General features: G+C 29.0%; 6 protein-coding genes across 18 annotated transcripts in view; 3 read left to right on the forward strand and 3 right to left on the reverse strand.

The window, feature by feature from the left end:
* The first annotated feature begins 406 nt into the window (after positions 1-406).
* Positions 407-7,119, forward strand: LOC111295833 (ABSCISIC ACID-INSENSITIVE 5-like protein 2). Of its 3 annotated transcripts, XM_089741195.1 has the most exons (5): positions 407-529; positions 1,359-2,373; positions 2,505-2,576; positions 4,785-4,828; positions 6,707-7,119. In XM_089741195.1, the coding sequence occupies exons 2-4, from the start codon at positions 1,567-1,569 to the stop codon at positions 4,791-4,793; spliced, it is 888 nt and encodes a 295-aa protein (XP_089597321.1). In that variant the 5' UTR covers positions 407-529; positions 1,359-1,566; the 3' UTR covers positions 4,794-4,828; positions 6,707-7,119. The 3 variants fall into 3 exon arrangements, with proteins under 3 accessions (XP_089597321.1, XP_022745322.2, XP_089597320.1); XM_022889587.2 differs by lacking the exon at positions 4,785-4,828; XM_089741194.1 differs by lacking the exon at positions 4,785-4,828 and having other exon boundaries at positions 423-529; positions 1,434-2,373.
* Positions 7,120-7,589: 470 nt separating this feature from the next.
* On the reverse strand, positions 7,590-11,347 carry LOC111295832 (uncharacterized). 5 transcript variants are annotated; one of them, XR_016326103.1, is made up of 6 exons: positions 10,963-11,347; positions 10,078-10,842; positions 9,589-9,814; positions 8,854-8,936; positions 8,526-8,710; positions 7,590-8,311 (listed from the first exon to the last, which is right to left on the reverse strand). XR_016326103.1 is itself a non-coding variant. In XM_022889585.2 (5 exons), the coding sequence occupies exons 2-5, from the start codon at positions 10,807-10,809 to the stop codon at positions 8,645-8,647; spliced, it is 1,107 nt and encodes a 368-aa protein (XP_022745320.2). In that variant the 5' UTR covers positions 10,810-10,842; positions 10,963-11,347; the 3' UTR covers positions 7,590-8,644. The 5 variants fall into 5 exon arrangements, 1 of the variants encoding a protein (XP_022745320.2); XR_016326101.1 differs by having other exon boundaries at positions 7,590-8,302; positions 10,963-11,325; XR_016326104.1 differs by having other exon boundaries at positions 7,590-8,302; positions 8,517-8,710; positions 10,963-11,325.
* Positions 11,348-28,991: 17,644 nt separating this feature from the next.
* On the forward strand, positions 28,992-38,745 carry LOC111296088 (heat shock 70 kDa protein 17-like). Of its 2 annotated transcripts, XM_022890142.2 has the most exons (14): positions 28,992-29,810; positions 30,908-31,140; positions 32,169-32,328; positions 33,168-33,413; positions 33,523-33,659; positions 34,299-34,638; positions 34,779-34,940; positions 35,228-35,302; positions 35,383-35,483; positions 35,608-35,677; positions 37,190-37,246; positions 37,338-37,399; positions 37,872-37,944; positions 38,024-38,745. In XM_022890142.2, exons 1-14 carry the CDS (start codon positions 29,052-29,054, stop codon positions 38,258-38,260), a joined length of 2,712 nt encoding a protein of 903 aa, XP_022745877.2. In that variant the 5' UTR covers positions 28,992-29,051; the 3' UTR covers positions 38,261-38,745. The 2 variants fall into 2 exon arrangements, 1 of the variants encoding a protein (XP_022745877.2); XR_016326105.1 differs by lacking the exon at positions 35,608-35,677.
* Positions 38,746-49,797: 11,052 nt separating this feature from the next.
* On the forward strand, positions 49,798-52,707 carry LOC111296492 (histone-lysine N-methyltransferase, H3 lysine-9 specific SUVH1-like). Of its 5 annotated transcripts, none has more exons than XM_022890839.2 (3): positions 49,798-49,927; positions 50,181-50,256; positions 50,333-52,707. In XM_022890839.2, the coding sequence occupies exon 3, from the start codon at positions 50,410-50,412 to the stop codon at positions 52,402-52,404; it is 1,995 nt and encodes a 664-aa protein (XP_022746574.1). In that variant the 5' UTR covers positions 49,798-49,927; positions 50,181-50,256; positions 50,333-50,409; the 3' UTR covers positions 52,405-52,707. The 5 variants fall into 5 exon arrangements, with proteins under 5 accessions (XP_022746574.1, XP_022746573.1, XP_022746576.1 ...); XM_022890838.2 differs by having other exon boundaries at positions 50,181-50,226; positions 50,309-52,707; XM_022890841.2 differs by having other exon boundaries at positions 50,181-50,226.
* A 4,825-nt stretch (positions 52,708-57,532) lies between these two features.
* The window catches only part of LOC111297296 (UPF0481 protein At3g47200-like), a 17,509-nt gene continuing 2,952 nt past the window's right edge, over positions 57,533-72,089 (reverse strand). The window contains exons 3-4 of one of the 2 annotated variants that reach the window (XM_089741197.1): positions 58,027-59,274; positions 57,533-57,909 (exon numbers count right to left, since the gene is read on the reverse strand). In XM_089741197.1, the coding sequence (XP_089597323.1) occupies positions 57,743-57,909; positions 58,027-59,242 (1,383 nt within the window). In that variant the 5' untranslated portion in view covers positions 59,243-59,274 and the 3' untranslated portion in view covers positions 57,533-57,742. Of the gene's footprint in view, positions 59,275-72,089 lie in introns of both variants that reach the window. The other variant, XM_089741196.1, reaches the window with a different exon arrangement.
* On the reverse strand, positions 65,518-67,166 carry LOC149515881 (UPF0481 protein At3g47200-like). The gene has a single exon (XM_089741811.1). The coding sequence runs from the start codon at positions 67,164-67,166 to the stop codon at positions 65,667-65,669; it is 1,500 nt and encodes a 499-aa protein (XP_089597937.1). The 3' UTR covers positions 65,518-65,666.

Consider the following 72,089-nt stretch of genomic DNA (forward strand, 5'->3'; position numbering starts at 1 on the left):
ATTATGAAAAGTAATTTTAAAATATAAAAATAAAAAAATTAGTTATTCATAAGAAAAAAAGAAAACATAATTTTGAAATATCTAAGAAATAGATGAATAAAATGGAAAAGATAAGTAATTTATTTAAGTTTTTAGATTTTCTTAGAATAAGAATAGGCGAGAATTGGAAGAAAAATAATGATAAAAAAAAAAAAAAAAAGAAAGAAAAAGAAAGAAAGAAAGAAAGAAAGAAAGAAAGAAAGAAAGAGAAGGTTGCATTGCACGTGAAAGTGCCATTTGGCTGTGCGAGGTATCATGGTTTCCAATGGGGACAACCCCACGAGTCATAAGTATCACTTTTACCAAATTTTACAAAGAAAACAAAAAGAATTCGGGCCAATTAAAACACTTTGCTACTTATATTAATATAAAAAAAATTAAAAATGTTTTGGGCATTTAGTTTTTTTGGGACTTGCTCTTTTTCTCTTCTCCAAAGCTTTGTTCATCTGCAAATGCACACGCTCTCATTCTCCATTTTCCCCAAATCCAAGTAAGCTTCCCTTTTTTCTCTTTTAAACTCTTCCTTTCAGTTTTTACCTACTTTGTTTTTTTAAGGTTTTCTTTTTTTCTTGTTGTTGACAGTTGCTTTTCTGCGTTCTTTTTTTTATTCTCAGTCTTTGTCTTGTAATAAAGAAACAACCTCAGCTTAGATCCTTTTTTGGGTTTTTCTTTGTCTTTCCATTCAGATTTGTTTCAATATTTTTCTTTTTAGTTCTCATTTTAACGCCTTTGATTTTTGTTTCATGCAATAAGTTTATCCTTTTCTTTTTAATGGTGTAATAATCTGAGGATTTGGTAATGCTTTGGATTCTTCCCGATTTTTATTTTTATTTCGTCAATGGAATCTAAACTTTTGCCATTTCCATTTGCATGCAGCAGATTATTTTTTATGATTCTTATTTTTTTGCCCCAGTTTTGGTGTATCTGAGGACAGTAAATAACTGGGTCTGATTTGCTTCTTTGCTAGTTTTTTTATCAAGTTTTTTTCCCTTCTGCCTTTTGGGTTTTGTTTTTTTTCTAATGACTTTTGAATGTGGATCCTTTTGTAATTTTAGGGTTTTGTATTGTTTTTTTCATTGTTATGTTGGAAAAATTGTACTTTCTATTGGTTTTTGGAGGTGGGATTTGTTATATTAGGCTTTTGGGTATTTTAGTTTATTCAATACAGGGTTTGGTTTTGAGGAACTTTCAATGAGAGGGGAGTTTGTGGTCTGCCCTATGCATGTATGCATTTATTCTTGAAGTGAAATGTATTTGATCATTTCAGTTACTTTTAAGAGAAGTAGAGAATTATTTATTTTGTCTCCATATCTTGTTAGGTATATGAGAAAGATGTTTTCGGATCATTTAACTGATGAGAGTTGAAATGAATGGCTAAAATTTGGGGCTGACAGGTGATTGGTGAAGCTTTAGGTGTTCAGTTATTGTGGTGGGTTTCAGGTGGAATTTAGGACTGATATAGTCGTTTGTCTAGGAATTTATGTTTGGGAATTTGGAAAACTAGTGGCTTCAAGTAAAAGTACTTACATGGGAATTCAGACAATGGGGTCTCAAGGTGATAGTGGTAGTAATGGCAAACAGTCACAGTTTCAGCATTTAACATGGCAAAATTCGATGTATAATCTTACGCTGGATGAGGTTCAAAATCAGTTGGGTGACTTGGGAAAACCTCTAAGTAGCATGAACCTAGATGAGCTTCTCAAGAATGTATGGACAGTGGAGGCTAACCAGACTTTTGGTATGGAAACTGAAGGCACAGCACTGACCAATCAAACTACTCTGCAGCGTCAGGCGAGTTTTTCATTAACTAGTTCTTTGAGCAAGAAGACAGTTGATGAGGTTTGGAGAGATATTCAACAAAGCAAAAATGATGGGGAAAAGAAATCTAGAGAAAGGCAGCCTACCCTTGGAGAAATGACATTGGAGGATTTTCTTGTGAAAGCAGGAGTTGTTGTTGAAGCGTCTGCAGATAAAAAAGGTGGTGCTTCTGTTGCTGGGGTTGATCTAAGTGTTGCACCGCAGTTTGCACAACAAGGTCAGTGGATGCAGTACCCACAATATCAGCATCCACAACAAGGCATAATGGGGGTTTATATGCCAGCCCAACCTATGCCACAGCCTTTAGCCATAGGGGCTACTGCTGTAATGGATGTCTCTTACCCAGAGAACCAGGTGCCATTGCCATCGCCTTTGATGGGAACATTATCAGATACACAGGCATCTGGAAGGAAAAGAGGTGCCCCTGAGGACATGGTTGAAAAAAATGTTGAAAGGAGACAGAAGAGGATGATAAAGAACAGGGAATCTGCTGCACGTTCACGAGCAAGGAAGCAGGTCAGCTTTCATTTGTTTTTATCTCTCAAATTTGATACTTGACAGTCATGCTGTTCCTTTTGCATTTCTTTAAAATGTTTTATGATTTGTTTTCTGAATTATCTAGTGACCTGAAAGATATTTATAAACAGGCTTATACTAATGAACTGGAGAACAAAGTTTCACGTCTAGAAGAGGAAAATGAGAGGCTGAGGAAACGAAAGGTTAGATCTGTCTTATATAGATACTTTCCTGATTCATTTACTTTCAATTGACCATCTTGAAACCCCTTTTATTTTTAACGTAGAATAATTGCATTTTTTTTCAGTCTGTTCTCTGAAAGAGAGGATAGACTTCATCTTACTCAAAAGTCAAAATTAATATTTTTGTGTTTGTGTTTCCTAATATCTATTTACTTTTGTCTTTAGATTGATAAACTGTATACGTTATGTCTATATGCTTTATTTAAGATTGAGACGTATATTATTGAACCATTTTAATGCATTAAGTACCTTCATGTCCACACCTCTTGCAAATGTGTACTTAACTCTTAGAACTTAAATATTCCCAATGATTGCTTTTCAGTCCATAATTTCCATTTTTCCATAATTGATGGATGATATTAAACACTCCAACAGCTTAGCAATCAAGCTTTTGGTCTCTGTATGTGATCTCAGTTGTATGATATTAATGGGATAACCTAGTGGTCTGCAGCTGTTCCTTGTACAGTTTAAATCATGATATTTATATTGTTCCCTTTTCTCAGAACCTAAATAGAAGAAAATATTTAGAGGAAACAGATATAAAAGTTTATTTAGCCTGAACTGAACTAAGATTCAGGTTCCTATTAAATCACAAAAACCCTGCTTTATGGAAACACTATCCTGCATTCCTTGCCATTACCCTATCATATAGCACCTGGCAACTGCAAAGTCTATGCATTGACCCTGTTGGTTGCTAGGTGCTATCTAAGGTCACTTCTCAACACCATTAAGTGTGCTTGACGTAGCCCTTTTCGTTTCTGATAAACCAGTTTGTGGTAGTAAAGCTAGGTTTTAACTGTTATTTATCTATATATCTTCATCTTCTTTTGTGTGTAATAATTATGTTGAAAACTTCTGATATAAAGCTTGTTTAGCAAATATCTTCCTTTCTGAAATAAAAATTCCATTGCCAGTGAAAAGGAAGTGAAAATTTTAGTCAGTGCACTTGTTATCAAGAAATATAGTCACTTTCCCATGCTTGTTTTAAGATTGTTAAGGCATTCAACCTTAAACCAATATAAGGTTAGAACAATATCTAAAGTTAACTAAAGTGGTGTTCACCAACTAACACTCCCATTTAAGGCCCCAAAACCAATAATTGAGACAAATAGGCCTATCATGTGGATTACTGAAATAAGGTAGCAAATACTAGCAAAAATGGGGCAATGAAGACTCTTGGCACCCTGAATATAAGCACCCAGCTAGCTGTAACTAAACTAATGTTGGATAAACTGCTTTTCTTATTTTGAATAAATATAAACTGCTTTATAGAGACCTTTATCATGATGCTTTAGGATGAACGTTTCTTCATAAAGTAGCTAGAGTGATGCTCATGGGAATTTTACCAAAAGATTGATAAATCTTGCTGCAGAACTTCTTCGGCATATTGTACAATATAAACCTTGCATGTTAAAGTAGTCAACTTAAAATTAAATAGCAATAGGTGGGGGAGCACCCTGAATGTAAGAGCCCAGCTAGCCATAACTAAACTAATGTGGGATAAACTGCTTTATAGAGACCTTTATCATGATGCTTTCGGATGAATCGTTTCTTCACAAATTAGCTAGAGAGATACTTAGTTGAATTTTACTGGAAGATTGATAAATCTTGCTGCAGGACAGCTTTCCATGTTGAAGAATATAAACATTTCTCTAACGAAGACATTTTGGACAATAAAATTGTCTGCAGTGGTTGTTTAGGATTTTGCCAGTTGTTTAGCTTTATTTGTTTTTTTGTTCTGTCTGCGAAGTTGTATTGGGAACTTTGACATCTCTAAAATGAGTTGTTTGTTTGGTTTAGTCCTCTAATTTGCATTGTTGTTGTTGGTGTGATCAATATAGTGCACAATTTTTGTTTTATTAGTGCCTGATCTAGAGCTTCTAATCCTTGTTGAGAATGCTGTATTTCAGTTTCCTAAATTCAGCTTGATGCATTCTTCAATTTAACTAGGGTTGTTGGTTTATGAGAATTCAAAGTTTGTTCTGGTCATTTGATTGGTCTAAAGTAGCGAACTATCATCATTGGGCCTTAATCCTACCTTTTGCTAAATCCTAATAACTGTGTTCTGTTTTCATTTTTCTAAATGTTGGGTACTTGTTAATTTTACAATAGCTGGAATTTGGCGATTTTGAGTCTAATGGATCTATTTTTTTATTCTTTCTTTGATAGGGAGGATGAAAGAAGGAAGGATGAAAAAATTCTTTAATCTAATGGTTGGGATTCAAAACAACATGCTATTTTGTAGCTCATAGTTTTAAACTTTTTCCTTCTTTTTTCCTCTCTATATTACTACCAAATGGAGTGTTAATGTTTCTCGGTTTTTCTCCTTCTTAATTTCCTATTTTGAATCTCGATTTTCAAGTCCATGCGAGATTAGGATACTTAGGAGTTCGGACCAAGGTTAGGGAACAAGTTTATCAGCAGCTGGTGTTATACATTTTTGGTTTCATATAAAGCAACCTAGCTGTGAACCATTTGAGACCGTAGTATGTCTAATGCTTTGTTTGAATTGAGGGGAAAAGAGGGAGACTGATGGCTCTGTCTGGAAACCATTCAATGGAAAGGGAGTGGTAGGGAGGGTATGTGAAGCCCACCAAAACACTTCAAACCTTTGGTTCTACTAACCCATCAATATCCTACACAAATCCCTCAACCTTGAATTCCTCCTACAAACTGTTATCCTACTCAAATCAATTTACCAACAGACTAAACCTGCGATCTTTAATTTACTGTGCAATATACTAGAAACAGCTGCAGACAGCAACCAAATTTGTTAATTTGTTTTCGTGCTTTCAGCCCTCAAATTTCGAACTTCCCCATCCACTGCCAAGCCCATATTTTCGTTTCTCATCCAATTAAGCCTGGAACCATACTGCACTCTGTACAACCAACTTTACTTTGATTTGAGTTACCCCACTCCCTGCCAGCTGTGCCATTGCAATTTCACATGCACCCTGGAAATATAAAAACATTGAAAACTACAATTTCCATCAATTGTGGAAACTGCTTTCGTTTCCTGGCGGATTTTGGCTTAATATATGCCTTTGTTAATGGATAAAAAGATGAATTGTTGGTATGCCTTGTTCATCTCTTTCATTCTTGTTACACAATTTTCCTGCCTAAGCTCTCCCCATTTAACTTGCATTGTAAATTGGCCCAAGCAACTGAATGATTAGAATTTCAAGTTTCAGTGATCTTGTAATATATATATATATATATATATATATATATATTCATATTTTTTTGATGAGTGAACGAACAAAAGCACTAAGGAGGCACCTCCAGGGTGCCAATGTAATACAAGGCTATGGGTGAGTGTCGGATATGGGTTCTGTCTGACACAGATATGTTCAATTTTTTCAAAAGTTTTTCCATATATTTGGAGGGTTGGACCTCCATTCCCATGTGCACCTTATGTGTGCCGAACAGAAGTACTTCAAGGAAAATGAATTGTCAAAGCAAAATAGCTTGCAAATCTTGCTCATTTTAGGATTTATTGATAATTAGCCTCAACAATGCTCTATTGTTCTGCATTATTTGGACATTGTAGTGTGCTCTGGATCTTAGCAGGTTTGAGGGATAGGGTACCCAGATTTTATTATCTGCCTTCATGTATACCATACTGTCTTGCATATCATTTTATAAACTCTGTCCAGCAATTAAATAAATAAAGAAAATAGAAGCTGACCACAAATTGGCATGGAGGTCAAGTTACGTTTTGTGGAATTATATGCTTTCTGATGCTAATGATGCTCGATCAGATACAAGATTTTTCCTCGTTTTATTGGTCACCACAATTTCTTTTTTTGATACTATGTCGTCTTGTTTGGTCATCATTGTAAGACATAGCTTTCCTATCACTTCTTACCTTGGTTGGGGAGTAGGACAAGAAGAAATGATATTGAAGACATTTTTGGTCAATTAAAGACTGAAGGTGTTTGATGCATCTTTGTACATTCCAAAATCTTTCTCCTTCAATTGACGTTTGCTTCTGCATTTAGTTTTCGTTCATGGTCATACACAAATCTTTATATATTCGAAATTCTTTTCTTCTTTTTATTCATTTGTGGTTTCTTATTTTATATTCATAGGAGCTGGAGAAGATGCTGCCTTCTGCACCACCTCCTGAGCCAAAATATCAGCTTCGTAGAACGTCATCAGCCCCATTCTAACAATCGCCTACTGGCTAGTGTGAGAGTTTTGCATATACCGTGAGCTTCTGGCTTCTGTTTCTGGTTTCAATTGAGGCATAAGCTAAGTGACCAAAACAATCTGCATCTTCTAGAGGCAGCTGTTGTTTCATATGCTGCTGACGGTTGCTTCTTCCTTCTGAGAGGTTTTTCATGTATCTACTTTTTACAGTGAAGTCAATTCAAGTAGAAATATTCATGTTACCATTTGTACTTTCTAAACATTGTGTGTTAAGATAGTAAGATTTGTCCCTAAATGTGTAGTTTTGAGCGTTTTTTACCTCTTGATATGAGCATTTCGCCATTTTAGTGAAGTTTATAATACAACATACGGCTGTGAGTATGATCATGATTCCTGAGTCCGTTCATACTAATGATTTAAGTATGGGTTAAACTATTAGAATACAAGTACGGGTTAAACGGTTAGAATATTAGATGAATAGTTCGTGCAAATGTTTTCGGTTTTTGTTACAGATAATTTTATGAATATGTTTGATTTTTATTTGTTTATTAAGTTTAATAAAATAATCACAAATAACATTTAAAATTTATTAATTAAACGAATAATAAATTTTGTTAGGACGTTTGGTTCATTTGGGCAAATTAATAGAGCATTTTACAAATAGTTTATGAATAAATTTGATTTTATGAATAGTTTCGATTTTTGTTCATTAACATTTATTTATTAAACTTAACAAATGATTATAAATCACATTTTATGATTCGGTAATAAAACAAGTAGATCACAAAAATAACAATTTGAATGTAAATTTAAACGAGAAAGGAGACCAACAAATTTTCTTTGTTTCTCCACCACATTCAAATGCATGCTCTACTCAACCCCCGATAAAAACAAAAAACAAAAAGAAAGCCTTATTCACAAAACAAATGGATCGAATTTCACAAGACTAAGATGAATTTAACAAAAACAGGGGTCCTAAAATGCAATTTTCTGAATAAAATACATAAAATAGTATTGAGATTGTTGAGAGCAAAATCCACTCAAACCTTGAGATTTCAAACATGGCCGCAACTTCCTCTTACATGGCTTGCACTAAATTCTCCACGTTGAGGAAAGACAGATTTGAGGAAGAGAAGGGTAGTTTCAGTTTCAGCTCAGCAGCAAGCTAAAGTAGGTGATGCACAAGAAACACAAGATGCAAAAGTGCAAGAAGAGTAAGAAAAGGTGAAGCCACAACCTACACAACCAAGGCCAGTGAAACCACAACCCAATGTGAAGAGCAAAAACATGACACAGAATATGGAGGGCAGTGGCTCAGCAGCGTCACACAGCATGTCAGAATCTATGCTGCCTACATTGATCCGGAGACCTCTGACTTCGATCAAACACAAAAGGATAAACTCACCCTTATACTTGACCCCGCTGATGAGTTCATCTGGACTCCTGAAACTTGCACCAAAGTTTATTCATACTTCCAAGAGCTTGTGGATCACTATGAGGTAACCCACTTTTCTTTTTAATGTTCTGATCGAGTTCTGTAAATGCTAAATAGAAACTATTAAGTATTGGCATTGCATTCAAGTCAGTCAAGATATATGATTCTCACAAAATGGCTAGCAAAAGAGCATAGAAAGATGGCCACATATTTAGTATCAGTTTAAAAAGCATCACAATTCACAATGTTGCATCAAGATTAAAATCTTTGGCCACCAAAACTTAAAATCTTCAGCGGAGAAACTTGATACATACATTCATTACCTGTCAAAATCTTTGCAAGTGAGGTCTTATACGTGTGTGCCCAATGCTACAGCTGCATCTGTCAACATTTGCTTTATAATATTTAGATATATTGATCTCAACTCAGAAAAAATCTCTGGTCATCCCAAAGCATTCAAATATAATGCGTCCAACCAAGGCTGAAATGCACCTTCATGAGCAGTATTCTGACAAAATATTCACAGCTATACATTTAGAAGATTTGCTCAAAAAGAGAAAACACTAGTTTATTCCATTCGCACCAAGCAGCCATTTGAGACATAGGTGTCATAATCTCTGCTAGGATACACCAATGATATAAAACACTCACCTTCAACCAAAAGAAAAATCCACGTAAGAGAAATAAAATTTTACGTCGATCATGCCTGAATTCATCAATTTTCATTCCTAGTTCTGCAAAAGTAACAAAATGAACATTAAAGCTAACATTGTTTGAGAATTTCATTTAAACTGTATGAAGGCTGAATTAAATACTGAAACTACAGAAGGAAACAGTTAACAAGCTCAATAAGTTCTGCTCAACAAAAACTATGGAACCAAAGCAAAATAATCTTACAAAATCTGAAGGGAAAAAGAAAAGGTAGGAAGAACCACTCAAATCACTTGCAAAAACAATCTCTTTGATGAGAACTGCATTTTGAGGAATACCAGATAGCAATCTTATTAAAGTAAACATAAAATTGTATTACAAGCAAGTGGAATAACAAAAAAAAAAAAAAAAAAACAGAGTGAGGAGAATAGAGTTTATGGAACATAACTTGAGAGTCCAGGAATCATCTAGCACAGAGTAACATTACTAAACCAGGACACAACATACCCATTTTAGAAAAGTAATAGGATAAAAATTTGGGCATCAGTCTTTGTTTGTGAGATTTTGTTTCTTGTGTGGAAAAAAGTCATAGGATCATTTTGATAGAACTGCACTACCTATAACAAATTCTTCAGGCAAGTGGCAACAGCCTCAGTTACTAATGTACATAATAAACATAATTTACATTTTTATAATAAAAAAACACATCAACAAATTTGGAGAAAACAAAGTTACCTTTGTACCAATCAAGGTATGATTTTCCGTTAGTTTTGGTTGAATATGATTTCATTCGTCCATAACGTAACACTTTAGCACCCTGAACAGGTTTTCTGCAAGTTACTTCTCGCCAAAGATTTTCAAACTCATTTGGGTCACAAGGAATTTTAAGAAGATCCATAAGCTTCTCCCTAAATTGAGACTGACTAGAAGTTCTGATGCCATCCCAACTCTCTTCACCATCCTTTTTTTATTTTTTTTTGCAATAAGCACATAGAACCAGAAAAGAACAGTAAAAGAATCAGCACATACAAAATTGAAGAAAAAAATTGTAACAGAAAACCCTTCCAAGAACCTCCAGATGGGGTTAGAACCTACAAAAATTGTCTTGGCCTAGATGTTTGTCCTATTAAGTTTGTTGTAGGTTTCCCCCCTTTAGAATAAAAAAAAAGGAAAAAAAAAGAAAAGAACAGATGCAATATAGAGTTGCAAAGAAAATATGTATACCAATGATTGATAGCATTTTGATGGTACAAACGGTGTATAATTTCCTTCATGAAAAGGAATGTTATCCACCGCAAGTATCTCCAAATCAGAACTTTCATCATCATTCCCATGTATATTTGTGTCATCACTTTCATTGAATCCAGAATCCAGAAACACTTGAAAACTTTCATCTATCATATCACAATTCATCTTCTTAGAAGGTGCTCTACTTGATTTACAACGAACAGCTTCCCCATTTACTTTGCTCTTATCAACTGGACTCTTTCTTACTCTATTCTTACTTCTCTCAGTTCCAATCTCCAAAGATTTATTCGCAGATCTAGGCGTCTTAGTCTTTGCTCTCCTCAAAAAACCACCCAAATTCTGACGAACCCCAGCCTTTCCTTTTCTCCAATCATTCTTTAGATTTCTCTTTCTTTCCCCATTCTGAAATGGCCCTTCTTCCTGTTCTTCGTTACTGATTATTTCCCAGGCACCAGAAGTAGATGGAAGTTCAATTGAGAATAATTCCTGTATCCCATCCTCTTCTAAATTCTCCATAAAGATATCATAGTCAGGTTCTAAACTACTGAAAAACCTTTCATAATCCGAATCTATCATATCTTCTTCCATGTCAGTTTCATTCAAATATTTGTTAATACTGCATTTTTTCTTCAAAGCCCTATCAAACCTTAAATCCTGCAACACATCAGCTACTTCCTCATGAAATTTAACATTCTTTACTTTCCCCATTAAAACGAAACAAAATTATCGATCCTACTGTTCCTGCGTATTAAAAACCAAAAAATAAAACCATAACTCAGTCAAATATCAGCCTCAATCCAGATCAAGAAGATATTATTTTGTTTTAAACAATAACAATCTTTTAAAGTTTAAATTTCTTACAATACTTTGGAGAACTTTGAAGAAAGTGATATTGCTTCAAACTACAAATAAAACACCCATCGATGACCACTCCACCCTCTGATATTTAAAATTGAGGAAGCTAAATATCCTCTATAACTTTCCAGATGAGAGGGAGAGGCGTTGCTTTTCTACTGCTGCCGTGGCTACTCTCTTGGATTAGGGAAGAAAACAGGAGATGCGTAGGCTGGGGGAAACTTGGAAGAGGGCAAAATTGGATTGGGTAGGATGAAGAGAATATTCGGGTTCATTTTGATTTTAATAAAAAGAAATGACTGAGGACTTGAAAGGAAAGTGCGGAGTTCTGAGATAAAGAGGGGCGTGGGTTTTGCTCCAGAGAAAAGCTTGGAGCATTATGAGAGATTTGCTGACACTAGAAGAGTGACCGGTTGACCGCGTTATAATTTTTTTATTTTGGTGAAATACAAATTATAAAATAAAATATTTTTATTTTTTTATATTTTTTGAAAACTATAATCTTTTGAAATAAAAAAAAAATAGATCTTTGAATTATGTTATTCGATTGTAATTGAACAGGCATTAAATCATAATTAGAGTGACAACCGAATTACATAATTATTAAAATGTCCATCACTTGACATACAATTAATATTAAGTGGCACTTGTGAAAAAAATTAAATCTAAAAAAAATTTTATTAAATATTTTTAAAAAATTTAAATTTGAGAAAAATAAAAAAAATAAAAAAGGAAAAACACAAAAATTTTTTATATAAGCGGGTCTCACATATAAAAAAATACTAATAATAATAATTTTATAATTTTTAAAAGTATTTATTAAATAATTTTTAAGAAAAATATGAAAAATATGAAAAAAATAAAATTCAAAAAATGACACACGATGCAAAATGAAACAGGATTGTAAATCATACATCATTCAAGTGCTTTCTGAAATAAACAAATCTTAATTACTTTTTTTATTTAAAACAAAGAAAAATCGAAAAGGGTAAAAAAAAAGTAAAAAAAGAAAATTTAATATAAATGAGTTCTAAGCTTAATAAAAGTAAAATCTTTACAAATATATATTTTTAGAATAATTTTTTTAAAATTTATTATTTAAAAAAAAAGTAAAAAAAGAAAAGAAAAAAAAAAGGGTTAATTAAGGCATGACATGTGACATAACAAGATATAAGTTATAAAAAAATTTATTATTTTTTAAAGCAAAAGGTGAAAAAAAAAAACTAAAAAAAGGAAGGAAATTATGCCACGTGGTATGATGTGGTGAGGCAGAGAGGTACATTTACAACTTTAATTATGTAGATAGATGAATAGGGATACTTGGTGGGGTTTGGTTATGGGTTTAATCAAATTGCTTTTTTTTTTTCTTCTTTTTTTTAGCTTCAAAATTAAAATATAAGAAAATTTAAAAATTATTTCAGAGTTAAAATTAAAAAATTTTGAGAAATTTTTTATATGATTTAAACAGAGAAATTTGGGGAAAGATTTGATGGAATTTAGAAAATTATTTTATAATTTAGATGAAGAAGAATTAATTTTAAATGATTAATATATTGAATTTATTATTTATCTTCACATAAATATTATTTATCTCAAAATTTTTTATTTTAATTAAAAAAATATGAAATATCATAAATTAATTTAAAAACCAAAATTTATTATTATAATTATAATAATTATTATATTTCATAACAAGTTGTATAAAATTAAAAAAAAAATTCACAATCATATTAACTGTTATAATTATGATGATCTATATTATATTTTCAATCACGATAAATATGATGTAATAAAAAATATGTCAACGACCATAATTTAAATTTTTGAGAAAAAATTAATTGAGATAATTTTTTATTTAAGAAGAAAAATACAAGAATAGTTATTATAATGTGGCTTAAATTTCTTTTTACTACATTTTCTCGAGAAAACAGAGGAGCTTACCATAAAATCCAAAATTAAGCGAGAGTGGAGAGTCAAAGGTTTTCTTTTTGTCGTTTTCCTTGAGCGTAGCTGCTGAGTTTTTTTTTTTTTTTCCATTTTATAGAGATAACTGAGTTGAGAAAGAATTGGGCCAGGTTTTATGTTAAAAAAAAAAACCATTTGAACGAAAAATTGGGCTTACTCATTGATCTCAAATTTCATCTCACCCATTTTAAACTATATAATAAATAAAGAAAAAGATGCTAAAAATGAAATGAAAAGGTTTTTGAAGGACTGAGAATGTTTTTTGAGGTTGGGAAGCATATGCTGACAAATTTTTTTTCTTTTTAAAACTTATCAAAGCTTGGATTCTTGTTCTTTTTTCAAGTAACAAAAGCTTACATTTTTTTATTGTCCGCCACCTTTTTTTTTTTTTTATTATTATTTACCAACTTTTTATTCCTCCAACAATAGCACAAAACAAAAAGGTTTCTATAGTGAAGAAGGTTGTTGACTACAATACGATCGATCAATTTCAGCCACAAATATGGTGGTTATATGCATAGCCATTGGATTTGGAGTTGAGTTGAGGTAAAAACTATTACTGGTGATCGGGAACAAGATAGGACTGAATAAACAGTCTCTTCGATTAATTTGATTGTAAAAATAAAAAAATTAATTTAATTAATTTGATTTAAAAAAAAATTAAATTAACTTAAATATAACATAAAATCGAAAAAAAAAATGATTTAATCTAATGGATTTCAATTTTTTTTTTTGATATAATTGATTATGATATATTATTTTTTGTGTTAAACATTCAATATAATTCATATAATTCTTATAACAACTTTAAATTAATGAGCAATACTTAAATAAAAGTTTCACAAATAACAATGGTTTTTGGCTTTTCCATCAACTTTAAATGAGACACCTTAAGGCTTTTTTTGCACATAGTTTCAACCATTTTCGACCACTACTTTTGACATCTAGTATATGCCAAGCTTGGTGACTTCTACTACACAGTTTCAACCACTACTTTCGATAATCTCACCAATTATACTACAGTGAAACACATGAACCTGCTCTAGATAAAAAAAAAAAAATGCTGATTGGTAAGAAAGTGGTATGTTCTTTGTTCTGCAAGTGCCCTTCAAAAGCCCAATTGGAGAATTGAACTGAATATTTTATTAGCTATGTATGGTAATCCAACAACAATGTTTGGAGTGCAAGAGAAAAAATCCCACAAATTACAGAAGTAAAAATGCTTCATAGAATTTCTGACTTAATAAAAGTTTCATGCTTTCTATAGAATAGCCCAAACAAAAGGAACTAAAACAGAACAGCCCAAACAAAGACTCAGAGAGCCATACGATCTTTCATAACATGTTGAAAGCATGGGTAAATGGAAAATGCCTATAATAGAAATCCCAAAAAAGAAAGGATTTTACCTTGAGTTAAGTTGAGTTGTAGAAAAGAGAAGAAGATCGAGAAGGAAATTCCATAAAGAAAGCAAATGAAGAATAGTTGTGAAAGGACAGAGGAGATCATGCGGATAAAGGTGAGGTCTAGTATAAATGGTTGTTAGTGATCATTGATTGAGACTTGTGACATTGAGATCAAGCAGGAAATGGTAATGGCGATGTGTGAGGGTAACTGGGTGAGGAAGGGTCGGTCCGAGAGAGCAAGAGTAAAAAGAAGAAATAGGGTTTTTAGATCAATTTTGTATAAAAAGTAAAAGAATATAATTGAAAAAACTATATTAATTAAAATATAAAATTTTAATAATATTTTGTCAAGTATTTTGGTCAGTTTGGTTTTGGAATCTTAACCGAATAAATCAATTAAACTAAGACACAAACTGATTTAATCTATTTAATAGAAAAAATTGAAACTGATTTAACATATAGGTCGATTTTTTCCTATTCATGGTTTTATACACAAATCTTTATATATTCGAAATTGTTCATGGTTTCATACATGAATCGTTATATATTCAAAATTTTAATCTTCTTTTTATTCATTTGTGATTTCTTATTTTATATTCATAGGAGTTGGAAAAAATGCTACTTTCTGCACCACCTCCTAAGCCAAAATATCAGCTTCGTAGATCGCCATCGACCCGATTCTAACAATCGCCTATTGACTAGTGTGAAAGTTTTACATATAGCATGAGCTTTTGGCTTTCGTTTTTGGTTTCAATCAAGACATAAGTTAAGTGAGCACCACAATTTGCATCTTCCAGAGGCAGCTGTTGTTTCATATACTGGTGATGGTTGCTTCTCCCTTCTAAAAGGTTTTTCATATATCTACTTTTTTACATTGAAATCAATTCAACTAGAAATTTTCATGTTACCATTTGTCCTTCTAAACATTGTGTGTTAAGATAGTAAGATTTGTCCCTAAATGTGTAGTTTTGAGCTTTTTTTACCTCTCAATATGAGCATTTTGCCATTTTAGTGAAGTTTATAATACAATAAAACACATGCACATGCATACATACATATGTTTGGTTCATTTTAAACATGAATTTTAACAAATTTTACATTGTTTGATTTGAACATAAATTTGAAAGAATAATTTTGAGTTTGATTTGTCATACAAATTGTAATTGGACGTGGGTATTTGATTTGAACATGAATTAGAAAGAATAATGAAAGGATTTGATGCAAAAAGCATTAGAGGTGAACATAAATATACGGCTTTGAGCATGATCATGATTCATGAGTCTGTTTTATATGTATGATTTAAGTATGAGTTAAACAATTAGAATGTTAGACGAATAGTTCGTGCACATATTCGGTTTTTATTACGAATAGTTTGTGAACATGTTCGGTTTCTATTTATTTATTAAGCTTAATAAAATGATTACAAATAATATTTTAAGATTCATTAATTAAACGAATAATAAAGTTTGTTAATGATTAGTTCATTTATGAAAATTAATAAAGCATTCTACAAATAGTTTGTGAACAAGTTTGATTTTGTGAATTCATTTATTAAACTTAACAAATGATTATAAACCACATTTTATGATTCGTTAATGAAACGAGTAGGTCACAAAAATAACAAATTTCTTTCATATTCAGTTCATTTTTACCTTTACATTTAAGTCACACAATTAGAAATCTATTTTTTTTTTTCAAATTAAAGTTTTCAATCTCATTAATATTTAGCAAAAATAATAAAGATTAAATAAAAATATCATTTAAAAAAAAACTTATTTGGGTAGGCTTGAACTTAATCATTTATAAGTTTGAATATGCTTAAGCAAAAATTAAGACTCGAATTGTTGGTTTGAGCTATGTTTAGATAAATATATAAAGTGTTGATACATATCTAGGTATTATGCAAATCTGATCCAACTCAAATCATGAACATTAAACACTTCAAATGATTAGGCTCAAACAAATTTTAAAAATATCTTGCTCATATTAGAAAAATATCATTTGTACTTGTATATTAAAAGAATCTCATTAAGTTTTAATGGTTGACACATGTTTAATTTTATAAGTTGGATCAATAATTGATTTGTTAATTTTCAACTTGACCTAATCTAAATATCATCCCATCTATTGAATAATCAAGTTCAATGTCAAGCTCAAACCAAATAAAAAACTAATTTTGAAAAATTTTCATTTGACCTATATTTATCATAAAATTTTTTTTATCTTATTTAGTTATTTTCCCTATCATGTTATGATAATTTATTTAATTATTTTATAAAAATTAAAATTGATACAAATAGATTAAAAATCACTACCAAAAATGAGTTTAAAACTGACGAATGTTTACCAAAGGAATTTTTCTTCAGTAATTATCAATGAATTTTTTATGGTTTACCAATGGAAATTAAAAAAAAGTAAAATTTTTTAACCGACAAAAAATAATTCATTAGTATTCCATAGGGAAACTTGCGGCGGGAAAGTGAGAATTTGGTGCCATTTTTACTGACAAAAAAAATTGTCAGTAATCCGTTGCTAAAAGTTTTACCAACAAATTTTTTCAATCAGTAAAAAATTCAGTTTAAAAAATATATGTTTTTGGGAATTAAATTGGGAGAAAAAAATTTTAATTAGCGACGGATTCCATTGATAATCCATCACTAAAAGTTAGAAATACCAATGGATTTTTCTGGCTATCATCAATAATCCATTGTTAAAAATTTTACCAACGAATTTTTTCAGTCTGTAAAAAATTCAGTTTAAAAATATATATGTTTTTTGGAATTAAATTGGGAGGAAAAATTTTTAATTAGCGACAGATTCCATTGATAATTCATCGCTAAAAGTAAAAAATACCAATGGATTTCATCGATAATTTGTCATTAAAAGACAAAAAAATTTTGAATTACCATGAAAAATCCGTCACTACAAGTCAATTATATGTAAAAACCCCTTTCCTCTTTTCTTTTCTTCCTTGACTGAAGTCCTTAATTTGTTTCCCTTTCCTTTCCTCTCCTCTCCTCATCGTTGATTAATGCCATCTTCTTCTGGCTGTAGGTTCGTGATCACCTTTAAGCCTGTGACTTGGCAAAATTTGGTATGGAACTCATCTTCTCTTTTTTGCCAATGTATAGTTTCATTACTTGGTTTTAGATTTCGATATTTTTTGAGAGATACATGAATAGCATGCATTTATCAATTTATCACATATGATTTGCAAAAAATCAATAAAAAATTTATTATTCTTACTCATTTATTGATAGTGTTTTTGCAAGATATTAATTTTGATATAAAATTTCATTTATTTAAATTTGTAAAAAAATATTACAAAACCAACTATTAGATGATTATGTCAAAATTAAAAGATTGTGTAAGAATTCTTTATAATATATTTTATATTATTTTTTAATAACATTTTTTTATATAGTAAAATATTATCCCAAAAAAATAGTGATTACTAACTAGTGAATGATGATAAACAATTATTTTTTTTAGAGTTTTGGTTATCTCAAACTCAAGTGTCAAGTGTAGAGTTAAAAGATTCCAAATGTTAGTAGTGGTAATACTTTTTTTCCCTTAATTGGTTTTTTTTTTTTAATTCTTATTGCTTATAAAAAACTATCAATTCAAACTATGTGACTTTTGAGCCTTTGTTCATGTACACACCTCCAAAACATACGTCAGTGCGTTCATGTGTTAAAATTTAGTAATTACTTTTCAAGACTTTAATTACTTATTTTTCAATTTAATGTACTAAGAGTAATATTTTTTGACCTTTGTGATGATGCAATTAGGGTTAAAAAAATGGACAAAGATTATTCTTAAATGTATTATTGTTTAGATGTAAGTGGATACATTACTCAAAATTTATGCGATGATGTAGAGGAATTTATTAGATATGTTTATTCTAAACCATACTTTGTAAGTAATAGAAAGATGATGTGTTATTGTACCCAATGTGAGAATAGATAGTTTTTAAATACGGATGCTGTGCGTGAGCACCTTTATTATAAGGGATTTACATTTAGTTATACGAGTTGAGTTTCATATGGAGAGTTACAAGTAGGACAATAATTAATAAGTATGGATACCTTCGAAACGATTAGTGAAGTAAGATTAGAAAATTCATATACTAAAATGGTTATAAATGCTGTCTATCTTGATTTCGGGGTTGATGTTTCTTATGCTAGTGATGCAAGAATTGAGGAGAAAGATCCAAGTGCAGACATGGTGAGCTTATATTCTTTCTTGAATAATACAGATGAATCATTGTGGTTAGGTTGCATGAAGCACATAATCCTATTTACGATATCGTAACTTTTAAATTGTAAATTAGAATTTAACATGAATGAGTCATGTTTTAATCATCTGATGAGCATATTGAAGTATATGTTGCCAGTGGATGATAAATTATAAGATATTCCTTATAAAATCTTAAGTTATATGTCACTGATATTGAGACTTCAAAAACTTTATATATCAAGTAAAATTATTAAATATATGACATGACATGCCTATAACCAAAGTCAAGATTGTGTGCTTCGACATACTATTGATGGTGAAGGTTATGAACATTTCAACTATAGCCATGAATTGTTACAACATCTCAGGACCTAGGGATGGGTGATTCGAAAGCCAAACGAATGGGGAAGTTTGGAAAATGGAGGCTAAAAATATTTTCAATAAAAAATCAAAACAATGAGTCATTACCAATCCTTTTTAGGGTGTGATTAATCACCTAAAAATTTTTATTCTTTTAATAAAACATATAAATTGGTTTAATATTTTTATAAAAAAACAAATTTTCAGTTTGCGAAATCAAATTTGGGTATGAAAGTCGGTTATACAAGGAGAAAGATTAGCATCCGTACAACGTCCGTCGAAGATGGTACTAATTGATTGCATGTTATCATTTAATTTTGGTTAAAATGGTCATATTTTCTTAATGTTTAAAATTAATTATTTTTTTCTTTTTTTTTTGAAAAATAAAAACAAATTAAAATTTAAAAACAAAACTTGTTTTTTGTTTTTGTTTTGGATTAAGATGAAAATTGCTTAAATATTGAAACACCTATTTCATTCTCTTATAATTAGATAGAGCTTAAAAAATATTTATAATTTAAGGGTTTTTAAATTGCGACAATAAAACTTTAATAACACATCGTATAAATAATAATCATTGAAGGTTTCTCTATAGTTAGGCCAGATTTTGATGATTGTATTTATTTGAGATATTATTTTATTTTAAAATATTTTTACTTTTGAAAATATATTTTTGAAAATAGATGCATGAATATGATAATACGATGAATGGATGACAATATAACATGAATGGCAAAGTATAAATACATGAAAACATAAAAATGTATGTGATGACAAGGTAAAATGAAAAACAAATGCATGATTGGTTTTAGAGTTTGAAGGTTGCTTTGGGGTTTGTTGGTGGTTTAAGATTTGGGTTGGTTTGGGCTCCAATTTAAGGTTTGGGGTTTATGATTTATGGTTTAAGCTTTATGGGTTTAGGATTTAGGGTTTTATGGAATTTAGGATTTTATGGGATTTGGGTTTCATAAGATTATACATGTGACAAAATCAAATTACAAAAATATCATTAATGAATGCTTGTGACGAAAACATGACATTGAAAAATAATTACAAACCAAAGTATTTACAAAATTAAATCACAAATAAGATATGTGTGAAAATTCAAGAGAAAAATGGATCAAACATGAAATATTTTTGAAATTGATTTGAATGTTCCAGAATTTTGTTCTTTGAAAACTCAACCAAACAAGTTTAAAAACCATTAAAACCAACCTTTAAAACAACAATTTTTTTATTAAAAAATTAATCCAACATTTTGAAAACTAAATAAACATAACTTAGACATAATCAAATACCTAGGATCAAGCAACATTTGGCCATAAATGGATCAAGAAGGTTTGACCAAACGTGGATAGTGAGCTTTGCCGAATGCTTCTCCATGGCTCTTTTACAACTTTCATCATTTTATCAAGCCAAACATGTATCAACCATATAAAAACTTATGATATGAACCAAAATAACATGTAATGAACCATAATAACAAACATGTAATAAACCAAAATAACAAGAAAATTTCATGAATAAGAACATCAACCAACCAACAATCAACCAAAAATTATGCAAAAACATGGTAAACATATCAATTAAACATTATAAACAACAATTAATAGCAAATAAAACAACAAGAAATGCTAAGAGAAAGTTTGAGCATGATGAAAGAGGTTTGGTCGAACCTCCAACTTGTTTTTTCAATGGTGGATTGTTTTGTTTTTTGCATGTTTTCTAGCTTTAATCCAATTATTAATTAATTGGATGAAAGTTTGGATTAAGCTTTGAGTAAAAAAAAATGAACTAAAAAATTTTAAAAAAATAAAAAAATGTAGAGAAAAATATGAGAATGCTTATGAAAATGGAATAAGAATGCCAAAAGTTGAAGATGAAAATTAAAAGGATTATGCTTTCAAATTTCCTTTAGAAAGATTTTTTACTTTTTTACTTTTTTTCTTTTCATTTTCTTTTCACCTTTTTTTCTCAATTTTTTTCTTCCCTTCCCTATTTTCACGAACTACTCTCCTCTCTTAATATGCAAAAAACTGACTTTTCTTCAGTGAAAATGCTGAAGGATTATCTCAACAAAATTAAATATTACCCCTTGGATCATAAAAGCATCCAATGGCTTATAATTCACCCTTGTTTTGGTTTTAAAGAGCCAACTTTAGCTATTAGATCAAGATTCCTAATGTGATCCAATGGTCTAGATTCTTTACTACCAAAGATGTGATTTTTAAAGCCCTCAAATTAAGTGAAAAGACCATTTTACCTTTAATACAAAATGTTCAGGTTTTAGGCCATTTTCTTAGAAATCAATGCTGTCATGTTCATTTTAATGATTTAAAGCATAAAAAATCATAAAAAAAATGAAACAGAGATCTGAAAATTTTTGCAAAAATCCAACATCAAAAAAATGAAATTACGAAATTACGCTTAAGGGTATTTTAATAATTTCACACCTCTTAAGATACTGCAGTTGTTTTGAATGCATCAAAAATCATTAAATATTATAAAAACATGATCTGAAAAGTTTTGCAAAAAATAACCTTAGGAATATCGAATTATGAAATTATCCCTAAAGGCATTTTGATAATTTTACACCTCTCAAGGTCCAATGAAGGTTTTCAAATTTTTAAAAATCATAAATTAATATCAAATCATGATCTAGAGTATTTTACAAAATTCTAACATTGAAAATGTCAAATTACGAAAATACTCTTAAAAGGTATTTTTGTAATTCATATATCCTAAGGTGTGATATGGGTTTTTAATGCATCAAAAACTATGAAAATATATTTAATTATACTTTAAAAATTTTCATAAAAATTCAATTTCAAGAAGGTCAAATTACGAAAATATCTCTAAGGGCATTTCAATAATTTTACATTTCTTAAAACGTAATTAAATTTTTTAGTGTTTTAAAAATATAAATTTTAATTTTAAATCACATTGATTCTAATTGGGTTGTGAATTTTGAAGATTGACTTGAGTTATATCTGTTTTAACAAAGTTTGACCAATTTTGATTATGTTTGACTTTGTTTGACTAATATTAATCAAATTTGACTAAAGTTGACTTTAGGCCATTTGGGTCAAATTGATATCAATTTTGATTTTAAAAACTTGTCAAAATTAAGAAATGTTGGATTTGAGCTAGTCAAAATTTAAAGTGCTTCACAAATGACTGAATTTTGCTCGGACAAAATTAGGTATTTACATGAATCATTTGCAGTTGAAGTTCAAAATTTTAGATTAGGATTATGTACTTATTATTTTTGCTTATTTGATCAAAGTGCGAAACTATACTCTTGTTAGCCAGTAATGATATTGATATACAATTTACCACTATAGTTATGTATGAAATGAGAATATATCTTGTTGGATATAGTCATTTTAGAAAAGAGTAGTCCGGGTCAAAATATTGATTTTTTCTTAAGACTTTTAATAGATGAGTTAAAAATATTATGATCGAATGGTGTTGTGACTTATGATACTTATAGAAAATAAAATTTTCATTTAAGGGCAACTATTTTATGGATAATTAATGATTTTCTTGCATATAGTTTGTTTTATGGATAAAAAACTTATGGAATTTTATCGTGTCCTTATTATATAAGAAAATGAAGCCTTTTCGATTGGCTCATGGTAAGAAGCCTTATTTTTCTATTGTCATTATCAGTTTTTGCCTCTTGATCAGCCTTTAAAAGGTAAAGAGATAAATTTCAAAAAAAGATTGAACATGACTCATTTATTATTCCATTATCAAATGAAAATTATTTTGACTTAGTTAGATAGCTTTTCTAATATCACATTTAGCATGAAATGTAGTGATCATAAATTAGTCAATTGTGGTGAAGTTATAATTGGGTGAAGAAAAGTATATTTTGGGAGTTGTCTTATTCGCATTCCAATCTTATTCGGCATAATCTTAATGTGATGTATATTGGGCATAATGTCTTTGACAATGTGTTTAACACAATGATGGATGTTAAAGGTAAAACCAAAGACAACATAAAGGCTAGCCTAGATTTTAAGGTGTATTGCAAACAACCCGAGTTAGAATTGATTGAAAAGAATGAGAAAGTTTTTATGCCTAAAGTTCCTTACACTTTAACAAAGAGTAGAGAAGAGATGTTTGTCCACGGGTTAAATAATTAAGACTTCTTGATAGCTTTTATCTAACATAGCTCTTTGCGTAAACATAGTTGATTGCAAGTTTTACAAGATGAAAAGTCATGATTGTCATGTTTTCATACATTGATTACTCTTAATTACCTTTCGTAATTTGGTGCCTGACTTCATTTAGGATGCAATTATTGAGTTATCTAATTTTTTCAGAGATCTGTGTTCTACTGAATTACATGTAGATCATATGGAAGTGTTGGATAAACATATTGTAAAAATAATCTGCAAATTAAAAAAGAATTTTCCTCCAAGTTTCTCTGATTCTATGAAACATTTGCTAATTCACTTACCTAATGAAGCAAAAATTGGTAGACTTGTTCATTATTGATAGACATATATATTTGAGAGGTAAATATTTTAGTTGTTAAACATTAACATTTATTAATTTAATTTTCACTTGATAACATTTATGTTATTTAATCCAATGATGATAATTATGTTTTTTCATCATCTTAAGAAAAAATGCACCAATTGAGCATTTGTTAAAGTATTTATATATGAGACATATGTTATCCAAGAGATATCCATTTTTTGCTCATTATATTTTGATCCAAATGTGTTAACAAGATTGAATAAAGTTTCACTTAATGATAATAGAGGAGTCATGGAATTTAGGGGACATTTTTTTATTTTTACTTATCTTGATCGAGCATTAGGTCCATAAGATAAGTTTCGATAGCTATTGACGAATGAATATCCCAAGGCACACTTATATGTTTTATCGAATTATGAAGAGAAAAATCCTTACATTAAGTAAGTACTATGTCAACTTGATTATGTATTGTTTCTAGTTAGTTTTTAAAATTTTCTAATTCATAATTTACAATAATAGGATATTTGATGACTCGATGAGAAGAGAATTTGTGAATGTAAGTGATAAAAAAGTGAAGAAAGCATGTGTGCAAGATTCCATAATAGTTAAGATAATTTGTAAGTTTAGAGCATAATAGTATATATGAATAGAAATAATATTTTCATATAATTAAAACAATAATCAATTTGAATATTTTACGATTAGATAGGTTACAAAACAAAATAGCAAAATTAATTGTTATATAGTTAAGATAGTTTATGGCCCCGAACACATAATTAAGTGTTTCAAAGGTTATTTTGTGAATGGTTTTAAGTTTTATACAGTTAACTATAGCTAAAGTTGAAGGATGAGGAATTATAAAGTATGTGTGAAAGAAAGTTGTTACAATGATTATGAGTGTGACTTTTATGGTATCTTGAAAGATATTATGGGGTTAGAGTATTTTAGAGCAGGGAATAAGGTTATACTTTTTAAATGTCATTGGTTTGATATGGAGAAAAGAGTAAGGGTAGATCCCTATCATGGTTTTATTGAAATTAAACATAATTCAGTCCTTGCTATCAATGAACCATTTGTCTTAGTTTTGTAAGTCCATCAAGCTTCTTATACAAGCTATCTTTCTAGAAAAAGAGATCAAAATAATTGGTGGGCAGTCTTAAAAAAAAGAGGCTAAGAGTATATATTATGTAAGTAATAATGATGGAGATGAAGAACAAACAACTAATTTAAAAGAAGACGTGTACCAAAAAGTTGAAGTTTCTATTCCACAAAACATTATTATTTTAGAAGAACTTGATAATCCTACAATTCTTGTTACTGGTGATTATAAAGAGATAGATTATGAACAAGCGATTTAAGCAAAAAAATATGAAAAAGATGATGATCATGATGAAACACATAAGTTTGCTCATTCTAGCTATGATTGATGTATTAAGTATGACTTATAGTGCTATATATAATATTTATTCGATGTAGTCAATATATGTAACATTAAATATAATAGTTGATTTGGGCTATTTTAATTATAATGTTTTGATATGCTTGTTTTTATATATTTTGCTCATTTCATCTAATATTCCAATACTAAAGTAATATTATATATGTTTATTTTGTGCTTTTAAATACTTATGAAATGATTATGTTCTATATAACAGATATGATGGGATGTCGTGCAAAAAGCTTTATTCACCAAGGTGGTGCTATAGTAAGATCGATGAAAGATGAATCACACATCAGATCATTAGCAGCACTGATATAGCATGATCCCCAACATAGATATTTTTTAGCCCAAATATAACATGATCAATGATACGAGTTTTATTTAGTACCGATATAGCATGATTCATGATACAAGTCATTTTCACGATCGATATAGTTCTTTTCACCACCGATGGAGCATGATCCACTATACGGGTCAATTTCAGCACTGATGATGGATAATCCATCAACGAATCATAACATTAATCTATCATTGGTCAACGAACCACCGCTTATAGAAGAAGAAGGTACGATAACAAGGTAGAAGACTAGAGGAGCAAGCAAATAATTATTGACTTCGTCAGATCTAAACAAGGGGTCGTGGATTACTCCGTTAGGAGAAATGTATGACATATTTTTTATAATTAATTTTTTCTTATTTGTTTTTAAGAAATTTGTGTAATTTAAATAATCTTACTAACAAATGGATATTAGTAATTGTTTTGAACAATTAACGTTAGTTCTTTCAAGAATAATTCAAGCGAATTTTACTGATCTTTGGTCTACGTGGGGTAAAGTTCCTGCACTAGCAAAGTTTATGATGTTTGATAAATTTAAGGTAGTAATTAGATATTTATTATATATATATTTGATTTGAATGAAAAGTTTAAATTCTTATCAATCATTTATTGTATTTCACTATTAGATATGTTAGAAAAAAAATGTTAGTAGACTGAGTCAAATATGCTTTTATTCAACAGGTATGGAATAATATTACCAAGAAATGATTGAAAGATCTATCGTCCGATGAGAGGAAATTGGTAATAAAAGAACATAAAGTTGATAACATCATACAGTACAAAGGGATAGCATGAAGGTGGATTATAGCTCCAATTTAAGATGCTCTTATTGAAAATGTATGAAACACTTCAAAATGAAAAAATATCTCTACCAAAGCCAAATAAAATCATTGGACACAAAAAAAAAGAACTTTTATTAAGCACACTAACAACTCAGTTACGTTTCCTATTTATAAAAAGATAATGGTATGATATTTTTCATGAGTTATTTTTTCATTAAATGTCAATTTTATATAAATTGCATTATTACATATTTCATTGAATGTATCTAAATGAATGTAGTCACTAAAGTTGCAACAAGAACCCATCTTTACAGAAGTCTTCAATTGCATTCACAAACATTTAGAAATATGTGGTAATTTCATTAACAAGAAGTTTAAAGTTGTCGATGTATGTGACTTTCTAATGATTTTGTGAATACTTTCAAGTTGCTGTATTACTTTATTAAAATAAATAATATGTTATGTCTTTTGATATGCAAAAACTTAGTGAAAAATAAAAATTATTGTGTAAATAGCTTTGTGATTCTAGTTGTGTATTATGATTATTGATGAACTATCTTTATAGTATATTGCGATGAGATCACATTTGTGAAAAGGTAAAAAGTATTGCTTATTTTGTGATTGTTGATGAAGTTGATTATGTAGTAATTGAAAGCTTAGTCATTTTAGCAAATTCAGTATTGAACTAAATAGTATTTTATGTATATTGAGATGAGATCAATGTTGTGAAAGGTGAAAACTATAGTATATTTTATTTTGTGATTCTGGTGGTATATTATGTTGTTGAAGAAATATATAGTTGACAATATATTAATTAAAAGACCAAATATTGCAGGAAATTCATTTTTGAACTATATATTATATTGTGCTTATTGAGATGCAATGGCTTTGTGAAAAGTAAAAACTATTGCATATTTTACTTTGTGATTCTTGTTGTATATTACAATTGTTGATGAAGTAAATAGTTTAATAATTAAAAACCTAAATATTACAAGACGAATGGTATTGAATTGTGTTGGAATGATAATGTACTTGTGTTGGAATGATCATTGTTTTAAACTTTTTGTAAGAAAATTATTCTATTGCATTATCTAAAAAATATGGTGAAGACTCTTCCAATCATTTAGATTTTTATCCACAGGCATGGATTGAAATTATTAGAGGGGTTGAAGCTATGTGCACTAATGTATATGGTTTTGGATCTCTGGATAGATCTAAGGAACTATTTTACTCAACCTAGGCCACTGTTGTAGTAGCGACATCTCACCTTGTTTGTGGTCTGTCATCATTGCCTCCTCAGCCTTCTCAACCTCAGATACAAGAACAGGTTGATGAGTTGAAGATCGAGTTTAAAACCAAGTTGAGGACTGAGTTGAAAACTAAGTTTAGGTTTTTCATGGATTAGATGATATAATTAATGGGGTCTAAACAATTTTCGCTAACACAATTTTGTAAACCTGATGACGATAACACCGATTTTGGATCAGGAGATATAGCAGCACAATGAGTTCTTGTTGAGGACTTTTGTGGATGTTATTGATATTTTTATGGATGTTATGGATATTTTTTAGTATTATATTTTATGGATGTTAGAAATGGTATGATTTAGATTTATTTAATGGTTATTATGTGGATTTGTTATTTTTATTAATAATAATATAAATAATAAGTTTTTTCAATAATTACATCTTTTTAATTTTAATTTACAGGTTTTTAAAAATAATTATAAATAAAATTAATTAAATTATGGATGAAATTGTAATTTTATCGACGAGATTTTGTTATTATTGATAGAATTTCATTGTTATCAACGGGTTATTGATGGATTTACTAATAAAATTTACCATTTAGTGATCAATTTTCAATCAATTATCAACGGATTACTAATGGATTTTACCAATGAAATTTAGTAATGGAAATTACCGATAAAAATTTTATTTATGAAAAAATTTCGTTGATAAATTCCATTGGTAATTTCTAACGAAAATTTAATTTTATCGATAGAAAGGTATAAGCAACTTACTTATTACTGAAAGAAACTTTTCATTGGTAATTCCATTAGTAAAAGTATTACTAATGAAAATTTATCTTTTATCGATGAAAATTTTCGTCAATAAAAATGTTTTTGCTGCTGAAGAATATACAATAAATACATTTTTTGAAAATCCAAAAATAAGACTTAGGAAATAATAATTTTTTGAAAAAAATTCTTGATATAAAAATAATTATTAGACTCATAAGGTTTTTGAAAAATTTAAAAAATTTTCAATATATATGAAAATTAATTAAATATATAAAATATTCAAGTACACCATATCTTTCTCTAAACCTAATACATAATTAATATAAATATTAAATGTTGCAAATATCTATAGTTTTTTTAATTTTTTATTAAATTTTTTGTGAGTCAATTGATCAATATAAAATTGCAAATATTAAAATGTATACATATTTTAATTTTTAAAAGAAAGAACAAAATTATAGGATAGATTAAATTAGTAATTGTGAAATATTCAATTGTATTTTATGAATAAAAATCCTAATAAAAATTGAATTAATATCTAACAAATTATTACAATTATATTTATTTATAAAATATATTTTGATTATTTAATTTATATACATTAAAATAAAAAAATAAATATTAATAAATATAGAAAAAATGGGCTAGTGTTATTATTGTGATAACATTCACAATTTTTATTGAGCATGGAAAAAGAAAAAAAAAGTAGAGATATTAATTAAAGTTTATTTTTTGAAATTAAAAGTGGCTTTGGTAGAACAAAGCGAAAGCGTTGCCGAAAGCAATTTGCCCTGAGAAGCCGCAAACGACTTACAGACGGACTGACTTTAAACGACCGAGAACCGGACACGAAAGCGCAACACTTCTAAGCATCTCAAAATTCGCCACATGTCATTTTTGCCACTTGGCCTCTTCTTATAGGCCAATTTCCTTCTACTTTCCACGTCGGTCACTCGTCCACTATAAAAATCATAGCCCAGAGTCAAGAAACTTCGTCTTTTCTCTCCATTTCTTACAAAATTCAGATCCTCTCTTCCAAAAAATTGTAATTCTTATGAGGAATATGTTATTCAGATTAGGGATATTCTTATCTACACTATCGTTGTTCCTAATTAAGTCGGAATCCGCTGTTTCAAGCATAGATCTAGGTTCAGAATGGCTGAAAGTCGCCGTCGTGAATCTAAAACCCGGCCAAAGTCCAATCACCATTGCCATCAACGAGATGTCGAAGAGAAAATCCCCAGCGTTAGTCGCATTCCAATCGGAAACTCGCTTGCTTGGAGAAGAAGCAGCCGGAATCGTCGCTCGTTATCCCGACAAAGTCTTTTCCAATCTTCGAGACATGGTTGGGAAGCCCTATCAAGACGTCAAGCGATCCACCGATTCAATGTACCTTCCGTTCGATATAGTAGAAGATTCTAGAGGTGCCACGAGGATTCGAGTTTCGGACGACGCTAGTTATGCCGTTGAGGAGTTGTTGGGGATGATTTTGAAGTACGCAGCGAATTTGGCGGAGTTTCATTCGAAAGTGACGGTTAAGGATGCGGTAATTTCGGTGCCACCGTATTTTGGACAAGCAGAGAGGAAAGGGTTGCTGACGGCTGCGGAATTGGCCGGAATAAACGTGATTTCGTTGATAAATGAGCATTCGAGCGCGGCATTGCAGTATGGGATCGATAAGGATTTCTCGAATGGGTCAAGGCATGTGATTTTTTATGATATGGGTTCGAGTAGTACTTATGCAGCTCTTGTTTATTATTCTGTTTATACTGCTAAGGAGTTTGGGAAAACTGTTTCGGTCAACCAATTTCAGGTAAAAGACCAATATATATATATATATATATATATATATATATATATATCTTCAATAGAAACTTCCTTGCAATTTACAAATTTAGTAAATTCTTTGTAATTTAATTTCACGATTTCTTTATTCAGTTAAGCATCCGACTTGAAATCAATTGGCAGTAGTTGTTAATATGTTAATATGTCATAGGGATTGGAATGAATGCATTTGTTAGGAATAGAATAGCAGTAGTTGAAATTCTGTAATCAAACCAGTGAACTAGATTGCTCACTTTGTCCTTTATTCTGTTAATTTGTGATTCTATAATTAGAAATACCAAGAGGCTAGAAACTTAGATTGCTCTTAAGCTTCAATGTTCAAAAAATAACAAAAAAAAAAAAAGATAAAAGATTACAAATTGTTGCAATTTCATCATTGTAATCCATATGTTTGTTCATTGTTGTTGGCTTGTGTTTTCACAACCCCATCATTTTAGGAAATGCTTTTCAATTGATAGCTCTTCCTAAAGGAAGAGTGCTCCTGCATCTTCATTATGCAATAATGTTCAAAAGGTTCCTCTAGTCTATTCTTTTATAACCTTGCTGAAATAAACATTAGAAAGAATAGTTATCCTCTACTATATAGGTAAACTAGTTATTGTAACTAAATAAATAATGATTAGCCTAATATTCTAGCTGGCACATCTCAACTTGTTTTGAAAAGTTTCGAGGAGGCTGTTTTTTTGACTGCATGAACACCTTCAATGATGAGAAGAAGTTGGGTCCGATTAAGTTTAAACTTTTAAAAAATTTGTTAAAAGATTACAAATTGCTGCAATTTCATCATTGTAGTCCATATATTCATTGTTTCCACTGAACAAGAACCTTTTTTCACAACCCCATCACTTTTGGAAATGCTTTTCAACTGATAGCTGTTAGTAAAGGAAGAGTGCTGCATCTTCATTATACCCAGGATAATATTTAATTGTGCTTTATATTACCCTTCAGATTACTGTAACAAACTGGCTGGTATCTATTGTTCAGATCGGTTGCTCTCTTTAATATCACATTGCTCCGTAGACGTCTATTATTATCATGATAATTAACATTTAATATCTTTGTCAGGTGAAGGATGTTAGATGGGAGTCAGAACTAGGAGGACAGAACATGGAATTACGGCTGGTGGAGTACTTTGCAGATGAGTTCAATAAACAAGATGGAAATGGGGTTGATGTCAGGAAGTATCCCAAGGCAATGGCTAAATTGAAGAAACAGGTGAAGCGAACAAAAGAAATTTTAAGTGCAAATACAGCAGCTCCGATATCTGTTGAATCTCTCCACGATGATAGGGACTTCAGGTAGGTAGCTTTTCAATCATCTTATCTAATTCTCATTACATGCTTCCAACATTTCATGTTCCTGTTATTGTAAAGATTTGTTTATTTCTGTTCCATGAAAGAAAACTTGAGGTAGAGTACGACTCTGTAACAATGTATCCAGGAAAGTTTATTCTGTAAAGGCTCTTAGTTTCTGTTTCCAAGTCATTGTGCTTTGAGGTAGCTTAGGAATTCCTTTTATGAACCAACTAGCTACTAGAAATAACTGAAAAATTTTGAGTGACTGTCTGCAAGGTCCTTCTTAAAATGTAAATTTATTATTTAACCCAAGCTTTGAGATATTAGATGTTTCTCTAAAACTGTTGATTACTCTTAGCTGCATGCAGGTTTAGCTGCTTCAATACTAACTTATCTGGAATCAACATTTGCTTCTTCTTGCTTTCAATATTCTCTTGTAAACTTCTTCATATTTCTATCTTATTAATGCCAGGATATCACGTAACAGTCCCTGGACAATTTAAAATAGGCATTGCTTTCTTTTATCTTCCCCTATAGGGGCATTGATCATTCCTTCAAAATGTATTATAGTTTCTGTGCAATTTGTGTAAATGATAAGAAAAAAGCAAATGTCTATTACTTGTTCTTTACAATTTTAGTACTTGTGTTTTGTATCTCACCATAATCAGTTGGCTGTCCAGGACACTAATGATGATTGTGCTCATTACTTTTCCTTGTTCAGTGCTCCCTAAGTATTTTGTCGTACCATTTTCAACAAGTCCTTATGAGTTATATTTGTTTTGAATTTTCTTGTCAAATAAATGATGGGACAGCTAGGTGTCTATGTTTTATGGCTGCTTTTGGAGTTGAATCATGAATGCAATAGAGAAAATTGAATGAAGAAGAAAAAGGTTCTAAGATAGAAAGGGTGCCTTAGTAGCTATGGCTAAGGTTGACCCCATCACACAATCACAGATAAGCTGGTAATCTTTGGGTGTAATACATGTGCTTGTCTGAAGCTGGCTTTGTTCATTCTTTTTCCTTCCATTCAGGAGCACCATAACTCGTGAGAAATTTGAAGAGCTCTGTGGAGACCTTTGGGATAAATCTCTTATACCTGTGAAAGAACTGCTTAAGCATTCGGGTTTGCAAGCTGATGATATATATGCTGTGGAGTTGATTGGAGGTGCTACTCGAGTGCCAAAGTTGCAGGTTTGTACTCCATTGTCTCCTACTTTTGCATGTATGCAGAAACAAATCATCTATGAAAGTATAGAAAGAAGGTTTCCTTGTCTCATGTAGAATTATCTTTGTTTCCCTTGTCTATTTAGAGGTTCACATATCTGTACCTGTGGAAGGGCTGATATAAGATCTATTTATTCTTGTTTCCTTTGACATGGTTGAAATGAAGTCCTGTTCTTCACATGTTTGTATTTAAAATAAGACTTTCCAAATACCAAAGCAAATCTAGTCTTGTAAATCTTGGTGAAAATTTTACATGAAATTCCTGGGACCATTTTCTAGAATTATTTTTTAGCTGGTTGGAGTTTTAATGCCATGTTAAGGAAGCCTCCATTTCCTTTAATATGTTAATTGCATGCAGATAAAATACACAACTCGTGTTTGGAGGAGTTTCTAACATGAAATGAAATTTTCTAATTTTGCAACCAAATACACTGCTATCTAGTTTTCTGTAGCTATAACAAGAGATATTCTTATTTTTCATTTTTCTTGTTCTGTTTGTATCTATGTACAATTGTACATTTAAGATCTTGAAATATGTTCATAGACAAAAGTTATAGACCACTTAGTTCACCTTGCACTGTTCACCTCCCACCCCACCCCACCCCCCCTCCGAATAAAAAAAGATGCATATTGGTATAAATTCAGAGACCCTGCATCATAATAAGCTATACGTCATGGCATTGAAACTCAATTAGTAATCAGAAAGCTGATCCTGCCAAAGGGGTTTCTGCTTTGTAATTCCTTAGATTTAATTATGATTAGTTGATGAAAGATAATGTGAAAACAACTCCCTTGTTCCTTTACAGGTTAAGCTCCAGGAATATTTTGGAAGGAAAGATCTGGACAAACATCTAGATGCTGATGAAGCTATTGTTCTTGGTGCAGCACTCCATGCTGCCAATTTAAGTGATGGAATTAAGTTGAATCGTAAGCTGGGGATGGTTGACGGTTCTTCTTACAGTTTTGTCGTTGAATTAGATGGGCCTGATCTTTCAAAAGATGGGGCCAACAGGCTTTTACGGGTGCCAAGGATGAAAAAACTTCCCAGTAAGGTAAAATAATGTGTTGTTTGAACCCATGTTGTAGAGCTAGTGGGGATAAAAAGACTACTCATCTTCTTTGTAGTTTTGCTAATGGTAATGTCTAACTTTCCATTTACAGATTTTCAAGTCCTTTAATCATAGCAAAGATTTTGAAGTGTCACTTGCCTATGATCATGAAGATCTTTTACCTCCAGGGCTTTCCTCCCCCGTATTTGCTCAGTATGCAGTGTCTGGTTTAACAGATGCAGCTGAGAAGTAAGGATCTATGCAGATATCTGTCCTATTTCAATGCTTGTGTTGTTAATGGTTTGGTTTAGTTTCTTTTGAAAGGGATTTTGAAATCAAATAAAAGTTCTGGTATCATAATTTTTGAAACAAATGAAAATGAAGTCAGGCATGGAAACCTTTTCAGTCTATAGTTCGCTTTGGATTCATTAATTTATACTTTTTCGGGTGGGAGGGTCAAATATATACTCTAACTATTTCAATCTAATTTTTGTCTTATTCAAAATTGATACAAATTCTTTGAAATAATTATTGCATTAATATATTAAAAAATCTCAAATAATTCAAATGAAATAATTAAATTCCATACTTACATAAATGATTAATAGCTTATCTCTTATGCAAATAAAATTTCAGCTTTTGGTTTCTTCTGATCTCACATATAAGGAAGCTCAAAGTGAACCAAACTAAACTATATTTTTCTGATTACAAACTGAATAATCGACAATTATGTTTTTTTTTTTTTTTTGGGCCAAAGATCAGTTATGGTTATTATTAATATTATTAATTAATTAATAGCAAACACCTACTCGATGCTTTATTACAATTTGCTTTTAGTCTTTCTGCAAGAAATAATCAAGTCCTTTTATTCATCTGCGCCTTGTGTAGGTATGGATCTCGGAATTTGTCTTCTCCCATCAAAACAAGTGTGCATTTCTCTCTTAGTAGAAGTGGAATTCTTTCTTTGGATCAAGCAGAGGCTGTTATTCAGATATCAGAATGGATAGAAGTTCCTAAAAGGAATTTGACCGTAGAGAATACAACCAGTGCTTCCCCCAGTGTATCTGTTGATGTTGGTACTAAAAACACTTCTGAAGAAACTAATAATAGCTTGGATTCAGATGGTGGGATTAGTAATGCACCTAACAGTAGTGTTGGAGAACCAAGTATGATGGATCTTGGTACAGAAAGAAAACTAAAGAAGCGGACCTTCAAAATTCCACTGAAGGTGTAAACAAGTGGACTATGTTAATTTCTTCAATTAATTACATGCCATTATTTGCCTTGCCTTTGCTAGAAATTATTTCTGTATTAGCTCATTATTGTTGCATATTTTCTTATCCATTTTCCCATTTACTGTCATTGTAGATAGTGGAGAAAACAGTGGGACCTGGAATGTCTCTTTCAAAAGAATCTTTTTCTGATGCTAAACGTAAACTGGAAGCATTGGACGTGAAGGATGCAGAGTGGAGAAGAACAGCAGAGTTAAAAAATAGCCTTGAAGAATATATTTATGCTACAAAAGAGAAGGTGCAGAATTTTTTTTAATTATTTAATTGTTGTATTTGCATTTCTGATGATGGTTTTTCTTTTTCTTTTTTTTTTTTATGTATATTTGATTTAAAATGAACTGTTCAGATTTTCTGCATAACCAGTTCTGCACTTGTTTATTAATTTTCATTATGTTTGGTGGATTATATGAGTGGTCACTGGTCAGTTGTTGGCATTCAGTCGTTCTTTTAGAGAAGAAAAAGTAATTTTAGTTAATCTGATATCATATTAATTTAATATTTTGTTGCATTATTTGCTTATACCAGCTTGAAACATCTGAAGACTTTGAAAAAATATCTCCAATTGATGAACGCCAATCTGTCATAAAAAAGCTTGATGAGGTTAGTCCCATCTTTTCTTAGATTGTGTAGTCAATTTACTCACATTAAAATTTAAACGTATGGCATTTTTATTGTTTCAGGTTCAAGAATGGCTGTATACTGATGGTGAAGATGCAACTGCCACGGAGTTTCAGGAACACCTCAATTTGTTAAAAGCTACTGCTGACCCAATATTTTTCCGGTATCCTCTATTTTCTTGTTATTTATTTTTTCTGTTTTGGTTGAGTCAACTATATTCTGAATGATCATACAATACAAGGGCTTAAGAATGGTGGACTAAAACAATTACTTTGATAAATGTTTAGATTTAAAGAGTTGTCTGCACGACCAGCAGCAGTAGAAGTTGCTCGACAATACCTTACTGAATTGCAACAGGTACTTTTTTTAGGGCCAAAGAATTGCAATAGGTACTTCAGATTGTTTATTTGTAACATGCTTATTACTAAATGTTATCTAGCAACTTATGTGGTTTAGTCCTTACTGCTCAGGGGGTAGAGATCTTAGGTTTAAATAACTAATCCTCCTTGTACTTCTTTGATGCACCAAATATGGATACCAAAGGTTATCTGATTTTACATGGGCTGTTGGATGGAAATCTGGTGAAAAGCAAGATGGAGAAATAGGGAGAGAAATAGGCAGAAAATTGGAAGAATCAGAGAACCAGAGGAGGAAAGGTAGAAAGAATAGAGAAAGAATGAGGCAGAGATTAGATAGGAAGAATAAGTGGAGAGAAAATCTGTTCACAGTAACTTAATATATGAATAATTCATTCTCCCAAGGTGCCAAGAAATTACGAACTCAGCATTTTTAGCTTGCGACCACAACTTAATGTTAAATAATTCATTAAGGGGGTCCTAATCATTACCTTTTCTTAGTTAATTCTATATGATGGATCCTTTGGAGGGGTCATTCTCCTTAAATTCCAAGACACCAAACTCAGATCCATAAAACCAAATGACATCCTATATTCCCATTTTATTGACTTTCCTCCTTCAATTCCACTGTAGTGATGAACATAAATCATGACCTTGTTAATTCTCTACGAGTGTCACCAGCCTTTATTTGTCTACTGCTACACTTCCTTTCTAGGGTCACAGATTTGAATATTCTGTTCTTCCCAGTTTTCACAGATAATTTGAAAGCTTGGTCTTCAGACCTCAGAAAAGAGAACCCCACGGCCTGACTCACCAATATGACTTTCTTTTAAAAATGTTAGAAATTGAGGCATTCTTTACATTCTGCTCTTCTACCCCCTCAGAATGTACTATCTTTTTTCTTTCAACCACTGCGACAGTTTCTGTGAAGAATTTATCCTCTTGCATCTTATTATATTGCATATAATAACAAACCTCAAACTTAATCATTATTGGATAACATCACTAAACCATAGCATTTATTTATGTCTTGCACATGCTTTACTTTTCATAGGTGTTCAGAATTATATTATTTCCTATAGACGTTAAAAAATTTATAGCCACTTGGCATAGCTCAAGTGATAAGGGTATGGTCTAGGTTCGAGCCATAGTGTTCCCCTTGTCCCCCCTCCCCCCCCCCCCCCCCCCCCAAAAAAAAAAATAATAATAATTTATAGTGTAAACTGAGAAAATGTTTTATTCTAGCATCAGTTTAGATTAATGTTGCTACTTAGCATTCTAATATTGTTTCCTAACTTCCCTTGGAAAACATTTATCCCTTTTGAATTACATTATTTTACTTTTGCTCAAGTTTATTAACTTGCTAATGAGTTTGTAGTGCTGCAGTGATTATTAGATAAAGTTTCTGCTTTGGCCTACACTTTTCATGTTTGCCACATGGATTAGGCATTAGTTGGCTTTAAGATATAGTTGAATGCTAAACTGATGTTTATTTTTGTGGGTATGCATGTAGACTATTCATGGGTGGGAGACAGACAAACCTTGGCTGCCAAAGGACAGAGTAGATGAGGTGTTTGTTCACATTTAAAATTCTCTTTCTGATATTTTCTATGTATCTGCTTATGCTTGTGGCAAAAACTTACAAACGTTTTGCTTTTCAGCTGTCAGTCAATGCGGACAAGTTCAAGACTTGGTTGGATGAGAAGGAGGCTCAGCAGAAGAAGTAAGTTATTGCTATTAGTATGATGCTAAAAGTCATTTTTATAGCATTTTGAGATGTAGGATCTTCCTAATGAACATTAGTTAACTTTTTTATTTGTTTTTTTTAGTATATGCATGATAGGATAAAATCACTCACCTCTTTAAGTTGCATTCTAAATTCCAACCTGCCCATTTACCCATTTTTATGGGCCAAGGCCCAACTTGTGTAGGTTTTTTTATTATTTTCAAACTGTTTGCACTAAAAAAATGTAAGCTCTTCAAGACATCACTTAAAAAAAATTTGTGGCCATTTTATCATTGAATATTTGCTTTTTTGTATCTTGAGAGGTAATCGATAAATTTTTAATCACATGCTCCATCCGAATAAAACATGCATTTCCTGTCTCCTATCAGGATTCTCTGCTTTACTCCTACTTTCTAATCTTGTTCTTACATGTTCCACTTAATGACTTTTATGCTAACTATGTCCCTAGGACATCTGGATTCAGCACACCTGTTTTCACATCCGAAGAAGTGTTCAAGAAGGTACTCAGTTTACAAGACAAGGTATGGCTGCGAGCATCAAGAGAATTGATTAATAATTGAAATGCTCATAACTTGTGTTTAATATATGCTATTTGTTTAGGCTGCAAGCATCAAGAGAATCCCCAAGCCAAAGCCTAAAGTTGAGAAGCCTGTAAAGAACGAAACTGAGACAAATTCCAAGAATGCTGAAAATTCTTACTCGACTCCTGAGAATGATAACTCTCAAAATGACAAACCAGCTGGGGACTCAGATAGCTCAACCAGTGAAGAAGTTGGCTTGGAAAGCTCAATCAATGAAGAAGTTAATGTAGATTCAGAACCCCACGACGAGTTATAATCAGTTGACACAACAAGCGGGACCCTTTAACTAATTATCACCCTTCTGACTTAGTAAGTAGAGACCAGGCATTCCAGTAAATTTACTCTATGGAAGAAATCATAGTGGTATTGCCATACTTTACTGCTGTTGAGATTAATGGATGGTGTCTGGTGGTTGAAACACCGTTTTGCTGAAGGGTTCTTAGCTCCCTCCATCAGCGGTGATTATGCTTCCCTGAAAGGTGAGTATTTCTTGGTAGTCTAGCTTGCCCCATGGAGTTTATGAGACAGTACAGTGTTAGAGCATTTTGTTATATCCTTTATAATGAGAATTGATAGATTCTTCTCAAGAAAAAAAACACAAGAACCAATCTTCTTGGGATTAAGTTTGTATTTTTTCCAAATTGGGTGATAAAATGGTTTGACTTTAACACCCTTTTTTATGCCAAATGTTTTATGTCAAACTTTGGTGAATGATATGGTTCTGTCGCCGTTTTTCGTTTCTTTTTGGATCAATCTCCTTGGGATTAAGTTATATTTTCCGTCAACTGCTTAGAGTGTTGGTAGAGTATTTATGTTGGTATAATCTCTTCAAAAGAATGTTTTCAAAATCAGTCTCCAGAATAGTTCTAATTGAGCATGACCTTTTTGTCAACTTAGGTTCTGTTTGATAAATTGAAAAATGTGTTGAAAAATTAAGTATTGAATTTTTAATAATGAATTTGATAAGTACCGAATTTGAATTATAAAAATTATTTGATATATATATTTTTTGAAAATTAAATACTGGATATAAATATATTGTTTGATGACTATAGAATATTAAAATTTGAAAACTCATCATTTTACATTTTTACCTTTATTTTCATTATAGATAATGGAGTAGTATTTTTAGGGGATAATAGTTAAAAGAAATTTTTACTGAATGGTTTTTGCTTTAACTGATAAATAGGTCTTCATTTACTTATTTTATTCAACATATTTTGGTTGAAAAAGTTTAATTAAGTGGATTTCAAAATATATTATCAATCGCATTAAAAAATTAAATCGTTAAAAATGTTTGTTTTCAATGCATTATCTAACGAACCCTTAGAATATAGTAAATGGTTTCCTTTTGCTTAACTATAGGGAAATGAATATATAATTTTTGAAAAATTAAATTTGTCTTTTGAATTTAAAGTAAAAAGAAGTAAATTTAATCAATTCTAGTTGAAGATTTTGTGTATATGTATTCTTTGTATTCGTTTTACTTTGGATAAGTAAAGAGCCGATTAATTGGTTGTGATAGATAAATTTTTTGAAGATGTTTGGTATTTAAATTTAAATAAAATACATCTTTTAAGTTTCAAATTTTTATTATAATTTAATCTTGATGTTTAGAGGTTTTAATATTTAAATATTTTAAATTTAAGCACTAATATATATATATATATATATATGTAATGACATAATTTTAAGTGGTCATCTAAAGAAATTATCCATGTAAACAGATACATAAACAAAATTTATGGGTAATTTTATATTTTATAATATATATATGTGTGTGTGGTATGATTTATTTTAATACTATTAAATATTTGGTAAAAAACAAAGTTAATAATTTTCACAAAAATTTCAATTCTGTCACTTGTACATTTTTTTTATACAACATGTTTTATTTTCAGGCATAATTATAATTAAGTCATCACGAAATAGAATTCATAAGATCAAAGTTCGTCCATTTAACATTATATGTATTATTAAATATCAAATTATCACAAACATATTTATTAAAAAATTATTTTAACATATTGTCTACAATTATTATTTATAATTAGATTTAATATTTGATTCACTTTAAGTATAATTTTTTTAAGTATATAAAATTTAAAAAATTGACATGTTTTTAAATTTTTAAAAATCAAACTATGCCAACAGTTCTTGTATTATGTTGAAATTTGAAGTTTAATTCATCTATTGTAATTCATACAAATGTAATTTTTATATTATTTGATTTGATAATTTTAATTTAATTAATAATTTTGCCTAATTTTTTTTGTTAAAAAAGTTGACTTAATTTTGACCACCTAATGATGTGGTCATCGGCTTTACTTACAAAATAATTCGATATGCCAACAATCTTTGTATGGAAGTTTAAAATTTAATTCCTTAATTGTAATTTAAATAAATGTAATTTTTATATTATTTTGATTTAATAATTTTAGTTTAATCATTAATTTTATTTAATTTTTATGTTAAAAATATTAATGTGATCATTAAACTTATAATGGGCTATTGACTTTGGTTATGTGTCATTTCAATTAATGAATATTTGGATTGATGCTCACATGGATTAAATGACATCTACAGGACTTGACTTTTAATCTAAGCGAGATTTAAAATTTTTTTTCTTCAAAAAAATCTTAACATTCAAATTTTATTTTGCTAACTCTAATAACAGATAAAAAAGAAAAGAAAAATAACTCTAAAATGAAAAAATGAACACGACACCAAAGTCCCAAATCACTATCACTTGGTCCCCAGATCTGAAATTTCTACCACTCAGCTTTAATCATCACTTCCACGTAAGGGTAAACCTAAGTTGTCCAAACAACTCCCTTTCTCTACTTGAGTAAACCCAAGTTATCTGAACATCTTCTTTCCTCGTTAGTGGCGGTTTCAGGCACGAATCGACACCTTAAACAATTACAATTAAGGTTTGAGTTGTAGGGATTTTGGATTCGGGGACTGAGTGCTAGGGACTTGAGATTTGGGTTTTTTTTTTTTCCTCATTTTTAGAATTGTTTTTCTTTCTTTTTTAGTTATTAAATTTTAACAAAATAAAATTTGATTATTAAGGTTTAAAATTAAAAAATAATAAAAACTATAAATGAATTAAAAGTGAGATCATGCTATATATCATTTAATTCACATTAGCATTAATTTGAATATCACTTAAGCAAAGTTAATGACCATATCATTAAGTCAATGATCATGTTAACATTTTTAACAATAAAAATTAGATGGAGTTAATGATTAAATTAAAATCATTAGGTTAAAATAGTACAACAACTATAAATTACAATAAAAAGAGATTAAATTTTAAAATTTGATAGAGTTTAGAGATTGTTTGCATTATTTGATCAATATTCACAAATCAAAATGCCTGATAAACAAAGTAACGATCACATTTTTATATTAATGATTACATCAATATTTTTAGCAATAAAAATTAGATTAATTTAGTAATTAGATTAAAATTATCAAATTCAAATAATATGAAAACTATATTTATATTAATTATAATATATAAATTAAATTTTAAATTTTGATAAAATATAAAGATTGTTGACATAATTTAATCTTTTTTAAATATACCATGAGGGGTATTTATCATTCTCTTTACTTGAAAATTTTTAAAACTCCAATGACGATGGTCGAAATAATTTCTTCTATAATTAGTTCATTACAATTTAAAATTATATAAGATCCAACATAAAATCTATATCTATAAGTAATAAAGCGTTACATAATTTTATTATTATAATTAGGCAATTATAAAATTATAATAAAAATTATTAAAAAAATGCTTATTAAATTACCAACATCTAAACATTGGGCTTGATGTATGATTCTTGCTCAAACTAGATTCAAATTTCATTTCTCAAATAAAAAAAAAATCAAATTACCATGTATAACTAAATTGTATCCCATTATATCTTTTTTTTTTTAAATCCATAGTAATTTAAACTTAATAACTTATAATTGTCCTTGTAAGAAATTATAATTTATTTTTGAGTTTAATTATTAATATTAAAAATTAAATCTTCGATACATTTTTTTTAATAAAATCAAATTTAAAAGCTGATTTGTGCCTGTCCACAGTTTATTTTATTTTTAGGGAATGACAGGAACAGTCATCCCAAGCACCGCCCTTCAGCACTTTACATTTGATGAAGCCACGTCATGCAACATTCATAACCAGTTACTTTCTATTGCAAGTTGGACATCTTCACGTTGGAACAAGACAAAAAATCTAACTGTGAGAAGACAAGGACCAACTATTCTTATCCCAGTGCCCACAAAAACATTCCGCATGGTGATGTAACCCAAAATAATGGATTTCAGCTATTACTTTCATTTTCATTTAAAATAATTATTTTTTATTTTCGATTCAATATTTTTATTTAAATAAATAAGAGATAACAAATTCTAATAAAAATTGGTTGAATTGATAAGTTTTAAATATTTTATTTGTAAAGTTTATATTTGAATATCGTTATTAATAATTTCTTGTGATTTATAAATTCAATATAATTTTTTAAAAATTATTTAATATATCTTAAATTTTTATATAACAAAAAAAATAAGATAATAAATATTAAGATTGCATATAATTATTAATTTTTATTGGCCAACACATTTGATATGTGGTTTTATTTTTGTTTTAAGTATGGATTTCGTTGGATTGTGATTAAATTTCTTACTTTAAATCTTTAATTAATGAAATATATTAAAAATATTGAATTGACAAAATAAGTTTCTTAGCCATTTTTGTTTTAAAAAGAGTGAACAGAAAAGAGATAAATTAATACTATATTTAATTTTCTGTATAATAAAAATTTTAAAATTATTAAAAATAAAATTAATTATAAAAAATATTAAATTAAAAGCATTACAAAAAAACTTATAACGATACATTTTTTAACATAGCTAAGGGTATTTTAATCACAAACCATTTGAAACAAAATAAGTTAAATATCACCGCACAAAAATAATGAATTGTCTGACAATTGACTACCTAAACAAGTAGCTTTAAGTTGCAAAAATTGCATCACGTGGCTTCGTTAAATGTGGAGTGCTGAAGTGTGGTGCTTGAGACGACTGTCCCTAGAATTCCCCACATAGATTTGTCCTAGTCTATAAATCAGGAAGGTGTTCTAAATACATGTCAACATATGCTTTATACAAACTCATATTTTGGTTACAAAAATATCCTTAAGTGAAATGTCATATTTATCATTTAGTAAATGATAAATTTAATCTTATTGCACTCTCTTTTAGATTTTTTTCTAATTCTCCTTTTTTTCTCATATTTTTTCTTCTCACCGTAAGAACCCTAAACTAAATAGCAGTAAAACCATAAATCTATTATATAATTATTAAATTTTACGAAAATATATAACTAAATGGGATACAAAAGTTAGGGTGAAGAGGATAAATAGTAGCTCAAAAAGATAAATCGTTTAAGGTACATTTGACACGTAGAATTAGTTTAAAGATATAATACTAATTATTTTATCATATGTTGTTATACATTTAAATAAAAGAATTGAATTATTGAAAGGATTATATATCTTATGCCAATGAGGTAACTCTATCATTTCGAAAAATAGGGAATTGTTATCAATTTATAGGATTAGATAATTTATCAAAATTATTAAATAATAAATTTTTTATTTTACCCTTAAATTTAAAATCTTAAATTTTAAATTATCAAATATTTGAAAATATTCTCCACTTTACAATTTTTTTTTGATCCATCGATGGAGAAAACCCATTTGTTCTCCATGAAAAAATGCTCTATGTTTCTTAAACTTTTCAACCCTAGAACGATTCTTTTCATCTTTTTTCATCAATTTTCCTTTTAGATTTCTCACTATCAAGTGGAGTATTTTTAATTTTCTTTAAGATTTCGTATATAAAATATGGTCAGCTTCGACTCAAAAACTTGAGATTCATTTGCTTGAAGCATTTTCTCTGCTTGTGAATGAACATGATTGAAGACACAAACTTAAGACTTTCTGACTTCTATTTTCTTGGGAACCAAATGGGAAAATACATTTTAGATTTGACTTGGAAGAGAATTAGGAATTGGTTTCTAGAATGTTCCATGTGTTCAAGTCCTTCTTCAAATGCAAAAGAAAGTGCCATCACCAATCGAAAAGTTTTAACTTTAAAATCAAATTAGTATATAAAGGGTAATTTTGACCAATAAAAAATATCATCATATCCTAATCTTAATCTTACACATAACAAATATGATAAATGGTAAAATAATATTTTATCTTGTTTTTAATCCTTGCACATACCAAATATATTATAAGATGATATAATTTAATCTAATCCTATATATAATCTTATATTATTCTCTCCTATTACAATATTGTGCACCATACATAGCCTTAAAGCATTGAAAATTTGATTCCTCGAAATGGATATATGAAATCAATATTGTACTATTGAATATGCATATTCGATATGTTTTTAATGTTATCAGAAATGCATATCGAGTAATTCCATATGATTTAAGAATATGCATATCTAGAAACACAACAATGTTATTGGATATACATATCAAAAATTATATTGAATTATTGGATTTCTAGTTCCAGTAATCATTTATGATTGATGGATATGCATATTCGAAAATCATATTTGATTACCAAAAATGCATATTCGGTAATTTAATATGATTGACTAATTGTGCATATCCGAAAATATAAAATTAGTTCCTGCAAACACTAAATTTTTTTTTAATAACATTGTATTATTATAATTTTTTAATTTCTTCTAATATGTAGACCGATTTAAAATTTGCACTAATAAAGTGCAATCAATCACAAAAAAAAATTAAATACTAGATCTGATTGTAGCTTTTTATTTACTACTGGAGAAGTAAGATTACATTTGTAAAGTTATTTTGTTGTAGAGGCATAACATGTTAGCTTATTGAGGTAAAGAGTAATAAGTTAAATATGTTGTGCAGGTGTTTTATAGTGGAAAAGTTTTGATTTCATGGCCTAGATAGGTTGGAAAAAACTAATGGTTTTGTGATTGTGATGAAAAACTCTGATTTGGGAAGTCCAATGAGGAAATCTAGAATAAGATTGGCAAGTGAATGAAATGAGAAATATAAGTAGTTAAAAAATAAAGTTAAAGTAAAAAAAATGTAGCATAAGCGAATGAGAACAAAAAAATATGATTGCCCATTTGAGTTACATGAGATTGCATTGCCAATGGATGATGAATGAGATGTTAAATTAGTTTACGGGTTTCATAATCATCTGCCAACAAAACAATTAGAGGGATATTTATTTGTAGGACAATTATCTGAAAAGAAAAAGAGAATAGTGGTTGATATGTTAAATAGTATGGTAAGATCTAAAAACATACTATTGACCCTAAAACAACATAATGGGAATAATGTTAGCATTATAAAGACTATATATAATGAATGTTAGAAACATAGTTATATAGAGAAAGGTGGCAGATTAAAAGCGCAACAACTCACAAAAAGTTGACCAATTGTAAATACGTTGAGTGGCTTAAGGCTAATGACTTAATTGGCTGTGTGAGAGATTTGTGCTGGGCTCATCCTATTGGTATAAATTTGTTGTATGCCTTCCTAAGTGTAATGATTGTTGATTGCACCTATAAAACAAATAGATACCATCTCCCACTGCTTGAGATTGTTGGTGTGACTCCCACTAAGATAACATTTTCTATTGCATTTATGTACATAGAGGTCGACCATTATGACAACTACTATTGGACAATAGATATATTAAAAAAATTTGATGTCTCTAGGTAAATTTTTTACTGTCATTGTTATTGACAAAGATTTAGCATTAATGAATGCCATGGAGGTTGTTTTTCCTGGCACAGTAAATCTTTTGTGTAGATTTCACATCTTAAGAAATATGTTTACGAATTGTAAAAAGTTTTTTTGAATGTGAGGAGATGTAGGAGGCATTTATGTTAGGCTAGAGTATTCTTGTATTTTTTTCTACCGATGATGAATAAGAAAGACTTTTGAGTTCACTGTAAATTAATTACTAGACTTATCCAAGTACAATAAAGTATGTGAAAGAGTAATGATTGATAGAGTATAAAGAGATATTTCTTGCTTCTTAGATGGATAAAGTAATGCACTTTGATAATGTTACAACAAATAGATACGGTTTATGTTGTATTTTTTTTATATTATTTGTGGTTTAAGATTTTCAGAATAAAACATCCATTATAATATACCTTTATTAATTTGTTTAGAATCGAGAATGTACATATTAAATTAAAAAAGTACCTTGGATCATCTTAAAACAATTTTGAGTCATCATAGAGGATAATTAATGTCCTTATTGAGCTCCAATAGACAAAGATAAAGACTTCTTTTAAGAGAAGTCTTACGATTATAGAGCATAATTATAAGTTTTCATTATTTAAAGAGTTTTGAGAATTGGTATCTAAAAATACCTTGATTATGATAATGATGAAGGCCAAGCAAGCAAATCATGTTGGGATTGACAAGTAAGCTTGTGGTTGCTTTATTAGAGGCATGCATATATTATCTTGTGCTCAGAAAATTGCAAAGCATATAAAGGTGGGAAGTTTAATTTCTTTATTTGAAGTGCATCCTCATTAGAGGAAGTTGGATTTAATCCAATGTCAAGTTAATGATGTCTTTGAAGAGTTGACCATTGTATTCGAGGTTGATCAAATTATAAAAAGCTTCAATGAATGTAATGAGTTCTATAAATTACCCATGAAAAGAAAGTTACGAGAACTTGGTGATCAGTCAACAACTGCCCTGATTCCACCATTAGAAATGGCTAAGATAAAAGATTGCAGAGCTATAAAAGCAGATACCTCTACATGTGATCTAACCTATCACATTGAGAAATTATGTTATCTATTTAAGATAATACATCACCACCAACCATTACGCATTTAATGAAAGTGACAACACAGATTAATAAACTTCTTGTTCAGCATCTTAATGGTAAATGAAAAATGTGATATATGAATAGTTTACCAATGGAGTTACATCTGTATTTATAGGGTATCATTGATGTTAAGGTAGATGGATATTGTAGTTTTTATTTTATTATTGGATTGCTTAGATTGTAATTAGATTATTAGATATAGGTGCGACAAGATTTAATTGATAAGCTTAATTGATATTATGGCGAATATATGACTTTGTATGAATCCATAGAGCATATGGAAGAATTATTAGAAAAATTATCGTGTTTCAATATTTGTGCCCTATACGATAAGTGGATGACTTACTTGATATGGATCATTTGATTACCTCATGGTATAACGTCGTGCTAGTCCATATCAGTTTGATATAGTCTCTAACATATCTCCTTATTAGATCTATACCACCTACACCATTGGAATACAAAGTCATTATGATTGGATTTATTAATGATTGTTTTTTTATGCAGGTTTTGATAATTTGATTTGATACTTACCATTTATATCATTAATAAACATATTATACTTATTGTTTATATCTTGCACATGTGTTAATGAAATCATTCTCACCAATACCTTCAATTGTATGCAATTGGTGTTAGATTCATTATAATTGTGCTGGAGGATAGAAGGCTTCCTATTTATCTTGCATTAAGAATTTCAAGTTATTGTTTTGTAAAAACTATAATGTGGCAACTCAAGAAACAATACACAATGATTGGTTAGTTTGGATATGTTAGTTCGGGTTGTGTTAAAATAATCATGTTATGTAATGGATGTGTTATATTGAATAATTTATATAAGTTTTTTTATATTGAACAGGGTATATAATGGATGTGATACATTGATTAGGTTATGTAATATTGTCATATTAATAAGAACAATATATAATACTGCCATATTATATAAAGATAACAAAGTTACAAAATCGTATCAAATGTTTTAGGTATACGTACAATACCTTACTCTTCCTTCGACCTTTTGAGTCAAAGATATACAAGTGGATAACAGGTTATGATGTCATCATTATAGTGGGTGGGGAGATTTCAAGCATGGCTGATACTATTGTCGATGTAGTGGGGAGGAGCTAGTTAATGCAGTAACCGATAAGCTTTTAAGTAATGCAGATGCTGTCGTCGATGCTAGGGTCTGGGTGGTAGGCTGAGAACAGGCACTGGTGGTCTAGGTGGTGCATGTGTAGATGATGGTGGTGGGGTGAAAATGGTCATGAGCAATCTAGGTGGATCATGTGTCGATGATGGTGGTGGAGTTGATGTCTAATGTGATATTATCAATCTAGACTAATTACTACTAGTTGCTGCAGTTGATGACCCAGACAATTTAACATGTGCTTTGATAACTGCATATCTCTATATATTAACATTTTACTGTAATCCATTTTACAAAACATGCTCAAGCAAAAACAAAATGATCGAGTTCTACTACAAAATATTAATAAGGTAATCAATATCGATAACATATAATTAAAATTAACAAAGTAATTAGTAATCATAAACTCAAAGTTTATGACTTATAGTACCATTGATAGGTTGAGATTGAAATCTAGAACATAACTGAAATCCAAATCTATGTTTTGAATTTTGAATTTGATGATGTGAAATTGATGTAAAACAAACATTATAATATGATAAACATTCATTTGGTCTTTGACATCTTCGACTTTAATGCTCTAACGACACAAATGCATATCCCATTTCTCCCAATACTAGTTTAGAAAGCTATATACAACATTATACATGTTGGATGATAAACCTCGCTCAATTTAAGATGAGGCTAAAGGAGTTAGAGGAATGGTCTGCATAAATTCAAACTGTTGTAGAAACTTCTCCAAATGATATGGCTTTACAATGACCTGACACTTAATACATATTGTAAAAAATATAATATCATGTAACGAATAACCTTAAAAATTGTAGAACCCTAAACAATCGTATAAATAATTGAATATACAAACTAAATAAGCAATTGAATCTTACCTAAACTTGTGATTTTAAGGTTGAATAGATTGTTGATGATTGAATTTGGGGTGGATTTATGGTGCAATGGAGAGAATTAATAAAAGAGGGAAAGAGAAAGAATAGGTGAAAGGTTATGAGTGGAAATCTAAAATATTGAATTAGAATGTAATGAGTAAAAAAAAAAAATTTTATTTATAAATTTGTGTGTGTAGTAATTAGGCTTATATAAAAAATAGGGGATGTACATAAAACTTTCCAAATTGAGCAAAAAGAACAAAGATAATGATGAACAAAAGTCGGTTTAAATCGATTAGATCGATTGGATTCAAGTGAATTCGATTAAATCGGTTTAGTTTATTCAATTTTGGTTATAATCGATTTTTTAAATCGATTAAATTGATTAATTTGGTCAATTTTTAATTTTTAAAATTGATAACCGAACTAATTGAATTAATCGATTTTTTAATAAGTAAAGATAAAAAAATTAAGATAAATATATATATTTTTATAAAATATTGTTGAAATTATTAAAATTTTTATATATTTAATGTAAATGATACTTGAATTTAAATTTTATTGAATTTATAATTAAATAATTATTTATAATAAAAAATAATAAAAAATAATTATTTAATCAAACTAATCGAATCGAGTCAATTTTGATCAATTTAATTATAATCAATTATTTAAAAATATTTTATTGATTCGATTATTTATTAAATAAAATTAATTAAATTGATTATTGATTTTTTTCAAATCAAATTTATCAGACCGATGAATTGCTCACCCTAAACGAAAAGAATAAAATGAAACCGAAAGGCATTTTCTTATAGTCAAACTGAAACCTGGCCAAAGCAATCGAACAACCCACTTTCAAACTCAAAAAGTTCTTACAACAAAGCATCCCATCTCTCTCTCGAAGTTATTCTCCTCTTCTCTTTCGTGCTCTTCGCCTTTCCCAACAGGTAATCACCCCTTTCTTTGTAATAATTTCTTCCTTTTCTTTATATTCGAGAGAACCCTAGATCTTTTGTCCTTATTTTTTTTTCTCTGTTTCTGTTAATTTCTTTTATCTATATTGTTGTCTTTTGCATAACGAAGTCAAGGGTGGTGAAAAATGAAATGGTTTTTTTTTTAAGAAAAAGTGATTTTTTTTTAAGAAAAAGTGATTTTTTTTTTCTAAAAGGCTTGATTTTTGTGTGATTTTATTTCACATAGGACGTTGGTTTTGTGCATAAACAAGTCAAGGATGGAGAAAAATGAAGTAGGTATTTGCTGGTTTTGAAGCAAAAAGGTAAAATTTTTGGTTCAGAGGCCTGATTTTTGTGTAATTTTGGTTCACGTAGGAGCTTGGTTCTGTGCACAAACAGGTTAACTGAAGTGGGTATCTCTTGGTTTTGGAGAAAAAGGAAAATACTTTGGTTGAAAGGCTTGATTTTTGTTTGTAATGGAGGGAGGGCTAGGTGGAAACACCGTTCCGCCAAATTCAATGGATAAATCTAAAGTATTAGATGTAAAACCACTACGTACCTTGGTTCCTTTGTTCCCAGAGGCTTCTGAGGGTACTCCTTTTGTTTGTGTACCTCCTAATGGCCCTTTCCCATCTGGGTTTTCACCATTTTTCCCCTTTAGTGGATCACAAGGATCCCAATCTACACCTGACCTTAACCAAAATGACTTCAATTCAACTGCTGTGCCGCTTCGGTCGTTTAGAGCAGAACCTAATGGCCAAAATACGTATGGCAGTCATAAACACAAATCAGCTGGATCAAGTTCTGTTAAAAAAAAAGCAAAGAGGATCAAAGATTCGGAGTTTGTATTAACTGCTCTTAGTAATTTCAATCCTGGAATTAGTTTATCTGAACGAGATGATGGTAACAGGGAATTGGTTGAGAATGTGCTTTTGAGGTTTGATGCGCTTAGGAGAAAGCTTAGCCAAATGGAAGATGCGAGGGAATCACATTCTAGCATTACTAAGCGTGCAGACTTGAAAGCTGGCAACATGATGTTGAGCAAAGGGGTTCGGACTAACATGAAAAAGAGAATTGGGGTTGTTCGTGGTGTTGAAATTGGGGACATTTTCTTCTTCCGGATGGAGTTGTGTTTAGTGGGGTTGCATTTTCCATCCATGGCTGGAATTGACTACATGGTTAACAAGGGTGATTTAGAGGGAGAGCCAGTGGCTTTAAGCATTGTTTCATCTGGAGGGTATGATGATGATGCTGAAGATCCTGATATTTTGGTATATAGTGGTCAAGGTGGGAATGCCAGTAGAGATAAAGAAGCATCTGATCAGCAGCTTGTAAGGGGCAATCTTGCTTTGGAAAGGAGCTTGCACCGAGCCAATGAAGTACGAGTCATTCGGGGTTTGAAGGATGCTATCCATCAAACGTCTAAGGTCTATGTATATGATGGGCTTTACAAGATCCAAGAGTCATGGATGGAGAAGGGGAAATCAGGTTGCAATATGTTCAAGTATAAATTGGTAAGGGTCCCTGGGCAGGCAGTTGCTTTTGCCACTTGGAAATCCATTCAGAAGTGGAAAGAAGGTCTGTCTTCAAGAGTTGGACTTATTCTTCCTGACCTCACTTCAGGTGCGGAAAGCATACCTGTTTCACTTGTAAATGAGGTTGATGATGAAAAGGGGCCTGCTTACTTCACATATTTCCCTACTGTCAAATATTCGAAATCATTCAAATTAGTGCAACGTACTTTTGGCTGCACTTGTCATGATGCATGCCAAGCAGGAAATTCTAACTGCTCCTGCATTCAAAAAAATGAATGTGATTTCCCTTACACTGCCAATGGGATTCTAGTTTGTAGAAAACCCATGATATATGAATGTGGTCCCTCATGCCCATGCTTTCGTAACTGCAAAAACAGAGTTTCACAGACTGGTTTTAAAGTTCACTTAGAAGTTTTTAAGACAAGGGATAGGGGTTGGGGTCTGCGGTCATGGGACCCTATTCGTGCAGGTACATTTATCTGTGAATATGCGGGTGAAGTTATTGATGAAATTAAGGCAAGGCAGGATGGGGGAGATGGTGAAAACAATGAGTATGTTTTTCATACAAACCGTCTCTATGAATCCTTCAAGTGGAATTATGAAACTGAGTTAGTAGGAGAGGAAGGTTCTGACAGTACTGAAGATTTTGATATTCCATCTCCCCTAACCATAAGTGCAAAGAACAGTGGAAATGTAGCTCGATTTATGAATCATAGTTGCTCTCCAAATGTTTTCTGGCAGCCAATCATGTATGAACATAACAATGAAGCTGTCCTCCATATTGCTTTCTTTGCAAAGCGACACATTCCTCCTATGACAGAGTTGACATATGATTATGGTATTCCACACTCAAATGAGACTGAAAGTAACAATGCAGCATATGGAAGAAAGAAATGCTTATGTGGATCACCAAAATGCCGAGGTTATTTTTATTAAGGTTTAGGTTGCATGCCTGTATTCCGTAGACAGGCAAAACTTTTGGCTTTTTGAAAGAGGTTTGGGACCTCACTTGTCTTTGTCTAAATTATGCAAGTCTACATGCTTTTATGTTTAATGTTTAATGTATATAGCTTGTACTAGGGGTACTGATTGTTCTTATGCTTTTAGTGCCCTTACATGCAGAAGAACTGACAATGTATGGAAACCATGTATGATGGTGTTTTTGTAGTCTATATAGCAGAATGTCAATGTATGGTTCTGTTACATAAGATATGGCAAATTACTTGGTATTCACTTTCATCCTTGTTTTTACCTGTCCTTGACTCTATGCAAATGAATTGGTTTCCAAGTTTTTATGCTCTTAGTAAAATTTCCTACATGACAAGTATGATATCATTTTATGCATTGCACATTCACATCAAAGATGCTTTCAAGAAAAGGCTAGACAGGTTAGAGACATGAAACTTTAAGACCAAGTTTTGATGTTAGAAATTAGGCTTTGGGTGATAGTGTGCCATTTTTTTTATTGGAAACACAATATTTTTATCTGAATTGACGGCATTTCCTTTTCCCTGATTTGCAAGTGGCATAACCTTTTGAGTTGGCTTCCCTTGTATATCTCTGCACTTATTTTGAGGGTGCTTTATTAAGCAAAACAAGGTAAATTCATATTATATTGGAGTCCTTTTAAGTTATAAAGCATTAGCTAAATCTTATTACTACAATTTATAAAAGATTTAGCCATCCAAAAAAATAATTTTTCTTTATAAGCAAAACAAGTTCAAAATGAAATTTTAAACTTTAGCAATTAGGGTGTTCACTGAAAAGACATCTAATTCAATGGAATAAAATTTCTAACTTTTTATATAGCTATAATTTAAATTTTATTAACAATTTACTTGAATAAAAAATTCAAGATTAATAAAAAAATAAATAAATAAATTAGTCTATATATATTTTTTCCCATTCATTTAGACACCAAATGAGTTCAAGGTTTTTTTTTTTTTTAGACAAATGGATGTTCAAGTCATCAAGTGGGATGGTAAAAAACTATTTATTAAAACTTTAGTAATTTGTTGGTTCAAGGCTCCGAAGGCCAACAGTCAAAGATCCAATTATTAACCTCTTCAGATATCCCGAAGAAATATTGCTTCAAGGAAATGCTAGTCACATCAAAGTAAGTTCGGTAGGAATAAAACAGAGCCTAAACCAGACAATAACTAAAGAGGCACACAGTGAATTGATGCATATTAATTTTGGTAAATTTAATTACCAATCTAGAATGATATAAAAAATTTTGAGGGGTCGTGTTTAAGGTTAAGGTTTTGCTTGATAAAGCGAAAAGAAAAATGAAAAGATGAAAAATTAGAAGAGAAGAAAAGTAAAAAGATGGAAAACATTTTTTTTTTCTTTTCATTGAATATTGATGTGCATGGCTGAAAAGATAGAAAAATTAAAAGAAAATATAATTTTCTTTTTATTCATTGCTTGGTAAAATTGAAAAATGAAAGGAAAGGAAGTGAAATTTACGTGATTTTATTATTATAATTTTTTGTAAATTAAGATGAAAAAAATCTAAATTTGATGAACAATTTTATAAATACGTAATACATTCTTATATCTCTTTCATTTTCTCTCTCTCTTTCTTTTTTTTTTTTTTTAAATTTAGAGTGATATGTTTTTGTTAATAAGTGTAAAAAAATAATAATCTTTCCTATTTTCTTTCCTTTCATTTTTTTTATCAAGCACACTTAAAAATTATTTTCCTTCCACTTTTCTATTCACCTTTTTCCATCCTTCTATTTTTCTACTTTACCAAGCACAGTATAAGAGTCGATTGCTTGTTACTTTTCGATGCTGTTGTATCCTTTGTTTTATCTATTAATTAAAAAGATTGATTTTCCAAAAAAAAAAAAAATTGAAACTTTATGATTTTAAAAGTTAATGATCTTGACTAGTTTCTCTCTAAAATTTATGCCATGCATACCAATCTTCCCAACAATCCTTAGCAACCTTACAAGAAGAAACCATAAAAAATTTTCTACATTGTCAACTTTACTAATGATTAAAAAACGACTCAAGGGGATTGCATAAGTTAAAGCTTCAAGTCTAGATAGAAAACTATCTACTTCAAGCCTTCAAAGGCAATGAAGCAATTCATCACTAGGATTCGGGGGTTTTTTTTTTTTTTTTAATGTTTAATGCAGAAAATTTTGAACTGTTTCGCCAAGTGAGAAGCCACCAAACAAAACAAGAAAAGTTTACTGTTAATACTTAATAAGAAAATAAATAATTAGTAAATATTTTAATTTAATAAAAAAATTAATTACAGACAAAATAGTTAATATATGTATTTACTATTTGTAGTTTGTAGTTTTGGGGTTCGTTGTTTTATAATAGATTAAAGCCTTATTTGAAAAACCATTGAAATTTTTAATTGCATTAAAAATGAAAATTTTCAATACTTTAATTTTTTAATGGTTTGTAGCACATTTTAAAGTCCACTTAAAATAAAATTTTTTTTTCAAACAAAAGATATTGAATAAGATAAGTAGGTATAGATTTACTTATCATTTAATGTAGAAAATGTTCAGTAAATTTTTATTTTAAAATTTTTTGAATTATTATCCCTTAAAAGCACTATTTAATTATCTACAATGAAAATAAAAGTAAAATAATAAAATGATAATTTTTTACAATTTAATATTTTACAGCTATCAAATAATATATTTAATTTAACATTTAATTTTCAATAAAATATCAAACAGTTTTTATAATTCAAATTCAATACTTATCGTATGTAATATTCAGTACTTAAATTTTTAGTTTATAAAAAAAAAAAAAAAAACCTACGTCTTGGTTGTGGATGGATTCTATTAAAAAAATAATAAATTTAAAATAATAATAATAATAAGAAATTGGTATTTGCAATTATATGTGCTAATCCTTATCATGATCTTTTGATCTGTTTTAATAATGTGGAAAATCAAAAGGTTAGAGGTAAAATGATAGATTGAGAAAGAATGTCAAAATCAATTCAATAATAACTTGTCTCAACTTATAGAGGAAAATGGAAACTGGGAATTGAAACTATTGGTGCAAATTGATGCTTTCCATTTGATAATCGCCAGAAAAAATAAAATTGATGTAATTAATTCTTCTATTGAATTCTTATAACAAATATCCTCACGTGCAATATTTAAAAAAGAAATATGTCTGAAAATTTGATCATTAGATGTGAAAATGAATTGTCATTAATATTTTTATTAGATATAATTAATCACTTAATTAAATTTATTATTTTTTAAAAAAATTTAAATTTGACTAAAGTTCTTTAAAGGAATAAGTTTTAGTTTGCATATCATAACTAGATTTAAAAATTTGGTTAAGTATGAGGAAGATATTATTACCCCACAATATTTGTTAAAAAATATCACCAATTACTCTTATATTATCATATCATATTGTTTGTCCAATAATGTTATTAATTACTCTTAAATTATCCGAAAGTGACCTCAATTAAAAGGGTTTTTTTTTTATTCTAATTAATTAAATCTCATTATTTAATTATTAGAAACCTTTTCATATTTTCCTCAATATTTTGATAAAATTTTTTTAAAAAATTTCTTTTGCTTTAAGAGTATTCAAAATAATTCATTTGTTCACTTGAATAAACTCAATTATCGAATTTATTTTGTATTTTATGAAAATATTTTTAAATTCCCTCATCAATATTTCATTTTTCTTATTCGTTATAATTTTTTAATTTTTTAATTTTTTAATTTTTTCCAAGTTATTTTTTTTTTTTTGAAAGTAAAAATAAACTTTTTTCTAAATTTCTAATATTATAGAAAATTCAAAAATATTTTCTTACTTAAAATTTTTTTTTGACAAAAATGCATGTTCTCATTCTTTGTAGAATTTTATCACGAGTTAGATCTTCATTTATTCTAACATTTTTTATTAAGTGCACATGATAAAAAATAATGATGCAAGTGAGTTGATTTATTTTGTCATGTATATATAATTTTCATAATTATCGAGTCATTTGAAAATTTTTAAATAATTTTTTTTTATTTTTTATTTATAATCAATAATTAAAAATAATTTTGATAGACCTAAAACAGGTACATATTTAAAACAAATAAAACATAAACGTGTAAGTAATTTAAAATTTGAATAAACAAATAAAGGTATTAAAAGAGTTTTTAAAAATGCACCACCAATATAGTGTCCATAGACATAATAATATATAATATGTGATTGAAATTTGAATATTAAATGCATTAGTTAATCTCTTAATTTATAGTTATAAAGTTTAACGTTATTATCAATATTAATTGATGCAATTATTTTTAAAAAGTAATAACTAACGTATACAAATTTAAATTTTATAGTCTAATTTCTTTTTTATTTTCATATTGTAAATTTCTTTATAAAAAAAATATAGCATCAAATTAAGGGGTTTATCAATTAAATTGAAGAACCATATCTGCTTAGAGAGATTGTTGATTACTACAAGGAATTAAAGTGTGAGTTAAACAATCAATTTAATCAGGTCAATCTTCAACGAGATTAATTGTCAGATAAATTGATAGTGTGTAGACTTGGTACATTATAAGTTTATCATCATGACCCTTTATGTCTTTAAAGGGTAAAATTATATATTGTTTTACCTAAAACTTATTCATCTAACCACGAAAATAGTTTAAATCATTATAAACTTGCTCAAATAGAATGCAACTTTTTTTTTTCCTTTTGCATCTCTGCTGAAAATTCTAGGAGCTATGTCATGCATCTCACAAGTATATTTTGTTAAGGGTTAGTTAATGTCATGAAGGGTGTCTAAACTATAATAAAATATGTAATGTGGTATCTAAATTTTAAAAAATATTTAATGTAATATTTGAATTATTAATTTATTAACTAATGTGGTATTTAAAGGGTTGTTGTTGATCACGTATCATCATTTGAAATTAAACGTGTTAAATGTGAGTATTATATTAATTAATAAATTTATAATTTAAATGTTATATTAGAAAATTTAAAATTCAAATACTACGTCAAATATTTTATTATAATTTAAGGTCTATTCATGATATTAATCCTATTCTAAATGATTAAGTTACTCAAACAACACGATCTTCCAATGAGCTAGATTAATTAGAAAACAATATCCATGAGGTCTATGAGCATACAATACATAAATATGATGAGTTACACCCAAAACACAAGTTCAAATGGAAGAGATTTCCAACCACCAAGTTTTAATTCATGCCATGGTTATAGCTTAATTATTACATACTTAAAACACATCAAGCTCCAGCATCCCAAGCTACGTACGGATCGAAAAGGCAGCCAATAAGGTTTGAGCTAAAGTGAGAACAAGCAATATAATTGCAGCAGTTGTAGAAGCACTTCTCCAGGGTGTGCTAAAATACTGACTCCTTAGGGCTGCTTTCCAGCTATGCCAGGGTTGGTCGTGGTATTTATTCAACTCTTCTATAAGATGGAAGAAGCTTGGGTTAATCAATCCTTTAAGAATATTTACGCAAAGACTATTAAATAAGCTGGCCACTTCATTACTACTTCCAAGCCAATGCTTAATAATTTTCTTACCCACAAGTAAATCTGCATCGTCGCTTGTGTCAACAAGGTAATCCATAAGTGTGAAATAGTCACTTATGATTCTTTCTTGTGGATAGTGATATTGCTCCAGGGCGATGATGTTGCGGAAACGAATTCCTGTTTCATCCCATAGATGCAGAGATGGTATTTCAAGTCTTCCGTTGGAAAATTTTATGTCAAGCAAGCATTTGCTTTCGGTTGCACAGAACTTCACACCTGCTGCATGTAGGTGGGTTGCGCTGGGTAAATGTTGTTCTAAACTTAGAAGTTGGTTTTCAGATATGGAATTTTGTTCCTTGTCCTGAAAATTTCCAGATGATGGTAGAAGGAAAGTTCTTAGCAAATCCGTGAAATGATTTACTTTTCCTGTGAATGTGATGGACTCCTTTTTCTGATGATTGTAAACCTGGAAAAACTTCAATGAAAGTTCAAGGAAGGAAGGGTAAATATTAGGATAAGAGCCGAAGGCCGAGTCATATAGCTCTTCAAGAACAAAGAATGGCAGTTGATTTTCTAGTAGGCACAGATCATTCCTTATTTTAACTAACAGATAAAGCGGTGGTTGAAAGGTATACCAGCGGCTTTGAAAATGCAACCACAAAAAGAGCTCAATGATGTAGGCAGCATCCACAAGAATAAGCCTCACAAACTCTTCACTGCCAATATCATTCAAGTTCTCCCCGTAACTACCACGGATGTCATTTTCCAAAGATTTTAAAATGCCGAGAAAATTATCCAAACAGGAGAAGTCATTGGGTCTTTCAATCTGATGATCAATTTCTTTCGAACCAAGAAATGACGGTAGCTCTTCCAAGCTGGTAAGTCCCTGCTGCTCATGCAACCTAGCAGTCTTGGCAGCATGTTCAAGGAATTTGTGTAGACATTTGATTTTTGTCTCGTTCATTCCCTTCAAATGTTTTTGGAAACGATGTAGAGGACCGATTGAGATGATTTTCGGGGTGAAGGCTGCACAATCCACATCTCGAAGTACATGCGCTCGGTAGATACAGCAAGGACGAGATAAATTAGGACAGCTCTGGTTGTTGATTAAATTTTTTATGTTAATCTCCCAATCTTTGACAGAATCTGAAAAATGCTCTTCTCTTTCGCTTTCCACGATGTCACCTTCGTCTAACAATTCCTTTCTTAATGAACCATTTGTTTCTTCTTCAGTTTCCCGATTTTCCAGCTGGATGATACTTGCCATCTTTTCAAGTTGCTTTTGCTGAAACTAATCAACTGTTGCATGCCCCATAATTGTACGTAAACAAAAGGATAAAGATAATACCTACCATTTTATTATTTAAATATTTAAAAACACTTTATATTTATCGAATATTATTTCATTTTACATAATAATTTTTAATTACCATAATTTTAAATGGAATAAACTTGAAATGAGTACAATATGTCACCATAACAATTTTTGATTTCTCAAATTTAACATAAATATTTAAAAATTGTCGTCTTATATTACAAATTTAACATAAATATCCAGTGCTTTTTCCAAAGGTCATTATTATTATTATTTTTTTACATTTTTATTTTCTTATATATAATATACGTCTATTATACTATTTTATTTTATTTTCTTACATTTTTTTACATTATTATATTTTATACTACTTTATTCACATAATCTATTGCTTTATCACTTTTCAAAATTTTTTTAAAAAATACATCATTGAAAAAAATTACTAGTTATAACAATGGATTTGGAATGTAATAGAAAAAAAAAATACTTTTATGGTTATTAGATTTTATTTATTTATTTTATTAGTTTATATGTGATTAGTATCTTATTTCATAAATATTTTTTTACCCAATTAAATTATACTATATGGTTGTTATATTATGAATTATGATGATGAATTAATAATTTTTAGCCAACAATGGTGCATAACAAAACTTAATCTCATTTTTGTTTTTTTTTTTTTTTATCATAGATAATAATAATTGTTTTTCCATAATAAACAATATAATTACTCACTTGTCCTTTTATTTTATGAAATTTCAACATTACTCTTAAGCCGAAGCTTAACTTGATAAAAAAATTAAGAGTTTTTTACTTAATCATAATAATTCAATTTTTTATTTTCCAAAGTATTGTTCCAGAATTTAAATATTCAGTGTTCCAGAATTGATCTTAGCGTATGAGAATTCTTCGATATATACGAGTTCATTATATTATCTACTCCGAATTGAAATGATTAATGCTATTTGGTTGATTTTAATTGATCAAGGTTCTTTAAGTTGTTCTTTTTGTCAATAACAAATGAAGCAACCTGACTATTTTTATTTATTTATTTTTTGAAATAAAACAAGACGGGGAAGAGAGAAATTATTTTTAATTTTTTGGTGAAAACAAATATGGGAGATAACATGACAAAAATTACTATGAATTGAGAAATAAAATTAAAAACAATAGACTTTGGAAAATAAGCTTTTTTTTTTTTTTCGATAGGTGGAAAATAAGTTTTTGAATTACTATAATCAGGTAAAAGAAACTCTATTTGGAAATTTATAAATTATATACGTAAAGAATTATAATCTAAATGCAATTTTTGCTAAAAAAAAATAAAAATCTAAATGATCTAATCTCAACTGTATACATAAAAAAGAATTATAAAAATTCATTATCTTTTACGTTCAATGATAATTAATTTTTGAAAATTACAGTATTTCAATTTAAAACTTGATAATAATATAAACTAGAACTTTCTCCAGCTTCTCTATGGAACAAAATTATTTTATTTAACTATCTGCTTTTTCATTTTTAAAAATATGTATATTTTTGCACAGCTTAATTGATGTAATTAATTAAATTTAAAAAATAATATTAGCACTTAAACATTTTGTTTATTGATAAGTATGTATATCCATATCAAAAAGTTTTGGACCCATTTCCTCTAAAACTTATACTTAATGAAAGAAAGGTAAGTATGAAAATAATTTTTATGCATTACATCGTTTTTCTAAAATAAATAAATATTTTAAACATATTATCTAATCTTATTTAATTTAACTTAATATATTATTTTCATAATTTCATTTATTTCTTTTTTGAAATTATAAATATGTATGAAATAAAATAATATCTAATAAAATATTTAATATATTGAAATAACGTATAGCATAAAAATAAATCAATTTTAATATTTATATTATAAATAATTAATATAATTTTATTTTTAATTTTATTTTTATATAATTGATTGATATTTGTTGTATTGGTTAAGTGCATATTTGTATGTAATCCTTTGCATATATTTAATTAAGAGCATAGAAATTTTTTGATTTCTTGAAAGTACGTGATTTTATTTTTTTTTTGAGTTTGTGATTTCTTATAAAAAAATTAACTCCAAAAAGGCTTAATTGTTTGATTTTTTTTTAATTGGGACATTAATTAAAAAATAATATAAAAACTCAAATTTATTGTTTATAGGGCCGTTCACAAAAAAAACAAAAGCCCAACTTTTAAACCTGAAAGAACATAAGGTCTCCGCTATGAGCTCCGATGGGAGGAATGGGTTTCGTTGAGTATAATTATCATAATCCCACCGGACCGTCGATTCAACAGGATGAATTGGTGACACGGACTTAAATTGATCCCATTTTTTTACTAGACTTTTATATAATTAATTTGCTTTAAATCGTATTGAAACGACAATTCTATTAATTAATTGATAAATCGGTTAATATTTTATTAAATCGATTGAATTTTAAATCTATTAATAAATTAATTTTAAAAATTATAATTAACTTAATTTCTATAATTAAAATTATGGGTTGTTGTGTTATTTAATTAAAATAATATATTTTAAAGCAAAACAAAAAATAAAAAAGTTAATTTATATTAATATAAGACTTTTTAATTTTACTTTTTTTAAACTACTGATTTTTTTGACTTGCTTTTTAGATTAAATCCTTTTTTTTGATGTATTTCTCTCCCTTATTTATTAAAATTAATAATTAAAAATATATAAAAATATGTTTTTTTTTTTGTACAACTTGATCTCTCTTAAAAAATCAAATAGTGTTGCCCTCTCCTATATATTATACATACTAAAAATCAACTTTAAAAAAAATCCACTTCAACCCTTTTTTTTTTTAACAATGTTTTGCGTTCTTCATGCTTTAAGGTATTACTTTTATTTGATTTTTTAAATTAATATGATTGAATTGTTTAACTGATATTTTGAGTGTTTGAATTTTAAATTCATTTTTGTAAGCTAAATTTAATTGATATTTTAAAATATATATATTTTTACACTTATTATATTTTTTTATATTTTAATTTTTAAGTATAAAATTATCTATTAAAAATTTTATTATTTATCGCATAATAATTTTTAAAAAAATATTTAAAATTTAAATATATTTATTAATTCAACAATTAATTTAATTAATCCAATAATTTAATAACATGACATCTTAAACTATTTTTATTTTAATATAATTCTAATAACTATGGTGATAAGATTAAACTCCACGTCATTTGAAATGGTAGCTATGGTTATAATCAAGACACATCATCATACTTTTATTAAGTTTCAAAATTTTATTTTTTTGTCAATTTTGCCTTCCAATCCTTCCATGTCTTGTTTTTCTCTCTTTCATATTCTCTTTCCAAGATATTTTGTATCTCTTAATGTTTTCTCTATAGCCAATCTTAGCTTCGACTATTAATCCCTTTCTTTTATCTCTTCTTGAAAATTTTTTAAAAACATCGATAGTTATCCAATTGACCATTTTATAGATTTGGGTGTGATATACAAAACTTTTATTTATCAAAGAAAAAATTGTCAACACCTTGTTCAAATAAAAGGAATTGATTTGAGATGGCATTGCATAGAATCAATCGTAAAATTTTGTGAAAGTTCTCTCTTTTTTTTTTTTTTTATCATCATGAAAAATTTCTTAAACACGGATTTAATAAAAAATTTTCCTGTTTCAAATGGATTTCGTCAAAACGTTTATTAAAATCATGAAAATGAAAAAAAAAAAAAAAGAAATTGATATATTAGCATTTTTAAATGGATTTATTTTTAAAAAAAATGTTGAAACTTGAGTTTGGATTTTTAGAAGAAAAGAAAGAATGAATGTAAGGGTAAAAATGTGCATTAAAAGAATTAAATATTAAATTAACTTTGATTCAAATGACGTGGCTTAATTTAATTCTTAAATTTATAATAATAATTATTTTGTTCTTGCTACGCTTTGAATTATTTAATTCAAATTAACGTTAAAATAATAGTATATAAAAGCACAATCACAGTAGTAGTTATATTCATACATAAACTATATTCACATTAAAAATAATTTAAACATTTTTCATAAGAAATATTGGTTTTCACCAATAGAAATTTCATGAAAGAAATAATTAAGGCATTAATATGAAAAAGATAAAAATAATTAATTGTCAACCAAGTAACTATCTATGATATTATTGCTTTTTCAAAATAAAAACTTTAAAACACATTCGAAAAAAAAAAAAGAAGTTCAAAACATAAATTAGTTCATACTATTTAACTCAATTGAATTTCGTTTATTTTTTATGAATGAAGACAATATAAGATTCATTAAAAGAATACAAATAGAATTAAAAAAAAAAAAAAAAAACGAAAGATAAGGCATAACATAGGGGAAGGTGGATTGAATCACCATTTGACATTTGGAATGGAAACATCACTGCCAAGTTACAAAAATAGCACAAATAGTTTGGGCAAATTTCCTTGAAGCGTCATCTCCAACCATACATATTTCCATGTCTCACCTTTTTATTTTGTTGTAAGCTTGTTTTTTGTAAACAAATTAGAATACTTTTTGTACACTTTAAAACGGGCATTAATTACATTTTTAGGATGTCACACTCCAAACTCCAAACTACTAACCTTACGTTTTCATGTTTGACAGTTGTAGACTCACACCTAAAATTTAATTAGAAATCTAATGGATGCTTAAGATAGTGCGAGGTAAAAACTCAAAGTATGGAATATAGAGTCTAGCTCAATTAATTTTAATTAATTGATGTAATTATTTTTAAAAAATAATTTTTGATAGATAAAAAATTTAAAATTTGATATTTCCAATTCCTTTCTTTTTTCGGACTATTATTATTATTATTATTATTATTATAAAAATGGAATCAAATTAAGGGTTTTATCTATTGAATCGAAGAACCATGTATGCTTAGCTAGAGAGATTGTTGATTACTACAAGGAATCAAAGTATGAGTAAATTAATCAATTTAATCAGGGTAATCGTCATCAAGATTAATTGTCAGACAAATTGATAGTATGTGGACAGTATGTAGACTTGGTACATTATAAGTTTATCATCAAGATCCTTTATGTCTTTGAAGGGTAAAATTATATATTGCTTTACCTAAAACTTATTCATCTAACCACGTAAATAGTTTAAATCTCAAATAGAATGCAATTTTTTTTTCTTTTGCATCTTTGCTAAAAATTTTAGGGTATAGATATGTTCAAGAGTCGAATTATCTATTTAAATTTGAAAGTTTGTTCAAGTTTTGAGAGAGTTTGAATAAAAAATTAAAACCCATTAAATGAGTTTGAATATAATTTTTAGATTCATTTAAATTTGAGATCGAATCTTTGATAAAATAATTAAAGTTTGAGCCTAGTCGACTTGACCCAAATTCACATATATACATTTTTTTATTGTTTTATATATATATATATATATAAGTTATATATAAATTAATTCACATATATATAAATTAAAATTAAAAATTGTATATTTTATTAAACTTATTTTTTATTTTTATATAATTTTTATATTTAATTTTTACATATATAATTTTTATTTTTAATTTTTATATATATGTAAATTAAATATAATCCCATCAAACTTAATTTAATCATTTTTTTTATTATATAAATTAAGTTTAATGAGTGGATTTAAGATTTATTTTTTAATTTAGGTCAAACTTGAAAAAATTTTGAAACTTGAAATTTTGAACCGAGTCGAGTCTGAACAAGCATATAAGTTATTAATATCAAGCATGAGCCCAACCTAACCTATGAACATCTCTAGTCATACATCTTTCAAGTATATATTTTTAAGGGTTAGTTGATGTCATAGATAGTGTTTAAATTATAGTAAAATATTTAATGTGATATAATAATTTTAAAAATCTTTAAAATGGTGCTTGAACTATTAATTTATTAACTAATATAGTATCTGTAAGGCCCTTTGTTGAATACATACCATTATTTGAAACTAATTACGTTAAATATGAGCACCAACCACATTAGTGAATAAATTTATAATTTAAGTATCATATTAGAAGATTTTAAAATTCAAATATCACGTTAAACATTTCTTAATAATTTCGGAACCACTCATGATATTAACCCTATTCTTAATAATTAAGTTATCCAAACAAAAAGATCTTCCAATGAGCTAGACTGATTAGAAAACAATATCCATGTATTTGAACATCATTGTAGGGGTCTATGAACATACAATACATAAACATAATAAGTTACGTCCAAAACATAAGTTCAAATGCAAGAAATTACAAACAACCAAGTTTTAATTCATGCCATGGTTATAGCTTAATTATTACATACTTAAAACACATCAAGCTCCAGCCTCCCAAGCTACCTACGGATCGAAAAGACAGCCAATATGGTTTGAGCTAAAGTGAGCACAAGCAATATAATTGCAGCAATTGTAGAAGCACTTCTCCAGGGTGTGCTAAAATACTGACTACTTAGGGTTGCTTTCCAGCGATGCCAGGTTTGGTCGTGGTATTCATTCAAGTCTACTATAAGACGCAAGAAGCTTGGGTTAATCCTTCCTTTAAGAATATTTACGCAAAGGCTATTAAACAAGCTGGTCACTTTTTTACTGCTTCCAAGCCAATGCTTAAAAATTTTCTCTCGCACAAGTAAATCTGCATCGTTGCTAGTGTCAACAAGGTAATCCATAAAGGTGAAATAGTCACTTATGATTGCTTCTTGTGGATAGTGATATTGCTCCAGGGCGATGAGGTTGTGGAAACGAATTCCTGTTTCATCCCGTAGATACAGAGATGGTATTTCAAGTCTTCCGTTGGAAAATTTTATGTCAAGCAAGCATTTGCTTTCGGTTGCACAGAACTTCACACCTGCTGCATGTAGCTGGGTTGCGTTGGGTAAATGTTGCATTAAACTTACAGGTTCGTCTTCAGATATGGAATATTGTTCCTTTTCCTGAAACTTTCCAGATGATGGTAGAAAGAAAGCTCTTAGCAAATCTGTGAAATGATTTACTTTTCCTGTGAATGTGATGGACTCCTTTTTCTGATCATTGTAAATATGGAAAAACTCGAATGAAAGTTCAAGGAAGGAAGGGTAAATATCAGGATAAAAGCTGAAGGCCGAGTCATATAGCACTTCAAGAACAAAGAATGGCAGTTGATTTTCTAGTAGGCACAGATCATTCCTTATTTTAACTAACAGATAAAGCGGTTGTTGAAAGGTATACCAGTAGCTTTGAAAATAAAACGCCAAAAAGAGCTCAATGACGAAGGCAGCATCCACAAGAATAAGCCTCACAAACTCTTCACTGCCAATATCATTCAAGTTTTCCGCGTAACTACTACGGATGTCATTTTCCAAAGATATTAAAATGCTGAGAAAATTACCCAAACAGGAGAAGTCATTGGCTCTTCCAATCTGATGATCAATTTCTTTCAAACCAATAAATGCCACTCGCTCTTCTAAGCTGGTAAGTCCCTGCTGCTCATGCAACCTAGCAGTCTTGGCAGCATGTTCAAGGAATTGGTCTAGATATTTGATTTTTGTGTCTTCCATACCCTTCAAATGTTTTTGGAAATGATGTAGAGGACCGATTGAGACGATTTTCGGGGTGAAGGCAGCACAATCCACATCTCGAAGTACATGCGCTCGGTAGATACAACAACGACGGAATAAATTAGCACAGCTCTGGTTGTTGATTAAATTTTTTATGTTAATCTCCCAATCTTTGACAGAATCTGAAAAATGCTCTTCTCCTTCGCTTTCCACAATGTCACCTTCGTCTAACTGTTCCTTTCTTAATGAACCATTTGTTTCTTCTTCAGTTTCCCGATTTTCCAGCTCGATGATACTTGCCATCTTTTCAAGTTGCTTTTGCCGACGCTAATCCACTGTTGCATGCCCCATAATTGTACGTAAATAAAAGGATAAAGATAATACCTACCATTTTATTATTTAAATATTTAAAAACACTTTATATTTATCTAATATTATTTCATTTTACATAATAACTTTTAATTACCATAATTTTAAATGGAATAAACTTGAAATGAGTACAATATATCACGATAACAATTTTTTATTTCTCAAATTTAACATAAATATTTAAAAATTATCGTCTTATGTTACATTGTCTCCAGCACGCTCCTTTTTCTTTATTAGAGAACCCATCAATTTTCTGTTAAAACGGTTTTTAATGAAACTAAAGACCTAGATGTTTTTCTTAGACTATGTTATTGTCTTCGTCTACCAAGTTGGGAGAAATTCTCTATGCTTGAAAGTTGTTCGATAAAATGTCTAAGAAAGAAATGACAATTTGGAATGCGATGACCAGGGAGTGTGCAATATGAAGACTGGATTTGGTTTGTTTAAGCAAATGCATTTTTTGAGTTGTAATATGGTAGGAGTGGAAATATTTTCTGACAAATATTCCTGCCCATGGGTCAGAGGCTCGGCTTAAACAATGAATTAATAAGATTCAAGTTTACTCAGCTCATAAGTTATCCAAGCCCATTTAGGCCTGCCTAGATTTTATTTTATTTTATAAAAAAAATAAAAAAAAGTTTTATAATAAATATTAAGGACAAAATAAACAACAATCACATAAAACCTAAAATTATAGTTTGTTAATTTAATTTAATGTTTAAATGGGATTTATATATAAAGGCATTGAGAATTAATGTATGCACATAATATTTAACTATCTATTTATTTTTATATAATATAATTATAAGTATTAAAAATATAAAATAATTATTCAAATCATGCTGAACTTGAGTCTTAAATATCATGTTTATGGCTCTGCTTATTTTTTAAACAAGCTTCAAAGTCAAATCCAAACCTATTTAACAAGTTTAAAATTCATGTTTAAGTCCTTTCAAATTTAAACAAATAATCCAATCCTTAAATAAATCTATTGGCAAAACACTCTTATAGGTTTATTTCATTATTATTTATTAGAATATCCGTATATTTTATTGTCCATTCCTTTTGTATGAAACAAATTTTACATGTTAAGGTAAAATTTGACTAATATGCAGTTTATTAATTTCTGTTATCTATATACGATGCAACTTTATTTTTAACATATAATAAGTTTACAATAATTTGATATATTTCGTCACTTGTAAAAGAAATTTTGATTAATATACACTGTCTAACATACACTGTTTCATTTTGGTTATTTATATACTAACAAGTATATTTTTATTCAATATATAATTTTTATAAATAAATAAGTTTTCAAAATGCAATTCACGTGACAACAAATGCCAATTAAAATGAAACATTCATGTTTCTAATCATGTGAGCTAGCGTTTCAGAAATGAATTTGTCCAATCAGTCAACTCGATTCGATTTTTAAAACAATAGTTAAAATAGTTTTAGTTTGTAACACTAGACTCACGTGCAAACGAATAAATCCAGGTGGCCACTACCTACCAAAGCGTAGATTGGTCTATCAGTGGTAGAATTATTAAAAGTTACAAATGAACAATTAAATTAATTTTGATAAAATTAAAAATATCAATAATTATAAGATTAATTATTATAATGAAATTAGATATTATAATAATGAACAATAAAATTAATTTTGATAAAATTAATTTTATCAATAATTATAATTAATTATTATAATAATAAAATTAGATATTATAATAATAAAATTAAAATCGGTGATAAAATATTTATTTTAATGTAAATATAATAGTAATAATGAGATAAAATATAATAAAAAATAATTATTAAAGATAATAAATTAAAATTTATGTATAATAAAAATTTTAAATTATTTTATATGTATTAAATTAATAAATAATTAAAAATATTGAAATTAGTTTATGTCAAATAATAATTTAGTTAATAAATAATTTCAAATTAATAAAAAAGATAATAATATATCAAATCATTTTTTAATTTAAATATGTTGACTTCTCAATTTTTTTAGTTACTATGTTATATATTTAATTACAAATTTGCATATTAATTTTATTTATTTAGTGTTATTCACTTATTTAATTATACATGAATATATCTTTTTATTTATTATTTATTTATATTAGAGTTTTAAGGGACATTTTAAAAAAATTAATTACTTAAGGGTATAATTGGAAAGCGTTGTCAAGTTTGAAAATTTGTTGAGTAATCAAGAGGCTTTAGCAAAACAGATGGCTAAAACAATTATAGCTAGAACTGATGAAGTTCTCTTTATAAGGGGGAAAGGAAAAAACCGAAAAGGTTCTACCAATAACAACACCTATGGTTCGTCTATCAATAATAATGAAAAGAAATAATGTTACAGATGTGGGAAGCTTGATCATATCAAGAAAGATTTTTGTGTGAAGATTGAAAATGGGAATTTGAGGACCAAAAGAAATAGAAAGAAAAATTCCCCGACAATAGAATGGGAGACATGTTTTTTGAATAAGGTGGTTGAAAAAATTGTCGGTGCAAATGCAGCAATCAACTACCGTAATGATTTGATCTTTGACTTCGGCTTCATTCACCATCTTAACGGAGATATTCATAGCTTTCAAATGCTCACCATCATGATAGGGCAAAGGTGATTGTCATAATAAACAATTCGATTCATCCGATGAAAAAAGAGGGCAATGTCAATGTTAAGATAACCCACTCTGAAGACAATAGCAATGCTTTCTTAAAGAGTGTATCATGTTCTTAGGGTTAAGAAAATTTTAGTTTAAGTTTTACAACTAATTGTTTCAGGAAATCATACTATGTGTTTTTAATTTATGCTGTTGTAGTTTGTATTTTGTTTATTAAGTCAATATCTTTGATTAATTTGTTCTTTAGAGTCCATTTAGACGTGGTAAAAGTCGATGATGTTAAAGCCATTTTAGAAGGACATCATGGTCTACTTAGGAGTAGATAGTGGTTCATTTTTTTAGGAGATAATCGTAGTCATTTCACTAAAGTGCATAACTAAGTCTTTTTAGCTCTTTGGCTTATAATTGTACTCTATTCATAAATAAACTTGAAGCATTTGTTTTCAAATTTTACAGACTAAGAGCTTTTTTGTTTCATGTCCATTTGGCCTTGAGGATTCAATATAGTTAAATCTATCAGTTGGATGCGTTGGGTTGGGTTGGGTTTGGGTCGGGTAATTCAGTTCGGGTTGTTTTGAATTTTCAAAAATAATATCAATTTTGAGTTGGATCATTTCAGTTTTGGGTTGCTTTGGGTTTGAGTCATTTGAGATTTGGGTCATTTTTTGTTTAGGCTAATTTGAGTTCGGATCATTTGGTTTGAGTATGTTGTGTATGATACCCAAATTATTTGGATTGGGCTCATTTGGGTTTGAGTCCTTTCAAATTCAATTTATTAATTTTTTGAATTAAATTAGATTAAATTTAAACAAATTATTTGATCAAGTTCAAGTCATATTTTATTATAATTTTGTTAAAACGATAAAAGTAAAAAATTAATATTTTAAAAATAAATATTAATATTGTGGTTTGTATGCTTTAAATTAAAATTAATTTTTATATAAATGAAAAAATTTGTGATTTTATTAGATATGACAAATCTAAACACAACATGACGGTATGGCACGAAAATTACATGAGAAAAACCATATAAATTTTAGAAAAATGTTTTATATGTTTAGCTGTGTCGATACAAATTTTAATATTTGTAAGACATAAAAAGCATGTTTAATTAAACCTTGCCATACAACTAGGAAAGGCAAAAACACCCGAACCCGTCGGGTTTCGACCCGACCCGACCCCTTAAGGTCGATTTTTTTTTTTTTTTTGAAAATCGGGTATCAAGTCGGGTAGGGTAAAAAAATTTTGGGTTCGGGTCAGGGTCGGGTTTTAGGCAAACCCGACCCTACCCAACCCGATATATATAAAAAAATTATTTTTTTAATTATTTTTTTAATTTTATATTTAATTATATATATTTTATATATATAATTTTATATTTATATTTATATTTAAAATAATATTTTATTAATTTCGGGTCGAGTTGGGTCGGATTTGATTTTATACAATATCGGGTCGTCGGGTTCGAGTATTAAAAATAAAAAAAAATTTGGGTCGGGTACGGGTTCGGGTATTATATATTTAAAATCAAGTCGGGTTCGAGACGAGCAAAAACCCGCCCTGACCCGACCCATTGCCATCACTACATACAACTACACATATAAAATAAGCGAAATATGTTTGTCTCGTTTGACATGTTTAATAATTTTTTATGTTTATTCTAATTTAATATAAATATATAAAGATTGGTTTGAACTTTTAATTATAGTAATTACATTTTTAATATAATTATATAAAAATTATTATAAATATTTAATTGTGATAGACATTTAATATGCAATTATTTTTTATATTAACAATATAACTATAATATAAATAATTATTTTAGTATAATTTAGCTCATTATTTAATAATTTATTATTTTTATTTTAGTATAATTGTAACTTATTATATAATTATTACACATTAAAAATTAATAATATAATTACTTATAATGTAAACATAATGTACATACACAAATTAAACAAGTATATACTTTATTTGAAATCATATGATAACTGATACTATTATTCTAAACAAGTATATATTATGTAATTTATTCTAAATGATTCATTGATATGTAAACCCATGATGATTAAAAATATATAATTAATTTAAAATCATATCATAAATTATAAGAAATTTTGTAAGTAACATAATATATATATATATTATATTAGTTTGATATTAAATATATATTAATTTGATATAATAATAATAACAAATTAAGTTTTATATC

This window comes from Durio zibethinus, chromosome 12, assembly GCF_047325235.1.
Source record: "Durio zibethinus cultivar Kanyao isolate XHJ-2024 chromosome 12, ASM4732523v1, whole genome shotgun sequence".
Taxonomy (NCBI): Eukaryota; Viridiplantae; Streptophyta; class Magnoliopsida; order Malvales; family Malvaceae; genus Durio; species Durio zibethinus.

Coding starts and splice junctions, on each gene's coding strand:
- LOC149515881 (XM_089741811.1), bottom strand. CDS start 67,166: ATGGCAAGTATCATCGAGCTGGAAAATCGGGAAACTGAAGAAGAAACA.
- LOC111296088 (XM_022890142.2), top strand. CDS start 29,052: ATGAGGAATATGTTATTCAGATTAGGGATATTCTTATCTACACTATCG. Junction 33,414..33,522: donor TGAAAAAACTTCCCAGTAAG/GTAAAATAATGT, acceptor TTCCATTTACAG/ATTTTCAAGTCCTTTAATCA. Junction 33,660..34,298: donor TTAACAGATGCAGCTGAGAA/GTAAGGATCTAT, acceptor CGCCTTGTGTAG/GTATGGATCTCGGAATTTGT.
- LOC111295833 (XM_022889587.2), top strand. CDS start 1,567: ATGGGAATTCAGACAATGGGGTCTCAAGGTGATAGTGGTAGTAATGGC. Junction 2,374..2,504: donor GTTCACGAGCAAGGAAGCAG/GTCAGCTTTCAT, acceptor ATTTATAAACAG/GCTTATACTAATGAACTGGA. Junction 2,577..6,706: donor AGAGGCTGAGGAAACGAAAG/GTTAGATCTGTC, acceptor TTATATTCATAG/GAGCTGGAGAAGATGCTGCC.
- LOC111295832 (XM_022889585.2), bottom strand. CDS start 10,809: ATGGGGAAAGTAAAGAATGTTAAATTTCATGAGGAAGTAGCTGATGTG. Junction 9,815..10,077: donor CAAAATGCTATCAATCATTG/GTATACATATTT, acceptor AAATAAAAAAAG/GATGGTGAAGAGAGTTGGGA. Junction 8,937..9,588: donor ATACCTTGATTGGTACAAAG/GTAACTTTGTTT, acceptor TTACTTTTGCAG/AACTAGGAATGAAAATTGAT.
- LOC111296492 (XM_022890836.2), top strand. CDS start 50,410: ATGGAGGGAGGGCTAGGTGGAAACACCGTTCCGCCAAATTCAATGGAT.